A 60948-nucleotide genomic window follows, 5' to 3' on the forward strand; every position below is an offset into this window, starting at 1 on the left:
GCAGCTATTACTACTCTCACTCTCGGTACCCTCACAATGGCACTGACTCGTCTGTTGTATTTGGTAAGTGCTATTTGTTGGGGTAGTTTCAAGTGATCAGTGCTTCAAGAGACAACTGCCTTCTGGAACTTCACAATATGTTGTCCGTGAAATGGCTATGTAATTACAAAATTCTACACATTAAGATTACTTCAAATGGGAGCATTGATTGGTCCTGTGTTCATAAGTGCTTCTCTTTGGGGTAGTTTTAATGAGGAAGTGAGCTACAGGCAAGACTTAGCCTCAGTTCAATACAAGTTCTATACAAAATTCCATTTTCAGTCAACCTAATATTGTAAACAATTGTACCTATGCCTCTAACATTTTTTTAAGTGATAACAGTTAAAGCCATCTTTCAGTTCATTTTCATCTTGACTGTAAGTATATGTTGATATCTACTCTAACTCTAGCATCTTTCTTTTCAAACAAAGTAGAAAGTGCTATCAAGTTGGGGTAAATATTTACTGACTGACTTCCCTGTGTCCATGTTTTTTTAAAATTTTCAAATCCCTTATATTTGAAAAATCATCATGGATCGTTACAAATATAAGTATTTCTGATACTATGTAAGAATAAGAGCTTCTCTTGTGGACAGCCATATTGGTGTTTGTTCATGATGTGGTTCTTTCACTGCCATCATGACAAAAACATAGCCAGAGTAAACTCTAGAGGGTGCTGTTTACCTAGAGTCTTGGTCTGCCACTCTCTGGTTTTGTACTTAGTGAATGTCTTTGCTTCCAACTTGTATCTTGCATCCAACTTGTACCTTGTAAGTGCTACCAACCTGGGACAACATTTGGGACAGCCTGGGATAGCATCCTCATCTGCAGTCATGTTCCTGCCATCTTGACTGCAAATCAGTTGATATCTACTCTAACTTTAGCATGTTTCTTTTCAACCAAAGTAGAAAGTGCTATCAAGTTGGGGTAAATATTTCCTGTCTGACTCCCCTGTGTCCATGGTTTTTATTCAGATCCCTTACATTTTCAGACCCCTTCTAGATGACTACAAATAGAAGCATTCCTGATTAATAATAAGTGCTTCTCTTTAGCACAATAAAGTTAGCATCCTGAGGCCTATGCTTTAAAATGACTCTTTTCTAAATTCAGCGGGATGTTCTTGAGTCCCACAGAGTTTCAGGCTATCAACTGGACAAGATTTGCTGCTACTACTACTCTTACTCTATGTACCCTCACAATGGCACTGACTTGTCTGTTGTATTTGGTAAGTGCTATTTGTTGGGGTAGTTTCAAGTGATCAGTGCTTCAAGAGAAAACTTCCTTCTGGAACTCCACAATACGTTGTCCATGAAATGGCTATGTAATTACAAAGTTCTACACATTAAGATTACTTCAAATGGGAGCATTGATTGGTCCTGTGTTCATAAGTGCTTCTCTTTGGGGTGGTTTTAATGAGGAAGTGAGCTACAGGCAAGACTTAGCCTCTGTTCAATACAAGTTCAATACAAAATTCCATTTTCAGTCAACCTAATATGGTAAACAATTGTACCTATGCCTCTAACATTTGTTTAAGTGATAACAGTTAAAGCCATGTTTCAGTTCATTTTCATCTTGACTGTAAGTATATGTTGATATCTACTCTAACTCTAGCATCTTTCTTTTCAAACAAAGTAGAAAGTGCTATCAAGTTGGGGTAAATATTTACTGACTGACTTCCCTGTGTCCATGTTTTTTTTTTACATTTTCAAATCCCTTATATTTAAAAAAACATCATGGATCATTACAAATATAAGTATTTCTGATACTATGTAAGAATAAGAGCTTCTCTTGTGGACAGCCATATTGGTGTTTGTTCATGATGTGGTTCTTTCACTGCCATCATGACAAAAACCTAGCCAGAGTAAACTCTAGAGGGTGCTGTTTACCTAGAGTCTTGGTCTGCCTCTCTCTGGTTTTGTACTTAGTGAATGTCTTTGCTTCCAACTTGTATCTTGCATCCAACTTGTACCTTGTAAGTGCTACCAACCTGGGACAACATTTGGGACAGCCTGGGACAGCATCCTCATCTGCAGTCATGTTCCTGCCATCTTGACTGCAAATCAGTTGATATCTACTCTAACTTTAGCATGTTTCTTTTCAACCAAAGTAGAAAGTGCTATCAAGTTGGGGTAAATATTTCCTGTCTGACTCCCCTGTGTCCATGGTTTTTATTCAGATCCCTTACATTTTCAGACCCCTTCTAGATGACTACAAAGAGAAGCATTCCTGATTAATAATAAGTGCTTCTCTTTAGCACAATAAAGTTAGCATCCTGAGGCCTATGCTTTAAAATGACTCTTTTCTAAATTCAGCGGGATGTTCTTGAGTCCCACAGAGTTTCAGGCTATCAACTGGACAAGATTTGCAGCTACTACTACTCTCACTCTCGGTACCCTCACAATGGCACTGACATGTCTGTTGTATTTGGTAAGTGCTATTTGTTGGGGTAGTTTCAAGTTATCAGTGCTTCAAGAGAAAACTTCCTTCTGGAACTCCACAATACGTTGTCCATGCAATGGCTATGTAATTACAAAGTTCTACACATTAAGATTACTTCAAATGGGAGCATTGATTGGTCCTGTGTTCATAAGTGCTTCTCTTTGGGGTGGTTTTAATGAGGAAGTGAGCTACAGGCAAGACTTAGCCTCTGTTCAATACAAGTTCAATACAAAATTCCATTTTCAGTCAACCTAATATGGTAAACAATTGTACCTATGCCTCTAACATTTGTTTAAGTGATAACAGTTAAAGCCATGTTTCAGTTCATTTTCATCTTGACTGTAAGTATATGTTTATATCTACTCTAACTCTAGCATCTTTCTTTTCAAACAAAGTAGAAAGTGCTATCAAGTTGGGGTAAATATTTACTGACTGGCTTCCCTATGTCCATGTTTTTTTTACATTTTAAAATCCCTAATATTGAAAAAATCATCATGGATCATTACAAATATAAGTATTCCTGATACTAGGTAAGAATAAGTGCTTCTCTTGTGGACAGCCATGTTGGTGTTTGTTCATGATGTGGTTCTTGCACTGCCATCATGACAAAAGCCTAGCCAGAGTAAACTCTGGAGGGTGCTGTTTACCTAGAGTCTTGGTCTGCCACTCTCTGGTTTTGTACTTAGTGAATGTCTTTGCATCCAACTTGTACCTTGTAAGTGCTACCAACCTGGGACAACATTTGGGACAGCCTGGGACAGCATCCTCATCTGCAGTCATGTTCCTGCCATCTTGACTGCAAATCAGTTGATATCTACTCTAACTTTAGCATGTTTCTTTTCAACCAAAGTAGAAAGTGCTATCAAGTTGGGGTAAATATTTCCTGTCTGACTCCCCTGTGTCCATGGTTTTTATTCAGATCCCTTACATTTTCAGACCCCTTATAGATGACTACAAAGAGAAGCATTCCTGATTAATAATAAGTGCTTCTCTTTAGCACAATAAAGTTAGCATCCTGAGGCCTATGCTTTAAAATGACTCTTTTCTATATTCAGCGGGATGTTCATGAGTGTTGTATTTGCATGAATTGCTTAAAATGTGTGAAAAGTCCACCCATGTTGGAAGAAAAGCTGAGTCGTTCCAAAGATGCAAACTGGGCAATCAAAACTTAATGGGCTTACAGAAGTGTCAACGGCCATGACACAGCCGAGGGGGCATGGACACACTTATATTGAGTGCTGGTTAACCACATGGCTCAGACAAGCTCTTCCTAAAAGCAGGCAACATGCTCCATGGATGCCCCATGGATCTCGTCGGGTCCTACAGAGTTTCAGGCTATCAACTGGACAAGATTTGCAGCTATTACTAATCTCACTCTCGGTACCCTCACAATGGCACTGACTCGTCTGTTGTATTTGGTAAGTGCTATTTGTTGGGGTAGTTTCAAGTGATCAGTGCTTCAAGAGACAACTGCCTTCTGGAACTTCACAATACGTTGTCCGTGAAATGGCTATGTAATTACAAAATTCTACACATTAAGATTACTTCAAATGGGAGCATTGATTGGTCCTGTGTTCATAAGTGCTTCTCTTTGGGGTAGTTTTAATGAGGAAGTGAGCTACAGGCAAGACTTAGCCTCTGTTCAATACAAGTTCTATACAAAATTCCATTTTCAGTCAACCTAATATTGTAAACAATATTGCCTCTAACATTTTTTTAAGTGATAACAGTTAAAGCCATGTTTCAGTTCATTTTCATCTTGACTGTAAGTATATGTTGATATCTACTCTAACTCTAGCATCTTTCTTTTCAAACAAAGTAGAAAGTGCTATCAAGTTGGGGTAAATATTTACTGACTGACTTCCCTGTGTCCATGTTTTTTTTTTAAATTTTCAAATCCCTTATATTTAAAAAATCATCATGGATCATTACAAATATAAGTATTTCTGATACTATGTAAGAATAAGAGCTTCTCTTGTGGACAGCCATATTGGTGTTTGTTCATGATGTGGTTCTTTCACTGCCATCATGACAAAAACCTAGCCAGAGTAAACTCTAGAGGGTGCTGTTTACCTAGAGTCTTGGTCTGCCACTCTCTGGTTTTGTACTTAGTGAATGTCTTTGCTTCCAACTTGTATCTTGCATCCAACTTGTACCTTGTAAGTGCTACCAACCTGGGACAACATTTGGGACAGCCTGGGACAGCATCCTCATCTGCAGTCATGTTCCTGCCATCTTGACTGCAAATCAGTTGATATCTACTCTAACTTTAGCATGTTTCTTTTCAACCAAAGTAGAAAGTGCTATCAAGTTGGGGTAAATATTTCCTGTCTGACTCCCCTGTGTCCATAGTTTTTATCCTTACATTTTCAGACCCCTTCTAGATGACTACAAAGAGAAGCATTCCTGATTAATAATAAGTGCTTCTCTTTAGCACAATAAAGTTAGCATCCTGAGGCCTATGCTTTAAAATGACTCTTTTCTAAATTCAGCGGGATGTTCTTGAGTCCCACAGAGTTTCAGGCTATCAACTGGACAAGATTTGCTGCTACTACTACTCTCACTCTCGGTACCCTCACAATGGCACTGACTTGTCTGTTGTATTTGGTAAGTGCTATTTGTTGGGGTAGTTTCAAGTGATCAGTGCTTCAAGAGAAAACTTCCTTCTGGAACTCCACAATACGTTGTCCATGAAATGGCTATGTAATTACAAAGTTCTACACATTAAGATTACTTCAAATGGGAGCATTGATTGGTCCTGTGTTCATAAGTGCTTCTCTTTGGGTGGTTTTAATGAGGAAGTGAGCTACAGGCAAGACTTAGCCTCTGTTCAATACAAGTTCAATACAAAATTCCATTTTCAGTCAACCTAATATGGTAAACAATTGTACCTATGCCTCTAACATTTGTTTAAGTGATAACAGTTAAAGCCATGTTTCAGTTCATTTTCATCTTGACTGTAAGTATATGTTGATATCTACTCTAACTCTAGCATCTTTCTTTTCAAACAAAGTAGAAAGTGCTATCAAGTTGGGGTAAATATTTACTGACTGACTTCCCTGTGTCCATGTTTTGTTTAAATTTTCAAATCCCTTATATTTAAAAAATCATCATGGATCATTACAAATATAAGTATTTCTGATACTATGTAAGAATAAGAGCTTCTCTTGTGGACAGCAATATTGGTGTTTGTTCATGATGTGGTTCTTTCACTGCCATCATGACAAAAACCTAGCCAGAGTAAACTCTAGAGGGTGCTGTTTACCTAGAGTCTTGGTCTGCCACTCTCTGGTTTTGTACTTAGTGAATGTCTTTGCTTCCAACTTGTATCTTGCATCCAACTTGTACCTTGTAAGTGCTACCAACCTGGGACAACATTTGGGACAGCCTGGGACAGCATCCTCATCTGCAGTCATGTTCCTGCCATCTTGACTGCAAATCAGTTGATTTCTACTCTAACTTTAGCATGTTTCTTTTCAACCAAAGTAGACAGTGCTATCAAGTTGGGGTAAATATTTCCTGTCTGACTCCCCTGTGTCCATGGTTTTTATTCAGATCCCTTACATTTTCAGACCCCTTCTAGATGACTACAAATAGAAGCATTCCTGATTAATAATAAGTGCTTCTCTTTAGCACAATAAAGTTAGCATCCTGAGGCCTATGCTTTAAAATCACTCTTTTCTAAATTCAGCGGGATGTTCTTGAGTCCCACAGAGTTTCAGGCTATCAACTGGACAAGATTTGCTGCTACTACTACTCTCACTCTCGGTACCCTCACAATGGCACTGACTTGTCTGTTGTATTTGGTAAGTGCTATTTGTTGGGGTAGTTTCAAGTGATCAGTGCTTCAAGAGAAAACTTCCTTCTGGAACTCCACAATACGTTGTCCATGAAATGGCTATGTAATTACAAAGTTCTACACATTAAGATTACTTCAATTGGGAGCATTGATTGGTCCTGTGTTCATAAGTGCTTCTCTTTGGGGTGGTTTTAATGAGGAAGTGAGCTACAGGCAAGACTTAGCCTCTGTTCAATTAAAGTTCAATACAAAATTCCCTTTTCAGTCAACCTAATATGGTAAACAATTGTACCTATGCCTCTAAAATGTGTTTAAGTGATAACAGTTAAAGCCATGTTTCAGTTCATTTTCATCTTGACTGTAAGTATATGTTGATATCTACTCTAACTCTAGCATCTTTCTTTTCAAACAAAGTAGAAAGTGCTATCAAGTTGGGGTAAATATTTACTGACTGGCTTCCCTATGTCCATGTTTTTTTTTTTACATTTTCAAATCCCTAATATTAAAAAAATCATCATGGATCATTACAAATATAAGTATTCCTGATACTATGTAAGAATAAGTGCTTCTCTTGTGGACAGCCATGTTGGTGTTTGTTCATGATGTGGTTCTTTCACTGCCATCATGACAAAAGCCTAGCCATAGTAAACTCTGGAGGGTGCTGTTTACCTAGAGTCTTGGTCTGCCACTCTCTGGTTTTGTACTTAGTGAATGTCTTTGCTTCCAACTTGTATCTTGTATCCAACTTGTACCTTGTAAGTGCTACCAACCTGGGACAACATTTGGGACAGCCTGGGACAGCATCCTCATCTGCAGTCATGTTCCTGCCATCTTGACTGCAAATCAGTTGATATCTACTCTAACTTTAGCATGTTTCTTTTCAACCAAAGTAGAAAGTGCTATCAAGTTGGGGTAAATATTTCCTGTCTGACTCCCCTGTGTCCATGGTTTTTATTCAGATCCCTTACATTTTCAGACCCCTTATAGATGACTACAAAGAGAAGCATTCCTGATTAATAATAAGTGCTTCTCTTTAGCACAATAAAGTTAGCATCCTGAGGCCTATGCTTTAAAATGACTCTTTTCTATATTCAGCGGGATGTTCATGAGTGTTGTATTTGCATGAATTGCATAAAATGTGTGAAAAGTCCACCCATGTTGGAAGAAAAGCTGAGTCGTTCCAAAGATGCAAACTGGGCAATCAAAACTTAATGGGCTTACAGAAGTGTCAACGGCCATGACACAGCCGAGGGGGCATGGACACACTTATATTGAGTGCTGGTTAACCACATGGCTCAGACAAGCTCTTCCTAAAAGCAGGCAACATGCTCCATGGATGCCCCATGGATCTCGTCGGATCCTACAGAGTTTCAGGCTATCAACTGGACAAGATTTGCAGCTATTACTACTCTCACTCTCTGTACCCTCACAATGGCACTGACTCGTCTGTTGTATTTGGTAAGTGCTATTTGTTCGGGTAGTTTCAAGTGATCAGTGCTTCAAGAGACAACTGCCTTCTGGAACTTCACAATACGTTGTCCGTGAAATGGCTATGTAATTACAAAATTCTACACATTAAGATTACTTCAAATGGGAGCATTGATTGGTCCTGTGTTCATAAGTGCTTCTCTTTGGGGTGGTTTTAATGAGGAAGTGAGCTACAGGCAAGACTTAGCCTCTGTTCAATACAAGTTCAATACAAAATTCCATTTTCAGTCAACCTAATATGGTAAACAATTGTACCTATGCCTCTAACATTTGTTTAAGTGATAACAGTTAAAGCCATGTTTCAGTTCATTTTCATTTTGACTGTAAGTATATGTTGATATCTACTCTAACTCTAGCATCTTTCTTTTCAAACAAAGTAGAAAGTGCTATCAAGTTGGGGTAAATATTTACTGACTGGCTTCCCTGTTGTCCATGTTTTGTTTAAATTTTCAAATCCCTTATATTTAAAAAATCATCATGGATCATTACAAATATAAGTATTTCTGATACTATGTAAGAATAAGAGCTTCTCTTGTGGACAGCCATATTGGTGTTTGTTCATGATGTGGTTCTTTCACTGCCATCATGACAAAAACCTAGCCAGAGTAAACTCTAGAGGGTGCTGTTTACCTAGAGTCTTGGTCTGCCACTCTCTGGTTTTGTACTTAGTGAATGTCTTTGCTTCCAACTTGAATCTTGCATCCAACTTGTACCTTGTAAGTGCTACCAACCTGGGACAGCATTGGGGACAGCCTGGGACAGCATCCTCATCTGCAGTCATGTTCCTGCCATCTTGACTGCAAATCAGTTGATATCTACTCTAACTTTAACATGTTTCTTTTCAACCAAAGTAGAAAGTGCTATCAAGTTGGGGTAAATATTTCCTGTCTGACTCCCCTGTGTCCATGGTTTTTATTCAGATCCCTTACATTTTCAGACCCCTTCTAGATGACTACAAAGAGAAGCATTCCTGATTAATAATAAGTGCTTCTCTTTAGCACAATAAAGTTAGCATCCTGAGGCCTATGCTTTAAAATGACTCTTTTCTAAATTCAGCGGGATGTTCTTGAGTCCCACAGAGTTTCAGGCTATCAACTGGACAAGATTTGCTGCTACTACTACTCTCACTCTCGGTACCCTCACAATGGCACTGACTTGTCTGTTGTATTTGGTAAGTGCTATTTGTTGGGGTAGTTTCAAGTGATCAGTGCTTCAAGAGAAAACTTCCTTCTGGAACTCCACAATACGTTGTCCATGAAATGGCTATGTAATTACAAAGTTCTACACATTAAGATTACTTCAAATGGGAGCATTGATTGGTCCTGTGTTCATAAGTGCTTCTCTTTGGGGTGGTTTTAATGAGGAAGTGAGCTACAGGCAAGACTTAGCCTCTGTTCAATACAAGTTCAATACAAAATTCCATTTTCAGTCAACCTAATATGGTAAACAATTGTACCTATGCCTCTAACATTTGTTTAAGTGATAACAGTTAAAGCCATGTTTCAGTTCATTTTCATCTTGACTGTAAGTATATGTTGATATCTACTCTAACTCTAGCATCTTTCTTTTCAAACAAAGTAGAAAGTGCTATCAAGTTGGGGTAAATATTTACTGACTGGCTTCCCTATGTCCATGTTTTTTTTTTACATTTTCAAATCCCTAATATTGAAAAAATCATCATGGATCATTACAAATATAAGTATTCCTGATACTATGTAAGAATAAGTGCTTCTCTTGTGGACAGCCATGTTGGTGTTTGTTCATGATGTGGTTCTTTCACTGCCATCATGACAAAAGCCTAGCCAGAGTAAACTCTGGAGGGTGCTGTTTACCTAGAGTCTTGGTCTGCCACTCTCTGGTTTTGCACTTAGTGAATGTCTTTGCTTCCAACTTGTATCTTGCATCCAACTTGTACCTTGTAAGTGCTACCAACCTGGGACAACATTTGGGACAGCCTGGGACAGCATCCTCATCTGCAGTCATGTTCCTGCCATCTTGACTGCAAATCAGTTGATATCTACTCTAACTTTAGCATGTTTCTTTTCAACCAAAGTAGAAAGTGCTATCAAGTTGGGGTAAATATTTGTTGTCTGACTCCCCTGTGTCCATGTTTTTCATTTGGATCCATTACATTTACAGACCTATTTTAGATGACTACAAAGAGAAGCATCCATGATTAAAGGGGATGGTAAAACACAATTTCACTTTTCTAAGTTTAGCAAGTTTTTATAGCTAAAAAGGGAGATATTTGCTTTTAAAGAAATCCATTTCTAAGGACTACAGCAAACTGCCAGTAGGGACTACAGACTTTTCCTCCAGGGTTGCTGATATCACCGGCCTCAATATTTACACAAACATGATAGTCTGTCTCTCAAACAAAGAAAACAGCTATACAAATTTTGAAGGAGTGATCAACTGTATTACCTCACACAATCAGTTATATCAATAAAGAGTTCCTTTTTCAAACCCATTTGCTGATTAAGCTCATTTGATATACAAACATACCTTATATAAAACCCATACTTATCAGTGACAATTGACTTCCTTTTCACAATATATAAATAACCCCTATTTGAACAGACCTTCTCCAAATAGTACAAAAAAAAAATTATTATTTTTTTTAAAATTAAACAAGAAATCAATCAATAACCCAAAACACAGAAAGTCTCATCCGTAAAAAGAAGACTTTAGGAAAATACTTGTAATAAAGCTCAGACATATAATGCAGGGAATGTCCCATATGCCTTGGCACATCAGTCTCTTCTTCAATGATAGTACCTCCACATTATTCCCATAGCACATGTTAATTAATACGAAAAGAATGCCCATAATCAAGAATCCTTGACATAAAGTGACATAACTAAGCAGAAAAAAACTAAGTTTCCCAACAAGAATGTATTCATGGTTGAGAATAGGGTTGGGCATCATTTTGATTTGAATGATTCTGATTCCGATTCCGATTCTTACTTTCGATTCCGGTTCTTTTCGATTCTCGATTCCGATTCTTTGAGGGGTGGAGTCAAAACATGTCACATCGATATTCAATGCTATTTTCAATACCACGGGGAAAAACGCTGCATATACTGTCAATTAGATATTTTTTATATAATTATTATTTTTTGTCTGTCTTTTGAAAGTCTCCTATATAAACATTCATCAATTACTATTAAAATTCTCTCACAAATATTTGCTAACTCAATGTATTTTTTACAACGGGGTAATTGTGTTGCAATAGCTTACACACAGCACAAGTAAGCTTGATTTCGAATGGTCAATTGAATTTAAAAAGACGACTAAACAGTAATTAAATAAGAACAAATAAACATATTACAAAAAATAGCACAAATAAATAAAATAGAATAAAATATATAAATGAAAGACTGCTTTATTTTTTCAGGTAGGTCTAACATTCAGGTAAGAAACTGAATTTAAAAAGGCTAATTAAATTTAAAATAACATTGGATAATGTTTTTTGCAAAAAATTAAATAGTTTTGTCACAGGTTAACCTGTTGACCATATAAAGTTGGACTTGCAAACATTCACCCATTTCACTTGTACTATGCATTGCCGGCAATATTTACATCTGTGTACACATTAGGAAGGTGTTATGGAGTTTTTGTTTTGTTCAGTGTAAAATTTGTTTCTGCTGTGTTTTGTTCTAGTTTTCAATTTGTATAGTTTCTTAAGTTTTGCATTATGTATCTACATAACAAAATGCCAGAACACAATATCTCATGTTATAATTACCTTTTATTAGGGATGGCTGACGCGAACCTGTCGTTTCGACGCTGTGTCCAGATCCCGAAGCGATTCGACACACCCATGTCACGTGACTACCGCTAAACGAAGCGCTGAAGTGTTTCATCAGGTGCGCCTGTCGAAACTGCTTTGATTAAAAGGGGCGGGAACAAACCACACAGCCACACATCTGAATGAACCTCATTCCCCACAGTTTAAAAGTGAAGTTAATCCATCTTCACCTCATGGGTTTTGTGAGAGGAGAGAGATTGTGATAAAGACTAAGTGAGATATATTGTGCATAGTAACACATTCACATAGGCTAACTTAGAATTATAAAATAAATAGAATTATATAGATATATAGAAGATATATCCTAGATATATATCCATAGGTAATATATATTTCTATTTTATTCGTTTATTTAATAGACCAAGCATATTCATGAACATTGTTGTAGGCTATAAAAATTCACAATGTAAATATGCCAGAATTAGTAAAAATAACTATTTTTCGTCTGCAGTCCCTGCAGATAACATAAAAATAACAAAGACAGCCAACAATCATTCAACATCATTCACATTCACCTAAAAAATAAAATAAAAAATACACAAATGGCAAGACATTGTTCATTCACCTCTATACTACATTTAGATTTACAGTGTAAGTGTACATACTATTGATAAATGTATGACAGTTAAATATGAGTACACCTCTGGTTTCAAGAAGCCACTGTTTTAAGAGAGTTTTAAAGATGTTGAATGTAGGACATTCTCTTATTGAAAGGGGCCCGTGTACCACCTGTCAAGTCTTTGAAAAAAGCCATGCAGTGGAGGGGGAGCAAGATTATGTAGCCTAATATTTTGTATACTAAACAAGTGTAGGCTACTTAAAACGTTTGCAATTATCAAAGCTTAAAAATGTATGCCTCTCTAAAATATTGCAATGATGAAATGACAATGCTTTTTTATCAAAAATCTCGTACTACATCTGGTGTGGGAGCATTTCCATTTGGAAACACTACATAAAGTGAGATGTGTGTATTGTATATTGACCCAGAATGCATGATCCATTAACTTAATTTTCAGTAATTTTTCCTCATTTGTGTGTAGGCTACTTGATTATAAAATTATTTGAAAAAATAGTTTTTAATAATTTTTTCAAAGGCTGGAAATTATATGTAAAAAAAAAAATCAATCAAGTCCTTCAACAGCAGAGCAATTCATATTTTTTTGAATAAAAATGTTATGTAACAAATAACACATTGTGGCTTTATTTCTTTTAATAATCTTAATTTTTCATGACAAAAAAAACTAAATTTATTTACAATGAGGAGGCTACAGGTTACAAAACCAAGTAGTTGTCAGACCGATGTTAAAAACGTTTTTTACATAGTAGATCACTTTCAGAGCAATACACGCAAGTGTCCACTAGATGGCGTCGTGGAGACGGGTGTCGGGTGTCGTTTCGAAGCTTCGGCACATTTGCTTCAACTGTTTCATTGCTTCACGAAGCCTCGGTCTGCCCATCACTACCTTTTATTTACCCTACAATATTTTTACAAACCTTGTTGCAGTTAAACTTCCCGGTTCACCAATACACTCTGTACAATCAAACCTTTTGTTTAGGTCAAACTGTCTTTTAAAGCTGCAGCCACATCACTTCCTGTGGAAGCTACCATTTTGGTGTGATGTCAGAGGGGTAGGATTTGGGAATAGATGTTTTGCCCTTTAATTGGATGTTAAACTCCTTAATGGCTGCTGTATAAGCGGTTTGGTAGATTGTCTAGGTAAAATGGGTATCTACAGTATTTAATTGTATTGTTACAAACATTTACATTTGTTTTTACTTGGTATGCCCTGTAGGTGGGGCTTCAGCCTATGAATAGGCTTGCTGATTGAGAGGATTTCAGTTCTGATTATGGACTCAGTGGAAGCACATACTGAGCAGTGGTGCAAATTTGGGCCTTTTGGTGTAGCCAGATTAGCACATTGTTGCTGTTTTGTTTTCTTTTTGTACAGTTTTTATTTATTCTTGTTTTCTCCTGCACTGTAAATATTTTTGCACCTTCCAATAAAACACCCTTTTTGGATTTCGCAACTTTTTGTACAGCACGTCATTTCCTTTTCCACTCCAACTGGTTGGCCTCCCTACAAGTTTCATATAAAACCATTATAAGTTACACACGTTGATCAGTCAAGAGCAGTGTGATCGTTTGTCTTTTTGTAGTTTGACTTTGAATAGCAAATGACTGCTGTCCCTTTAAGAACTATCGCACTCATGGATCCTGAACACTGTTCCTGTTACTCATTCTTCATTTCTTCCTGAATTGACTACGACTGTGTTTACATTAATACTCTTCAAAATGTGCACTGACAATTTGGTTAATTGTATTTGACCAATAATAAGCTGGAAAAAGAAGCAAATATTTGCACTTGTATGTCAGAGGGGGCTTTATTACGGTATGTGTGTGTGTATGCGCTTCAGATGTGAGCCTGAAATCTGAGGGATTTGTAGAATTATGTGCAATCCCGCGCAAAATTCAGACCGAACACACACACTAACACTAACACGCTGTCGTACGCTGTCGTAAGGAAAAGTCCAGCCGTGTAACTGGGCTGAGTGAGAATATGCGGCTGTGCGTCAACTCGCTGTCGGTCAGAGAAGGAGAGGAGAGGAGAGTGCAGCTGGGATCGATACTGTAGAAACTGAGCAGGCTATCGTATCTTTTCAGATATTTCAGTATCTATATTTTTGACAACACTAGTTGCACTGTGCCGACCCAGGCTTTTTAAAAGTGAAATAAATCCACACTTCAGAGCCGCTTACCGGGCTTCCATGGCTAAAAGAACAAGCAGGTGCGCAAGCACCGGAAATCAGGTGGCCATGGAAACCAAAACTTGCGCGTTTGGAACCGATGATCGGAACCGAAAACAAATTTTCTAAACGATTTCAATGGAATCGTTATTTTTTAAAATGGTTCCGAGTTGGAACCGGTTCTCGATGCCCAACCCTAGTTGAGAAGGAACACAAAGCACACCATGCTGTCCTCTATCTTCTTCTTCTTCTTTCTTGGGCTTATTGGCTGTTCACATTCTTAAAAAAAGCGGTACTGCAATCTACTGTAGGTAATGAATCAGAGACATTATATCCCTACTAGAATAATCAGAACTCAGCCCAAGTCCATCACATTCCAGAGAGGGATAATAATAATAAATAATAATAAAACAACAACCCATCTATATTCTATAAGCAAATAAATCAAATTTGTTCCATTTAAAAAATGTATTTTTAATCTACCCCCTTAAAAGCTTCTTTAATGTTAATTGTTGCTCAACTTTCTTCTGAAATTCTTTAATTATCTTTCTTCTTTCCTCGGAATATTTATTACAATTAATAAGTACATGTACCACTGTCTCTCTAATTCCACATTCACATAAACCTCTAGGATGCTTTCCTATTATATGCTTTGTTGATTCAAGTCCTGTATGTCCCAATCTTAGTCTAGACATAATATTCTCCCTTCCTTCTCCCACTTGAATTCCTTCTTCTACCTACCAATGGTTGAATTAAAGGTGCCCTAGAATGAAAAACTGAATTAACCTTGCCATGGCGAAATAATAAGAGTTCAGTACATGGACATCTCATACTGTGAGTCTCAAATATTATTGCCTCCTACTTCTCATGTAAATCTCGTAAGTCCAAAACTCCACGGAAGAAAAAGTGCTTCTCAACATAAACCCAACCATGACACAAGCGTTGGGGATCATTTATATACACGCCCCCAACATTTACATCTCTCCAAGCATGTTCATTGTCAGGCGGAAATGGAGCGAATCATCAGGTAAACAAGCTGCTCGCATGGACACACGTCATGTTTCAGGCTGTAAAAAAAAATAGTTGAGAAAACGTAAAAATGTAAGGCAACTTGATGCATAAGACTTTTGAGTTGTCTCAACAATTATTTTGTAATTCTTCCCAGTAAAGATCATTTGTTCAGCCAACATAAATTAGTTTGTTCATGCAATATTGATAGTCATATTTTGCTAATAACAATATTCTTGTCACAGCAACTGAAACAACAATTACTGTTGTTGAGGTAATTTATATTTTTCTGTTTCCTGAACGCAAAATAAAGTGTCACCACACTATCCTTCCTAAAATTATTTTAGTGACTTTACATCTATTTACAAATGACAGAAATGTAGTTATTTTGATCCGTTTATTTCAGTTGTAAGCACATGCATGTACATACATTTTAACAGAATGTAGTGAAATGTTCTATAATTTACATTTCTGCATTTGGCAGACGCTTTTATCCAAAGCGACTTACATTGCATTTTAAGGTACACATTTTACATTTTTGTCAGTTCTTGCTTTCCCTGGGAATCGAACCCATGACCTTGGTGTTGCTAGCGCCATGCTCTACTGTTTGAGCTACAGGAAAGAATAATTCCTAAAGGGATAGTTCACCCAAAATTGAAAAAAATTGTCATTTACCCACACGCAGGTCGTTTAAAACTTGCAAGTGTCTGTATTCTGTTGAACACAAAGGAAGATATTTTGAAGAATGTTGGTAACCAGACAGTTGACGACGGCACCCATTGGCTTACATAATAGGGAGGGGGAATACTATGTAGAGTACAGTCAATGGCTACTGTCAACTGTCTGGTTACCAACATTCTTCTAAATATCTTCCTTTGTATTCAACAGAATACATACACATTCAAGTCAGGAACAACCTAGGTTGAGTAAATGACTTTTTGGTTTTCATTTTTGGCCAAACTTACCCTTTAATTAACACTTGTCCAAATTTGCTTAAAATATCTTTAGGACAAAGCAAAGACAAACAGGTCACTCAATGCCAGATCCATAAATAATAAATATTCACACAAATGCTTATTTTTTTACACTCTAAACAGTTTCACTATTTTATGGCTTATCAATATGAGTGCAGTGTTTCATTGTAAGAGCTTGCAATCTGTAATTAAAAACATTTAAAAAAATAAAAAATAAATAAATAACGTATACACAACACTGCAATGCACAGTTTTCATACAGTGTCTTTTGAGTAAAACTGTCCATTTAAATAGTCCGTACAAAACTTAAATGCTTGTTTTTTTATTTTGAATGTCTCAAATGAAATCGCAAACTTTTTTTTAAAACATTAAAAGAACTGGAAACACTGGTCCAACTCTGCCTCACGCACAACCATTTTGTTACCAGTCTTAGGATCGTCTTAGGATAGGAAAAGTTCTTCCAGAACAACCCCTTCCAGTACAACAGCAAAAGTCTTGATAAATGGTGATGTTGTTTGGGTGTTATCGTCCAGCACATTTGTTTCCTGTGACACAAACACAATAAGAAATATATTTTAGTTTAGAATTTAATTTGTTAATTTTGTAACAAATTAATTAAGATGGGGGTGGGGATGAGGGGTTGGCAATACATAAATTGTATGCACTAATTTTAAACTTTGTATTGGTAAATAGTTTTATAATGTGAAATTCGTATTCAGAAGTGGACATTATAATATGACAGATAACACAAAGAATGGCATGACCAAGTAAATAAGCAGAAAACACCAAAGAGAGAGAGAGAGTTTAAACTAGGGGTGTCCAATTCTGTTCTATGGGTCACTGTGCTGATGAGTTTAGCTTTAACTCCAACTACACTTATCTGAACCAGATAATCAAGATCCACAGGATTACTAGAAACTTCCAGGTAGGAGCCATAGAAGAGCAGGTTTGGACATCCCTGCTTTAAATGGTTAATTCACCCAAAAAATTAAATTCTGTCATTATTTACTCACCTTTAGTTCGATCCAAACCGTAAGACTTTCCTTTATCTTAAATACAGCAATTAAGATATTTTTGATGAAATCTGAACGATTTCTGTCCCTCCATTGACAGCCAATACAACAACCACTTTTAAGGCCCAGAAAGGTATTAAAGACATAAAAATAATCAATTTGACTTCAGATGCGTAACCTCAATTTGATTAGCGATGCAATTGCTCTGCATATTAAAAAAAATTACTTTTTTTTTTTTTCACGTATTCATGTCACTTCACAAAACTGAAGTTAAACACCTGGAGTCACATGGTCTACTCTACTTCAATGTTTTTACTACCTTTTGTGGCTTGAAAAGTGTCAGTTGCATAGACTGTCAATATAGGGACAGAAAACGCTCAGGTTTCATTTCAAATATCTTCATTGGTGTTCTGAAAATTAATGACAGTCTTACAGGTTTGGAATGACAAGAGGATAAGTAATTTATGACAGACTTTACATGTTTGGAATAACCCTTTAAGCCTTTTGAAGACTGACGTACATTACACTTCTTGAATAGCTCGGATGGGTTCTCGCAAAGAAATACAGAAAGGCCTTGTAGAGCAGGAGTCCTCCTGTGATCATCTATGTCTGTTGTCTAGAAAAACATACAAACAGAAACAACCAAATAGCTTAGGTATAAAAATGTTATTCATCATCAGCCAAAGTAACATAGATCAAGCTATCAAAACATTGAAATTGAACTTACCCTGTCATGAAGTATTTCTAGGAGTGCATCCATGTCCTGTCCGAAAGCTCTTTTCTGTCTCTGTAAAGTTTCAGGAGCTTCGGTGTGTACATGCCAATGGCTGCCCTGAAGTCTCCCAGAAGGTCTTTGTTGGTGATTCTGAAAAACTCCTCAAAAACCTGTTCATAAACAATTAATTTGTATTAATGCAATAAATAATACAATTCAAATCAAATGAGAGAATTGGTATGGGGAATGTTAAAGGCCAATTTCTAAGCAGTTTGTAAATAATACCTTTGTACAGAGAATGTGGGGTTGTGGGAGGACCCTTCAGAGGTGTTGAGACTTTTAGTACCAAACGATGAGATGGTAGGCTGTTGGTTTCATCAAGTGACCACAGGAGTTGGACCACTGACTATGCAAGACTGCTCTTTCATTGGGCAGTTCTGAGATCTCCGACAGGTTGCAATGTCCTCAAATTGCAGGGGGAAAAAAACTGTCCTTTAAGTAGCTTCACTTGAAATATATTGTTGAGAGTCCACTGATTCAGGCACTTCCGGAAGCCTGACTCGCCGGGCTTCAGTGGAGGATATGACAACTCACAATAGAAAAGGCTGTTTATCAAAAAGAATCAATTTCAATTATTTAATTAATAAATTAAAAATAAGTTAAAAAACAAAGTTGCCACATACCATTAAAGGGTCATGAAACCCTACAGCTAAATTTTTGAGATTTTAACAGAGGTATGTGTGTTGAACATCATTGAACATAATGTTAGCATCTGTTAGATTTAATTAAAAGGGGAATCTGGTCAATTTTTATGTTTTTCACCCTATTTTCGTCTTCCGGGTTTAAAAACTACATTGCGTCCACGTCACAGCTTGTGACGTACCATCGCTCTAATAGTGCTACGTGACGCATCGGTGTCTCATTATTATTAATGAGACTGAGTTTTCTTATCCTATGAGAAGACACCGTCTCTTAATTATTCATGACAGCACGTGGTTCTTTCAAATGACAGAAGTGACAGTCTGCGTGTTCACGGAGTAGATGAGAGGAGTTTATGATGGGTCGTAAGTGTTTGTTTCCCTGGTGTAAAGATTCGGGTGTGTTGCATGGCTTTCCCCGCGATGCTGCCAGGGCTAGTCTCTGGCTGCGGGCGGTTGGTTGGCCATCAACTAGCGACACCTCAAAGCTTTATGTGTGTAACAAACATTTTTCGAATGAAAGTTACGAGAACTGGAGACAGGTGGACTTCGGTTTTGCTCAGCAACGCAGTTTGCGTCTTGCCGGCAATGCTGTACCAAGTCCGGAGGACTTTTCTATCTGTACCATCTTCCCCTGGGGTTTCAGGAGGAGAAAAGTCCTCCACCTCAACAGAGCCCTCTGTACTGCTTTTACTGTAGTCTTCACTGTCGCTGTCCATCTTTATTATGGGTGTTATGGGACGCGCGTAAGTTAGATCTCGGCTATATGTACATAACGGTTGTTGTTTTTTTCGATCATTTTTTTTTTCTTTAAAAAAATATGCATTTATACTGTGTATACAAACATAATTCTATATTTATAAATGACAATAATAATTGTGTATGCATTTCTATATTTTAAACAATTCCGATTAATCTAATATATGTAGCAAGGCATTCGGTTACTTTAAATGGTCAAACAGACGGTTGTCAGTGTATTTTATTGGACTTTAATTTTGCCAGCTTTAAAAATCCTGCATTTCGTTACGTTTAACTCCATATTTTTGTTGAGATTTGGCATGGGCCACTGCTCTGCACTGATAGATGACAGTTGCTCGCCCCCCTCTTTCTTCCCCTGCCTCGCTCTGCCACACCCACCCCCTCCCCTCTTTTCACGGGCATGCACGCCCATTTAAGTAGCATTTTTCAAAAAGATTACGAGGTGGATTTGAGCTGAAAGAGGTGGTTTCATGACCCTTTAAATATGCATTCAGTGCTGCAGATATGTCCTCAGGGTTACAAACACAGGCTCTCCAAAACTGTATGGAATCAAAGGGTGATAATCAGTTAAGTCACCAGTATAAAAGACAAACATGTCAGCATAGATGCTCTCAACAAGTTTGTTTTTTCAAGATCTTAAATGCACTATTTACCAGGTAGAGATTCGTTTTGATATAAAGGACACTTTGGCAGAGCAGAGCAACATGCTATCTTGAAGAACTCAGGCTGTCCATTGCAGTGTCCTGCATAAAGGATGTTCTTAGAATTGAGTTCCATGCAGACAAACATATGTGGACAGTGAGACAGTCTGTAAATGTGGAAATTTTCTTTATACAGCATACCTCAGTGTTGCATCCAACAATATGCTAACAATATCCAATTTGGATCATTCTGGAAAATAGAAAATTATCAGTTAGAACCTATTGTAAACATCACAACCTTATATTATTTAAAATTATTATAAAATAAACAAAAAAATGCTATGCATAGTATTATTCTACACTTTTTTTGTCTCCATATTTAAAATCATGATGTATAGCTCTCAATGTTTAAAAAAAGAAAAAAAGAAGAAAACATTTTTTTGTTCTAAACACACTCAGAAACATACATCTGCGTGTGATTTGTAACGACGAAAATGCACATTGAAACGGCTAAAATATAATTAACATTACAAAATAGTTTATATATCCATACATTGTGTACGTGAGGCTTACAAATTAAACATTAACACATAACACGTTCTTACCATAGACAGTAAAAGAAATGGACCGAGCGTTCCCATTGACGTCAACGGCGAAAGAATGAAGTCAACCTAGGGGCACTCACTTCCTGATGGCTGAGCGAACTGCGCAGGCTCAGACTGAGCTTGACGACGTAGATGTGACGTGAGCCTCCTGTCTGACAGCTGTGAGTCTTCTAGTAGATGTGGAAAGCGAAAGCTGAATCACGTTGTTTAAATATTTTCTCCCGTTGTTTTTGGCTCACTATGGGCTTCTCCCCATTCTTCCCCCTTGACTTTATCAGACTAGTCTCCAGGACATGTCTCCACGTCCCCCCGACTGTCTCATAGACAGTAAAAGATTGCCTGCGAGCGTCTCCTCAGGTCTATACGGTAATTTCTCAACTGTGCGACAGGGTCGCGTTGGTTATGACGCAATCGTTAGCCTATTTTTACAAAAACAGCTTCTGCGGGGCGATAGTGTAAGATACAAGGTAACGGAGCCTTTTATACATTGTCGTGTTTCTTTAGAAATAAACAATGGACAAATTGAGTCTTTAAACGTCTCAGATGTAAAGTTATTCACTGTCAAAGTGACTCAAAAATGAATGGGAGTCAATGGGATGCTAACAGCAGGTGATGGCTTGGTTAGCAATGGCAGCCCCTAGGGGTGGAACGCTTTCCGAGCGCTAGATTACCCCCTTGGTTCTTACCTCACCCTCCGCTGTCTTCCTCTCTCACAAACGCGGTTCAACGCAGATATATCAGTTTATCAGCGCCCCCTAGAGACAAAAAAGAAAAGAAAACCTCAACTAACGATAAAGGACTTGAATACTCGTACTAAACAAACATACTAATCGCTAATTTCAGTTTTTTTTTTTTATCTTGGCTATTGTATTGAAACGTTATTGTATTAAGAACTTTAATGAGCTAATCTTTATCTGAGCAGTGACAAACATTAAAAATGTTAGGCCACACGCCTTTTAACAATACACAACCAATCGTATGTCTAATAATAACACTGTCCGCTTGGGAATATGCAATTCATTGCATGCATGAAATGAAAAGTAATATTAATACTTACCAACTGAAGTATCGCAATATTAGATCCTTGAAAAGGCAGGATGAGCGAACTTCAAAACGAGCCAGGAGCTACCTGTGCAAAATGGAGAAGGAAACCCCTTGCATTTCGGCGCGATTTTCTGGCTTATCACGCATGCGCAAACTATTTCGATCATAGGGTTTCTGCTCAACACAAAAATATTTGTCCAGAAAACTTTGTTTAACATGTAGCGTGACATTTTGGAGAATTTTGTTGAGCTAACATGTATTTTTGTGTAGAGTCACAGTTATTTACAATTCTTAATATATGGGATTCAAAAAGCACTGTTTGCTGAACAAATGGCAATTTCATTTTTTACAGTGAGGAGACTTGATGACTTATCTACAATTCCCACAGATAAAAAAATGTCAACAGTCATGGTTGAGATTTAAAATCCGATACCACAACAATTTAATTCAAGATTGTTAGTTTGTTCGGCCCATTTCAAGCAAGCTTCGCTCAGCATCTTAAACTGAAGAAAAACTGTATTCCTGCACGCAGTAAGTAGCGATTTTATCCACTTATTGACTGTTTAAACAATTTCTGATTAAATTGAAAGTTTCTTAGAGAGACAGCATTGTCTAGATAACGCAAGATGATTACAGTAACAGTAGGAAACACCAAGTACCATACCAAACTAAATAGTGTGTCTAATGACAAAGGGATATATTATTTTGTATTACAAAATACAACCGTAGATTCCTTTGCTTAGATTGTTCACTTGATCCTTCTAGCAAACGTCACCTTTTCCACCATATAAGTTAAAACGACAGTCATTTGACAAGGCTATTCATTTTGTAAAAATATATGTTATATATTTATATTTTTGAGAACTGAAGTATGGTGTTTCCTATGATGTTTTTGCCTATTTGTATTTCAGATTAGGCTACATCACAGTCACTGCGTAACCTTAGCCTACATTGTGACTAATATAATAAACATGCAATATCATTGACGAAAAAAGACAGTCTAAAATGTATGCTGAATGACAAACTTTAAGCAGAACATCTCAAATGGAGATTGCTAAAATGCAGCTTACTTTTTGGTGTTTTCAGATCGTCCGTGCGCGAGAGAGAGCTTGCGTGCATATGGTTGCCAGATTGGATATGTTTAGGTAAAAACCGGAGAGTATGCCGGTTTCTTTTCACAGAAAAGCTCTGTTTTGGGGATTAAATTACTGAAATCTGGCAACTGCACAAACGTGAGCTCTTTCTCCCGCGCGGATGATCTGAAAACACCAAATAAACAAGTAAGCTGCATTTTATCAATATATATATATATATATATATATATATATATATATATATATATATATATATATATATATATATATATATATATATATATATATATATATATATATATGATTTCCTTTGCCATAGCATGTTTTGCTAATTTGTCTGCTGCTTCATTTCCAGACACTCCAGTATGTGCCGGAACCTGCCTGTCATTGACATACATAGGCATCACTTCCGTGAACCCATCACAGATTTTTTGGCGATTCCTCGAAACTACCACGGATTTTTGAGTTAAGAATCCGTGTTCATTTCACGGAAATCTTGATATCTGGTTGGCCTGAACCCACAAAAACTGAACTTTCTTATTTGCCTGCTGCATCATAAACAATATCTGTAATATCTCCAAAACTATATCTTGTCTAGTTTCTGACTTTTGAGGTTCCAGACACATCAAGGCTGAACTTGAATCTGAGCATATTACATTTAGTCCCATTTCATTTATTTGAATCATTGCTACCATGATTGCTAGTAACTCTCCTGTAAACAAAGAGACATGATCTGATATTCTTTCCCCTCTTGCCTCTTTCAACTTTGGAATAATATATGCTACCCACACCTGTCCATTCTGTGGATCCTTAGATGCATCTGTAAAAACCTTTTCATATCCTGCACTAAATCCTTAATGATCCAACCAAAAATATTAATTTTCCCATGTTCCCAACAGGCTTCAAGTATACCTTTTGTTGGATGATTATCCTTCTGTCCTTTTAGGTTTGCCCAGTATGTCAGTATCAGCTGCTTCCTTTTTAAAGGAGTACTTCTACTTCAGCGCTGGGAAGATGAATCTGTATTTAAACTGGGTCATTAATGTAGTAGAAATATGGAATTATTTTTTAATTTGGTGCTCTCTAGACTGAGAAAAGACAGAACATGTATTTTTGTCTCATGGGAATGAAAGACAACAATTCCCAGAGGCCACTCTCAAAGCCACCACTACTAGATTACTGAATCACTGAATCACTTTCCTACCACGACCGCGTTCATTTTCATAAAATCAGTTCAGTTAGAGAACAGACACTACAATTAAAAACTGAACGTGTTTGTTCAATATGTGATTTAGCCGCTGAGGGAGTCTCACAGCCCAAAACGATGCAGGAGTCAGATATATTGACAGTCATGGATGAGCTCGTGAGAGCTGAGGTAAACGTGTCTGCGGCATAGATTCACAGCGTTTGTTCAGTCTGGTGCGTTTTCAGTTCATGCCTTTGAAAGCTTAACTTTCATGGGAATTAGTTTGAGAAGTTGAAAGACTTACTTTGCTCTGCTGGCCGCACAGTTTAAACATTAATGCCTGAGGCTACAGTTGCAAGCTGTGAGTGTGATCTCCCATCCCCCACGCGTGAGTTGAAAACATGCAGAAATAGCTCCCTCTGCCGGCTGTAGTCTTTAGCCTCTGGCCAGCAGTTCCTCCGATGGTGCAAATTGACAATATTTGTGTCATGGGAGGATTTTTTCCAAAAATAAAATGCATAAATCACTCGTCTCAGGGGAATGATCTCAAATACTCTTCCTTAACTTCCCTTATTGTTCTTCCAGTTTCTGCTTGAGACTTTTTATATATTGTTTTCCCAATTATGAGGTTTTTCTTCGAATTTTAAGCGATTTCCTTTTCCTCTTAACTTCTATTGTACACTTCTCATTCCACCATGGGACTATTTTCTCCTCCCTCTTTCCTTTAGTTTTCGGAATACATTCACTAGCAGCACTCTGTATCACTGATATTAATTCGGAATATATCGTTTCAATTCTTACTCTTTCATTCCTCTTGATCATTTTTATTCCTTCTTCACATATTCTTTCAAAATTTTCCCAGTCTGCTTTCTCATACCTCCACTTTCCTGTATTCCCTTGTTTTATCTTCCTTCTCTCATTGTTTGCAATACTTAATATTGAAAAATGATCCCTATATTGTTTCAATTCTTACTCTTTCATTCATCTTGATCATTTTTTATCCTTCTTCATATATTCTTTCAAAATGTTCCCAGTCTGTCCAGTCACTTTCCTCTACTTCCTTGCTTTATCTTCCTCCTCTCATTGTTTGCAATACTACTTATTGGAAAATGATCACACCTGTTGTACAATTTTTTAATAGCTCCCAGTTTATTATTCCACCTAATTCACTTGAAACAATAGTGAGATATATTGCTGACACCCTGAATGTACATCCGTGTTTTTGTTCCATCATTTATGCAAACCAAGTTTTTAAAAAATAAGGGGGGCTAATTGACAGACGCAAATGAATTGGTTATTGAAGAGTTGATGGAAAAAACTCTTCATTAACCAATTCATTTGCGTCTGTCAATTAGCCCCCCTTATTTTTTATTATATCTTCACATTTCAATCCCTTCATATCTAGAAATCTCTCTGCCACCTTTGCTTTTATTTCTGTTTGTGCTGTACAATTAATTTCCTCCACCAGGAAGAGCACACAATTTATCTTACTTAAAGGGTTACTTCACCGCTTTTTCATATTAAACTATGTTATTCCCTTAACTAAAACAAGTTGATACATACCTCTCTCGTCTCAGTGCGTGCACTTAATCTCTCTGACGCGCGGTGATGATCTGATAGCATTTAGCTTAGCCCACTAAGCCCAGTTCATTCACTATGGTACCAAACAGAGATCAAGTTGGAAGTACCAAACACCTCCATCTTTTCCCTATTTAAATACAGTTACACAAATAGTTGAAAAAAAAACATGGTACTTCTCTAATCGGATTAAAAAGGGGAACTATAATGTATGGCGGATTAGCACTTCTGAGAGTACTTCGGCTCGGCGCAGTAAAAAGTCCCGGCCAAAACATCTTTCCTGACACCTCCCCCTCACTCTCTCATTTCTGTCAATTCTCCTTATTCACCGCGCCTCCATCTTGAAAACCAAAACGAGGCTGGGGGGTACACTAAACCGGAAGTTCAATGACAGAGCGCAGCAGCGGGCGTCTGTCATGGCTACATGGACATCAAATCTTTCTTCTCTTCCCAAAATAACCATGGAATATGTTGAAAAGTGGGCAAATAATGACTGCATGATTCCCCGGGCTGTTTTGCTGAAAGGTTACAGCAACTGGATCGAGGGATATGTGCACGACGTAGAAGGTAAAGCACGGAGGATAACGTTAAAGGCTTTTTTCCTGAAATCACCATAGTTAACGTTACTTTTAAAGTTAGCTTGTTAAGTAGCTAATACAACAGGACGCGACAACATTACAAGACTGACTGTTATTTTGAGTGTTAACAATAAATTATTTTACCGACAGTCAAGAGGAGTGAGACAGTCAGTGTGAGAGCTAAGTGTTTTCGCTCAATGCGCAAAAACGAGGCACCATACAACATTCAGGTATCATGACTGTGGATAAACTGCTCAGTTTGCGGAGTGGTGCCACTGCTAGAACAAATACGCTTGCTAAATGTTCAAATGTTCATTTTGATCGTTCATATCAACAGTTCATCTTCCCCTGCTAGACTAAAAATAACATGTTGCAGTTGATGTGATTTGTAGCTAAAAGTTTATTGGAAACAGTCAAAATTGTTTCCAATGTGTCATTACAAAGCAAGGCAGGGTGCTACTGTTGGTTATTAAATGAATAAATATTAAGTATAAGTTCATTTGTTTACAGGCATGGGTTGCTCAGTTCACAAAGCAATGTTAGGGTTGGGGAAGGTAATCTTCAGGTCTCGCAGGTAACACAGATGCTAAAAAATAATCAGTAATGTCGTCCACTGGGACGCACGAACCCAGTAACATCATTTGATTACGTTGAAACTGTTATGCATCTGTGCCTCAAATATCTTATTTTAATAAACATCATGTCAAATTACTGTTATTCCCCAACCCTGGGTTTTAGTACAATGAGTGTCCAATATATTGGGTACCCTGCAAGCTGTATTAATCAGTATATGTCTTATGTCCAGAACAAATGTAGTAGGGCTGTAAACGATTAATTGTATCCAAAATAAAAGTTTGTATTTACATAATGAATATTATGTTTGCTGTGTGCATGTATGTATGTGTATGTGTGTGTATATTGAAGGGGGGAGTGGGCCGACACCCTTGCCTCTTCATCATATGCATCTTCATCATATGCATCTTATCCTTTTGAATGATTTTTAATAACCTCATGAATTTAATAATCAGTTATTATCCTTTCACAATAATGAATTATATTGAAAATCAATTTTATTTGATCATTAATACATTTAACTATTATTTAATATGATTTTGACTCTATGTCTGCTGTATGGTGTCTAATTTGCTTTCCAGAGACGGTCTGACAAAGACAGTCTGACCCCTATCTATGTGCCCTGACATAGATAGCCTGACCTCTATCTCTGGGTCCTGACCAACAGAGCCTTGGAGGGAAAGTTAGAACTTCCAAGAGGTGAATCCTGCCTGTTGTTAGTAACCCCAGGACTGGAAGGGGTGGGAGGATTTGAGTCTCCCAATTGTGATTTCTTCCCATTTATATAGTGATTTTTCCCATTGATAGTAGTACATTTTTTGTCTTTATATTTCTTTATATTTCTTTATAGAATGAGTAGATGACATTAGTCATACTTTTCTTTCTGGAGATTTGTTTGTCATGTGGTGTTGATATCTTGTCCTGTTGATAAGCTCACTGCTGCGCTAACCTTGGAGGAGAGATGTGCCCTAGAGTCTTGTGTGTGTGTGTTACATGTTCTGTGCAGGTCTATGGAATGGATTGGACCGCTTTTCTCACACCCTAGACCTCTTGGCGTCTTTCTAGGACTCCCCTGAAGTCAACACTACCCCAATCTTGGGATTGTCTGATGTATACATCCTGATTAACAACAACAACAACATCTCCTATCTATTCTCGCGTGACACATTGTTTAGACTTTATGCCAATCAGTAATATTCCACGTGTTTGTAATGATGTAAATCATGCCCTTGAAATTGGTATAACTGGTGTGGTAATTTTGTGTAGAGTAGAGTCTGGCCTGACACCGCCCTGAGAGACTCTGAAGCTGACTCTACTGATGAAACTGCGAACTATTCTTCAGTAAAATTCTCTCCGATGATTGAACATCCTGACTCCTGGTCTTCATTTCGCATATCTGGTCTATGGGTCAAAACTGTAACCCCTAACAATATATATATATATATATATATATATATATATATATATATATATATATATACATACACATATATATATATATATATATGTGTATATATGTATATACATACACATACATACATACACACACATGCTTGTACATATTTAATAAATATTTCCATGCATGCATGTATGTGTATAATATTTATATATATATATATATATATATATAATTTACATATATATTTCTTAAATATATACATGCACGTATGTGGTTTTAAATATACAAAATAATTATACACAGTACACTCATTTATTATGTAAATACAAACTTTTGTTTTGGAAGCAATTAATCACTTACAGCCCTAAAACCTAGCATCTTAAACATTGGCTGTTATGCTTTTATTTTTGGAACATGAAAATGCCAGTTGTACCTAATTAACTGCACACTCAGTGTTCATCACCATGCTCTGTAATTTCATGTTAGATGGTTATATCATCACCTACTTTGCTAGGCCAGTTACATATTCTTTTAAATCCTTAGAGATACCATGACTGTTTGGGTCTGGACTAGACATTTAGAAATGTTGGTATACCTATCTAAATGTGAATGTGTTATTAAACTAGTTTGATTATTCTTAAAGGTGGAGCTGTCCTTCGAGGAGCCATTTATTAGCAAGACAACCTGCAACTGTAAAGCTGGCTTGGGACAGTGCAATCACTTAATAGGACTGCTCTACACGCTGGCACACTATATAAAAATGGGGTATGCATCTGTCCCATCAACTGCAAGCAAAACATCGTTACCTCAAGCCTGGCATGTTCCATCAAGGACATTAGGTCTCAGCCCAAGAGCAGTTAGCACTGTGACAGTGTCCAAAGTTAAACCTCCATTGCCTAATGCACCACCAAAGAAAAAACAGCGCTCTACTGAGGGGATTATCTCTAATTTGTATTGTCCTGTGCCACTTCCTTTACCAAGTGCTGAATTCGCAGAGACTCTTCGTGGCAACCTGGCTACAATTGACAGTAAGTGCCAGATGTTGAAGTTACTGGAAGCGAACTGTAAGCAGCCTGCTGTTCTGGTCTCCACAGAATTTGGGGAGCTTCCCCGGGGTTCTATATTAAGTTATCAAACTCAACGTCCCCTGTCCATTTTCAGTGAAAATGACCCTGAACTTCCTCTACCTCCTCAGCCATGCTCATTTAGCACTGCTCTAGATGATACTGGAACATTCTTCTATGGAGGCCTGGCTGTCACACTTTCTGATGCAAAGCATCTAAGGATGGAAACCAGAGGACAAAGCAGTAGCAAGACCTGGCATCAAGTACGAGCCAAACGCCTGACATCATCAACATTTAAAAGAATCTGCTCCAGGGTGAGAGACTTTGACAGTTTAGCAGACAACCTGAAGGAGAAACGGTTCACACAAACCAAAGCAATGAAGAGAGGGCTTGAAATGGAGCCAGTCGCTGTTGCTGAATACAAGGAAATCACTGGCAATGAAGTCTATCCCTGTGGGTTTGTAATTAACCCCCATGCCCCACATCTGGGGGCCTCACCTGATGGGAAAGTGCGTGACCTTAGTGCAGCTCCAACCTACGGACTTCTGGAAATCAAGTGTCCAGACAAGGAGAGTTTTAAAGACTGTCCATACTTGTACTGCAAGACAGATGGAACCTATGATCTGAAGACAATCCATGAGTACTACTACCAGATGGTGGGACAGATGGCAACAGATGTTTCTGCTAATGTTCATGTGTGGAGCAACACTGTTTGCAGCACTCACACACACACACACACACGCTCACTCACACATTCACTCACACGCTCACTCACACATTCACTCACTCACTCACACATTTACTCACACACACACACACACACACACACACGCTCACTCACACATTCACTCAGTCACTCACACATTTACTCACTCACGCTCACACACACACGCTCACTCACACATTTACTCACTCACGCTCACACACACACGCTCACTCACACATTCACTCACTCACACCATGAAATTACATCAAAAATATACAGTGTTAAAAATAAAAGAAACTTGACTCTAAAACAACTTGTCAGAATAATTCAGTGTGCTACATGGGGTGGACAGTATCATTTTAAACCAGTCCATAAAGACACTGGCACCCTTTAGAACAGAGGCCCTTGAAAGTTAGTTAAGAGGGCACATACAGTCCACAGTTGATTGACAGAGCCCACTAGTGTCATTGGTAAGACCCTATCGAATATGTGATACTCTTTGATCCTCCTAATGGCACGCTCAACATGAATGCGAAATCTGGCTATGGCTTGTGTCTGTCTCACCTCTTCTTGGCTAAAATGTCCACTTGGGCCTAAAAAGGGTGGGATCACAAGAGAAACATTGATTTCACTGAGAAGGTCCTTGATAAGAAATCCTTTATCAGCCATGACCTCATCACCTTCCTCAAGTAGTGACAGGATCCCTGATTCTCTTGTGATCTCCTTGTCAGATATTGAACCTGCATACAGCTCACTGACAAATGTAACTAAACCAGAGGGAGAGATGCCAACTAGGCCCTTAAATGTGGTGTTACCTTTGTAGTGAGAGCAGATTTCAGAGTTCAGAACTTTTTGAACTAGGTCTCTGCACGTGTATTTCTGTACAATCTAATATAACTCTTGTAAGTGGGAAAGTGCTTTTGAAACAAGGAGGCATGAGCTCATTTACAGTTTCTCTTGAAGGCCAAATTGGAAGTGATCCTAACATGAAATGTAGATAGTTTGCCCAGGTTACACAGACCCTGCTTACAGTTGACTGTGACACATCAAAGCGCACCGCAAGGTCCTGTTCAGGAAAACCTTGCCTAAGACGACAAAGAAATAAAAAAAAACTGGTCAATGATGGACAGTTTAGGAATGCTAAAGCCCTGCCTTACAATTTCCCCATCAGCTTGCCTTATTCGCTGTGCCTGACTCCACCCTACCATGTTTTCTGCAGTAGGCTGCAGGGCCATAAACACTGCTTTCAGTGTGTTATAATCAGGAAAGCCTGTGAAAAACATGATGTCCTTATCATTGCCTTCGAATCTTGAAAGGAGAAACTGCTTGGCTTGAAGACTTGCAATTAATTGTGCTTGATCGTTGATGATTTTGTGTGCTTCCTTAAGTTGCAAGGGAAAGAAAATATTGAAGGACATAATTGTAACATGCATTAAATTACATGCATTCTACCGTGTTAGTGTGGGGCTATTTTGAGCCTTGTTAGTGGTATTAACTAGCTGGGGGTGGGGGAGATAAACATCACTTACCTCAACTCATTAGAATTTACATCAACCTGCTGCACATCCTCTTCAACAACTGCAGTGATTGCATGACTGGAAAGCAGTATTACTGAAACTTAGTCACATGAAAAAGGTCTTAAAAACATTATGGATTAAGAATTTAACTGCACAGAAAAATACCTTGTAGTTCCTCTGACGATAGACCTCCTTGCAGGCCTCACGTGACTATCAGTCCAGGCAAACAATGTTGGAACAGCACCCTTCTTCAACTTTCGCATGCCAACCAGGGTCTTCAAAAAAGACTCTTCAGTGAAGTGATCTGAACATACTTTTGTGTGCACATTGATCTGTAACATTAGATGGATGGATGTTAAATATAGTTTGGTGGTTAAAATGGTCTAGATTAGCAGTGATTATCATAAAAAGGCACAGGTCACGTCTTGTTTATATTCTGCTGTAAGACACGGCTAGCCACGGTAGGACGTTAGCTGACCAGGCTAGTCTAAAGTGCAACACCTTGCTCAACGTTACCCGCGAATCAGTCCCACGCTCGCTATAAGTTTACTTAAAAAGGACCGGTTCGTGACTAATCAAGTCATGTTTATTTAGCCAGAAGGCTTAGCTAGCTATCTCTGTGCTAGTTAATGTAAATATGGCTAACGTTAGCGTAGGTAGCATCGTAAACTAATGTTAATATCTTACCTTGAAATGGCGACCGGGATCTCGTCTTATTTTGTGAATCCATTCACGGCAAAGAACAGGATCCTTTGGGAAACGATGAAATGTTTGACCTGTACAGGATTTCTTTCTTTTTGACGATGTACATCTGGGAACACAACAATGCGGCAGCATTGTAATAGCGTGATGACAGTAGCCTGCTGAGCGCCAAAGTTACTTCCGTACCCCACAGCCTCGTTTTGGTTAAAGGAAGTGACGTAGGTGAATAAGGCGAATAGGGAGATGTGAGGGACAAGGGGGTAATCTAGCGCTCGGAAAGCGTTCCACCCCTAGGGGCTGCCATTGCTAACCAAGCCATCACCTGCTGTTAGCATCCCATTGACTCCCATTCATTTTTGAGTCACTTTGACAGTGAATAACTTTACATCTGAGACGTTTAAAGACTCAATTTGTCAATTGTTTATTTCTAAAGAAACACGACAATGTATAAAAGGCTCCATTACCTTGTATCTTACACTATCGCCCCGCAGAAGCTGTTTTTGTAAAAATAGGCTAACGATTGCGTCATAACCAACGCGACCCTGTCGCACAGTTGAGAAATTACCGTATAAACCTGAGGAGACGCTCGCAGGCAATCTTTTACTGTCTATGAGACAGTCGGGGGGACGTGGAGACATAAAGTCTGATAAAGTCAAGGGGGAAGAATGAGGAGAAGCCCATAGTGAGCCAAAAGCAACGGGAGAAAATATTTAAACAACGGGATTCAGCTTTCACTTTCCACATCTACTAGAAGACCTACAGCTGTCAGACAGGGGGCTCACGTCACATCTACGTCGTCAAGCTCAGTCTGAGCCTGCGCAGTTCGCTCAGCCATCAGGAAGTAAGTGCTCCTATACTGACATCACTTAACGCCGTAGAAGGCAATGGGATAGCTCAGTCCATTTCTTTTACTGTCTATGGTGAGGGAAGATGTTTCGGCCGGGACTTTTTACTGCGCCGAGCCGAAGTACTTTCAGAAGTGCTATTCCACCATACATTATAGTTCTCCTTTTTAATCCGATTAGAAACGCGCCACGTTTTATTTTGTCACCATACTTGATCCTTCAACTACTCGTGTAACTGTATTTAAATAGGGGAAACGTGGAGGTGTTTGGTACTTCTAACTTGATCTCCGTTTGGTTCCATAGTGAATGAACTGGGTTTAGGGAGCTAAGCTAAATGCTATCAGATCGTCACTGCGTGTCAGAGAGATTAAGTGCATGCACTGAGGCGAGAGAGGTATGTATCAACTCGTTTAAGTTAAGGGAATAACATAGTTTAATATGAAAAGGCAGTGAAGTATCCCTTTAATACCATTGCTTCTTCTGGTACTCTACATTCAACAATTCTTCCTGTATCTTCACTTCTTTTCCCATACTCCAATCCTTTCGATCCCACTTTGCCTATTTGTTTCATTTACTACTTTCACAGCTTCAGCACAAGTTCGATTATTTTGAGACTTTTCCTGTTGCACCTCCACCGCCTTTTTCCTCACCTCACAACCTCTGAGCCCGATCTCATGAAAATGCATATAAATAGTACGAGTGTGCAATCTCGTGGAATGTATATGCTAAAATGAGTTTTGGCGTGCATATGGTAAGCAGTTTTTTGCATGCATGACATGCACTTTATGGCGTATTATACGTACGAACGCAACACAACACGCACACCACATTTTAGACTTACACACTGATGAAGTATGCCCATACCGCTGGCAATTATAACATCTCAAAGGAGGGTCTATTCCTAATCGTGTTACTAATATCATCCATCTTAACCCGATCTGGCACTTCTTTTCCCTCTAATTTTAGATGTTCTGACAAGTTATCCATTCTTCTCCCTTCTCTGTTCACGTGTAATTGTACTGCATCAATGATCTTTGCCCCCTCTAGATTCTTTTTTAATTCCTCCATAGTAACTCCTAATGGAATTTAATTTATCGCTCCATACACCCACGAGTTCTGTCCTATGATCTTGCAATTCACTACCATCTGTTTCCCAACTGGCTTTATTTTCATGGCTTTATTTTTTTGCTCTCCATTCCTACATTCTATAATTAAAGATCCATCTTGTAGCACTTTTGACAAATCTATCTCACCTACTTACTTTTTCAATTCGTATGTCAACATCAATGGATTAACTCCTGAAACTCCTACCTCTCATTTGAATTTCAATATTATCCTTAATTCACTCTTGAGCTTATTTGGTCAACCCCCTCTTCCTAACTAGCTGTCAAACTACTTCCCGATCTTTTCTCCTTTCCTTTTTCCCTCTTTTAATTAACCTTTTTTTCTGTTCTGACCTGTGCCGATCCTACCTTCATATCGTCTTCCTCTTCACCAGTATCTCCCATTTTTAGAGCCTCTTATTCCATTTGTTTGTCACGAGATTTAGTATTTGTATTTTTTTAAATAGCCACCATGAATTATCGGGCCCGGCACCGCCAAAACGTACGACTTCCCGGAAGCCCAAGATCCCCTCAGCAGAACCCCCTCTAGCTTACTCTTCTTCTTCTTTGGAGTTTTACGGCAGCTTGCATCCAATTTGTTGCATTACTGCCATCTACTGTATTAACTTCCCTTCACACTATATTCTTTTGTCCAGTCCAGTTTCCTTTAAAAAATCGAATAAGTATTATCTTCCTTTCTGTTTCTCTGCACATTCTCTGCACTAAAATGTATCTCTGCTAATCCTAAACTTTGTAACTGGTGCTGCATTCCAATTCATTTTTATCATGCCTCGCAAACTTCCCTCCGTTCCCTTCCACTACTGGCGGAAACTTTGCAATGGACTGAACTGGAAGGCCCTAAGCCTTTGATCACTTGGAATCCACTATGGAGTTGATTTATTATTATTTTTATTTTTTACTTTACGAAATTGTTTAATGCAGCATTCTATATGTATATGGATTTGTTTGGGTTGTTTTAAATGTTTTTATTTGGTGGGGTAAATTAAACGCATGGGGTAATATGTGGTGACGTCACAATCTCGTTGCATTGTGGTATATGAAGCTACCTGAAGTGTACATATGAAGTAGCCTCGCTCACTCAGTCAAAATTGAGGGAGCAAGGGTCTGTCCATATCCACAACTTTCCCGAACTCTGACCTTTCCCCTAATCGCTATGGCAACGTAGAACACCCCAGTATCGAACTTCCGGTTTACGTTAGTCTGTACTGTTATCAGCTAAACACTTGGTTGTATTATGAGGATTCAGGAGTAGACTTAACAACGCTTCAGGCAAAATGATCACATGTCCCAGATCGGTCGCATGGATCTGGCTATCTTACAAGAACTTACTAATATCTGCAGCACTAAGCGATTCACCCGAGTTATGCGGTGCACACATTTTGCCACTGTGTGGTAGGCTTGGCTGTTCCCTATGATCCACGCAAGAATTACCTTCTGTCCATGCGCCTGTAAATAGATTTTATTTTATTATAAATAAAGGTTTATTTGCTTAGTTATTTATTTTGTTAGATATTTCCACTTTGCGGGAGTCCCGCAAAATAATTTTATTTTCCCGCGACACGCACACAATAATATCTTGCCGCCCGCATCCGCCGATCATCAAATATGATCCCACGCCGCACTCGGTTGTGCTGGGTCCTGCGGGAGTGCAGCTCTCTATTTAACGTTAGGTTGTTAGAGCGGTCTTGCTACACAATAAATCTGTAAATTATTGAAAACAATAAACAGACCCCTTGCAAAAAATTATACAGTTGTACTGCAGTATTTTAAACAGGCTAGGTTAAACTAATATATTATATAAACTCAATAATTAAATTTACAGCAATGAAATGTTAATTTTTATTACAATGCACTTAAATTAATTGAAGTTCATGCATTTATTTTCATGTTGATTAAAAAAAAAGTCTACTGACAATGTCTGACATGATTTCAACAATTACATATATTAAAATATAAATATTACTTCTACATCACAATTCTTGAGTTTATTTGAAGCTCGTTGGGCATTGAATGGGTGCGTATGGTGCTAGGCAACATGTCAAACTGGTCCGTTTATGTGGCATGGTTTATGGAAGCAAGTAGGTTTCTGAGGTGAGAGACCCAGGCGCTCAGCGCTCATTAACCCCAGCGAGAGCAGCCTTAACTCGGCTCGTCCTTCTGACGACTGCCGCTGCCTGGCAGAAGCCCCCCCTATGATGCAAATTCTTGTCTGTTGTGTAGTGAATGAAGCGAATGGAGTCAAAATGTTCACGCGTCCATGTTCGCGCGAATAGCGCTATTTATTCGCGTCACTCGCGTCTGATGATCGCAGCATAACTGTTATGTGTGCTAAACCGGAACTGAGATACCGTCAACCGGAAGTATCGAGTGTCATGGCGACGCCCACTAACACTTGCAGGAAAGTTGTGGATAAACTTCCCTTGTCCACTTCACGAAGTGGAACACACTTCAAAATGGCGGCGGGGATTCCCGCAAGGGGAAGTGCTTAGAGAAGTTTGCAAGTGCGTGTCTTAAAGTGGAGTGGAATGCAGCACCGGTCATCATTTCTTTCTCTATCTTACTCTACTACTTCCTCATCTTTTAACCACACCAAGGGAGCACTCTAGGAACCCCTGGTGGTGAGGATGAAAACTACAACCACTAGAACCTTGTACAGTTCATGACACTGTTACAAGTGTAAATATATTAACTCCTGATATATTATATATCTTCATTTGTTTGTTGTATGTGTATGTTAACAGTCACTGATCATTGTTTTTAAAGTGATTTTTTTACTGTTTTTAGGAATGAGCAAAGAAGGAATAAGGAGGTACCGGGAAAGGTTAGCAAAGGATGAAGCCGGGTAGGAGGAGATCCTTAGGGATTGAAGGAGAAAGTAAATAAGTTTATAATAGTGAAATTGAGTTGGTGAAAGACGGACACTTTGATAGAAAACATGTAACAGAAGCTGTCTCTGTTACATCAACAGATATCAAGAAAAGAAAGCTAAACGAGAAATTCAACCACAAAATATAACTAGCCTCCCAAAACATACGAGGAATGGAAGAAGACAAAGGCAAGGATCAGAAAGAAGAAGGAGGACCTGGCAGCCATTTTGAATATTACTCCCCATCACCTGAAGAAATTGATTTGTTCTTTAGTCCAGATTATCTTTCTTCTGCTCATGGTTCTATTTCCCCAGTTGCAAGTCCCCTCAAAAAGGTTTGCCCACCCAAGTTGACAGCAAAAAATTTCCAAACCGTGTTTTTGTCTTACCCTGAAACATTATGGTACACTTATAATTAGTATTTATATTGGGACTATTTCAGGCCAGACTGGTAGGTACCACTGCGGAGGAGCACAGTCCCTGCGTGACTCGCCATAGACATAAACAGAGAGAAGTAGCTCTGGCTGCAATGTTCATCCGCAAGACGCATGCAGTTCTGTTTATTAACCACTAGAGCGCAAAAAGTTACGGACTGCAGCTTTAATTACTCCCAAGAAACAAGATATTTGTTTAGTCTTTTAAGTTAAAAGTAGAAATTAATGGTCTTTATAATGCCTCCAAAATGTTAATTATTCAGTAAGTCTTATTCCCTGTTTTTAGTAGAAAAAGATGGCAAAAGCAAAGAATATCATCAAAAAAAAAAGGGGGGGGGGGGAAATCTATGCAGAATTTTAATGCTCATTCTTGTTCAATATTGGAGCTCTTCTGAACTGGATTTTGATGGGCGTGCCACACTGGAGACTTGGAAGTAAACGCTCACGACTAGGATTGGATAAGATTTGCATATTAAATGAGCTTCAGCTCCCCTGTTCAGTTCAGTTCACATTGTTTTGAAAGCGGCAACCGGAATGATTCTCTCAGCCACAGGGCTCGTAAATTTTTTTATCAAACAAAAATAATGATTTATTTCTCATCCACCCGCGATTGATTGGAATATTATTTTTGTATTACTTGGCCTGCCTGGTAGCCTGACAAGCCAGACCCACATCAAGATGTTTGGTCTGGAAACTCACCATTGATGGCTCAATCCGAGGGGCGGGATAAACGGTTGTCTTTCAAACTCCCTCTGCACGCGATAGGATAAGCTCTGCACAGAGCTTGTTGATAGATTAAACATTCGCCGTATCCGGTCAGCAAAACTCCGAACACATCTTCCCTTTTTAAGAATGACTTCAGTGCCGTTCTTTGTTCTTTTCTCAGAGAAAAGCTTAACTCCAAGTCTTCCAGAGTCGCGGTCAAAGCTGATTCGAAAGACCGCCGTTCGCCAGTTTCTGTGTTTACTAGAAGTACGCAAGCGCAACTCGGCCATCGTCATTATGGCCCCGCCCACCGACTCTATACACGATGTGATTGGCCTGGCAAGAGTTAGGCAATTACAGCTCAGAAGGGTATTGAGGATTGCTAGACGACACTGGCGGGCAGATTAGATTTGCTGCCACTAGGGTGCGTCTAGATTTCTAGGCTACCTGCCTGGTGGATATAAGCATGAACTGTGCAAACACACACACACACAAACACACGTGCGCATGGGCATAGATTACGCAGGGGATGGGCACTTTTAATCAAATGTATTTTCGTCCCCCACACTTTTACTGGGTCTCACCGATCCTAGTCGACCTGCTCCGAGCGGCAGCGGGCAAGTTAACAGAGACGCTAAAGACAGCTTTCTCTAAACTCGGTTGATAGTGTGCCTCTTAAAGTCACAGGGAAGTGTATTTACATGGAAACTGAAAAGCTGAATTTATCATCATTATTCCAGACTTTAATATCACATGATCCTTCACTAATCATTCTCATATGAGGATTTTATAATCAAGAAACATTTATGATTATTATCAAAAAAATGCTGAAAAGAGTTGTGCTACTTAAAAATGTTGTGGAAACCATGATAGGCCTAATGTACTTTTTATTTTTCAGGATTCTTTGATGAATTTTTGTAGTTCTTTTTGTTCTCGGGTTACTACCCGAAACCCGAAGTTTAAAAGTACGATTAAAAATGATACAGACCCCATCAAGCTATGGCAGATGTCATTCAACCTACTGTAAGTCGATGTATCATCACAAGAGTCTCGAAAATATATTATGAAGGTTGAAAAGTTACCTAGTGCTGTTTTAAGACTAACTTTTCAATATAACTGATGTGTGTGTCACTCTAGTCATATATATGTATATAGTCATATAGTCTATATATATATATATATATATATATATATATATATATATATATATATATATATATATATATATATATATATATATATATATATATATATATATATATATATATATATATTGAAAGCTTTTTATTTAAGACTAACTTTTCAGTATAACTGATGTGTGTGTCACTCTAGTCATAGTAATTGAACATAATAAATTGAACTTGAACACAAACATTGTGTGTGTAAGCATGTTTGTTACTATCAGTCATAGCATTGGCCATATAGTGTGTGTGTGTGTGTGTGTGTGTGTGTGTGTGTGTGTGTGTGTGTGTGTGTGTGTGTGTGTGTGTGTGTGTGTGTGTGTGTGTGTGTGTGTGTGTGTGTGTGTGTGTGTGTGTGTGTGTGTGTGTGTGTACTGTGTTGGGTGGGTCCACTTTCATTACAGAAAACCAGGACACTTGGCCGGACAAAGAGATGCTCAAGTGATACTCGAAGTTTACTCAAAGATTCCTTATTAATTTCAATACATTAAAAGTATGCCCCCTCTGTATGAAAATAAAATTATTTTATTAGGGCCGAGACAGGACGTGTCCTGGGAAAACAGGACGTTTTGGTCACCCAAGTGTGTGTGTGTGACTCTGTTACAACTAACCCAGAGTTAGCCTAGTAGCCATGCATGAACTGGCTCACTTTACAGCAGCTAAAAGCACTACGCAACTTGCATGAAAAATATCTACACAGATATTTTTGTGTAGACACACAATGAACATAATTTAAATTTGATGAGTTTAACTACAAAACCGAAATTCCTGTAACAAAAATAAACAAAGTTTAAAAAAAGTTACACTTTCTTACATCAATTTTTTTTTTTATTTATTTTTTTTTTTTACTCTAAACATTTGCTGCCACAGAGCTCTACTTTATCACATGCCATCTTAAATATTTTGACGTTGACAAGAGATGACAGACAGTGCAGCGAGCTCAGACAGTGATAATATTAGGCAATTATTTCACAACATTTATTAGCATACACATAGAAAAAATACAGAGGCCTGGATTTAAATTATTGGCCGCCATTAGGCTACATAATTGAACACTTTACAAAAATACGGGCTTAAATTCTGGACCTTGGATCTTCGAAACGGGCATGTCTATCATGTCTCCAGTATTTTCCATAGGTATTTTCTCACTCCAGTGCTGCAGGTGGCGGTATGCAGCTCTGTAGCCCGACGGTGAAAGCGATAAAGAAGGAGCCTGACGTCTCGGTTTGAAGCATTTACACAAACAATCGTGTGTATTCAATATATTACATGATTTAAGCCGTATTTGATGTTTAATGTTCAATCTCGTTGGTGTATTAATTGGAATGAACGTTTACTAACATACGGCCTTCTCGCTGGTGTCATTTCATCAACAGTATCAGGATAAATAAGTAGAAATCTGGCTAAAAGGCCGTGTATATCACAACCTCCAAGAAGATTTCTTCTCAGGAACTACAAAATGCAATTCAACACAACACAACCGCATTTATGTTTATTTATCCTCAGAAACTGTTTGCTCTCATATAAGATTGTTGAGTGTGAGTACATAACGTGTTTGAATGATGGATGTTTTTGTGTGTAACGTCAGATGTTGATGAGAGCTGATGGAGATCCGATCTGTGACTCTCAGTCCTGCTGTAAATCAGTAGGAACTGATCTGTCCATGCTGGATATTGATGATTTCTTCACAGAAATCTCTCAGCTGAAGAAAGAGGTGGCATTACTGGAGGCAAAGCTGAGGGAGAGAGGAGGCAATCTCCATGAAGAGGTATACACATTCAACATTCATTTACCTTAATGGCTATGTAAAATCGTGCTTCTAATTGTTAAATAGACTTCTCAAATTGATTCAAAGTCAATTACAGAATATGTACAATTGTACTTATTGTTTATATAATTTTTGCAATTTATTATGGGTGTTTTCCATTTTTATATACTCCAAAATATTTATTCCTGTGATCAAAGCTGCATTTTCATCAGCCATTACTCCAGTCTTTGTCACATGATCCTACCGAAATCATTTGATACGCTGTTATAATTCATGTTAGAAATAGATTTTAAATTATTATTGATGAGTAATAACAAACTGTATTTATTCAAAATAGAAATATTTTCTAACAACGTAAATGTATACTACTTTTAACACATCCTTGCTAAATAATTGTATTTCTTTAAAGGGGTGGTAAAACACGATTTCACTTTTCTAACTTTAGCTAGTGTTGCGGTTTGAGCATAAACAACATCTGCAAAGTTACAATGCTCAAAGTTTAAAGGAATGGGAGATATTTGCTTTTAAAGAAATCAATTACTAAGAACTACAGCTAACGGTCGGTAGGGAGCTACAGCCTTTTCCTCCTTGGTAGCTAACATCACCAGCCTCAATATTAATAAAAACTCCTCCTCTGAGTATATTAAATAAGGGGGCCATATTTTATTGCTGTGTAATAATAAGCGGGAGTGCCGTCAGTTGTGCAGTGCCGACGAAACGCTGTTATTTTCATCCAGATTGCAGGTACACTTTGTTCATCCTTCCTAGGGATGGGGAGTTGGTTTAAATGTATTTTTAACTCGGCCCCTCATAATTATTACCCAAATCTCACCCTGCAAAATTTTACGGAGGAAAGCTCACAATCATCAGTTCAATGAAGTTCATTGAAGGATTCGCACAACGGCATTTCCTGAAAGATGGAGCAGTTCCAACTTTAAAAGCAGAAGCTGTTTACGGGCCACAACCTGCAAAATGTAAAATGCCTTTGATCTGGCACTGAGACAGAGACTGAGTGCGTGAGTGAGTGAGAGACTGACTGACTGAGTCTTTTAATGTTTATTTTAGGTTTCGTACACTTCAAATTACAATACACAATCACAAAAATGTCACACATCAGGAGAAGTCAGGGTATCCGCGGGGTCTTGAAAAGTCTTAAAAGGTGATAAATCAATTTTGGGAAAATTAAGACCCTTATAAAGTCTTTAAAAGTCATATCACGGCTTTATAAAGTCTTACATTTTGAAAGTATTTTGTTCAAGCTTTGTCAAAAGAGTTTGACTCCAAAAAGTATTTATGAATATATTTATTTTCATCCCCATAAGTGTTAAGAAAACAACGGGGTGCTCAGTCTGAGATCGGCTCGGAGCGCGCGCGCCAGAGATGGACATTCGCACCACCACCAGCCAAATGCGGCTGATTTTGAGTTGTGGCGGGTAAACTCGCTTCACCTACCGAGCTGTTTCACCTCTTTAAACTTTGTTCAATGCATGCGAGTGCTACCGTATGTGCGCATATAACCAGTCGTTTTCTCCGTCATCACTCGCGTGAAGACGCGCTGTGAGACTCGCGCGCTGAGAGAAGATCTGACACTGCATCATCCGAGAGCGCGTGCTCGTCTCACAGCGTGCAAATATTGAGTTCTCTTTCAAGTCTTGCGCTTACACGGACAAACTCACACAAGAAGTATGTCAACATGTCCATCTTGATGAGTATCCTAGCAGACATAGTCTGAATATGCCTTAAGTGAACTGTATAGTATGCACAGTCGAGAAAGGCGAGCATATCCCTGCATCAGGTCTGCCTGAGTGATGTCCTTATATTTAGTTTGACATTAAACAATGCTCTTGATTGAATAGCTTTTGTAAGTTTAATAAGGATTAATCTTTCATTTAAACAGTTAAATATGCAGTTATTTTACATTTGATTACTTTATTCAATTTCTGTACCTTTCTGCAGGCCAGTAGGCATGTACATTATTATTTAATGTACACATGAGTGAGGTCGGGTTAAACATCTTAGTTTGAATTTTATTTTTCGGTTTTCGGCTTTGGTTTCTTCTTTTTTGGTTTCGGCCAAGAATTTTGATTTTGGTGCCCATTCTGACAATGTTCTACTCAGTATGTTGTCAACACGCTTCAAAGATGCCAGAATGAATAGTTTCATTCATGGGACTAAAAACCATAAAACTGGAAGCCATAAAAGACCACAAATCATCGTGAAAATGTCAGTATTTCATTGAGACTTGAGATTAAATAAACTGCTTAAGTATTGTAGAGCTTGTAGTATTAATTTTCACATGCAGTTACACATTGTCAGTTAAAAACAAAAAAGTAGCTGGTAAAAACATTGAGTGGTAGACTTTGAAAAAAGTTAATTTTCATCCCGGTCTACAGGTGACGTCATGTATTTTGCGAAATGCGCAGTTAGGTAATGTCGCCCTCCATACGTTGCGAAACAGATATGCAATATAAAAAATACAAAATTGGCCTACGATAGAGATTTTAAGTCTACATTCGACTACAACTGTTTATTAAAGGTTTGTTGCAGATTAGAACTTGAAGTGCGATGAGGTCTTAAAATATTTTGAGAAGGCCTTTAAAAAGTCTTAAAAAGGTATTGAAATTAACTTCAGGATTCCTGCATATACCCTGGAAGTGGATGATCTTGTGGTGTAAATCCAGCAGGCCCCATCTCCGTCAGTGTTTACACATATAACGGTGGCCCACAGCCCGTGATAACTTTACGGATTAACTAACACAATCATTTTCTACCCTGTTCCCTCACGTAATGTCACAAATGATGAATTCAGGGTGAAGGATACTTTTCCCAAGTCATCTTAATGCCAAAAAGTGTCCCAATCACCTTGAATTCACCCTATATCTGGATAAGTGGATGATCTTGTGTTGTTAATCCAGCAATCTCCTTCAGTGATGTAACTTTAAGCATATAGCACAGCCCGTGATAACTTTACAGATTAACTAACACAACCATTTTCAACCCTTTTCCCACACGTAATGTCACAACATACATCAGGTGAAGTGGATGATCTTGTGTCGTAAATCCAGCAGACTCCAACTCCCTGTCAGTGTTATAATGCTGGCACCCACCCACAGCCCGTGATAACTTACCGGTCAACGAACACGTGAACTAAGCGGTTAGCGAATCAGAACACAGCTGTGCCAGCTAACCAGTCTAAGCCCATTGCCTATTTTTGAGGGACTCATTTATAAAGCGTGCATGCGCACAAAACAGGGATGGAAACGTACGTACACCAGTTCCCACGCAAAGTTTGTGATCTATAAGAAACAGACTTGATGGGAGAATGTGTGAACCTTTAAGCAAACTTTGAGCTGTGTGTACGCACATTCTGGAGACAAAGGGATTTGGCGACACAGATGGTGAGGTCGTAAACTGAAGTTAGTTTGTAGAAAATAAATGTGAGATAAGAATTAATTAATGACATTTAATTTACACTCCATTTCATACGTTATATCCGAGTTTTCATCTAGGGACATTTTCAGCAAAACTGCATGAATTTTATTTGATTTGAAATGTTTAAAATGAACAAAATATTTTTTATTAGCCTAAAATGACACTAGTATTTTCCGGACTATAAGTCGCTCCGGAGTATAAGTCGCATCAGTCAAAAAATGCGTCATGACGCGGAAAAAAACATATATAAGTCGCACTGGACTATAAGTCGCATTAGGGCAGAGCTGGAGCCACGCGCATGCGAGCACGCGAGCACCCGCGCGCGCATGCGAGCACCTGCTCGCGTGCACTCGCTCGTGCCCGCTTCACTGCATAACCCGAGCAGAAGAAATAAAGTTTGAAGTGAGTGAGAAACTTGTAAGGGACTGGCGAAAGCATAGGTTACTTTAACTGTGATGAAGAGGAAAAAGAAATCTACTTGCGGACTGTAAGCAAGATGGCCAGAGCTGAAGGAACGAGTCCACAGAGGCTTGAACTCTCTGCCGGGAGAGGCGCAGCCGCGCGAGACGAACGCTGTGAGACTCGTTCTCCGCTGCATATTTTACAACATGCTGTTTGTGTTTTGCAGAATAAGGTTTTCTTTATGGGGGCATTTTGTTTGTGTTCAGTCTTTCTAAGTTGTTGTCTATAAGTAAATATTAGGCTACAGGAGCAGCATAGAGCGCATTCTCGCGGCTATATGTTTATTCTTGTCAGTCAGTATGAACTAAATTTGATATATAAGTCGCACCTGACTATAAGTCGCAGGACCAGCCAAACTATGAAAAAAAGTGCGACTTATAGTCCGGAAAATACGGTATTTATTTATGTTTTTATGGATATTTTGATTTTCTTCTAAAACATAAAAATGATATTGAATGATATTCAGCAATGTAATGTGTAAGGCACAAATAGCATTTATAGTCCGTATGTAATATTTTTTAATGTCTTTTACCTTTGACAGTGTTAAACATGGTGTCACATGGATGGGATTATGCATGCAAATGAGATACAGAAGAGGTCATGCATAGAAAAACTAGGCGTTGTAAGCTCCATATATAGTGATTTCGGGGGGGAGACAGGTTGGAGAAGCACATGCGCACAATTTGCTGCTGGCTGTGATTTATAAAGGGATTTTTGCACAGCTTCTGGCTTCATGGTTTTATAAATCAGAATTTTTTTGTGCGTACGCAAAATCTAGCTTTTGTACGTACGTACAATTTTAGGATGAAATCTACGTGAAGTTTTATAAATGAGACCCCGGGTCCGGATGGTTATTTAAATGAATTTTATAAAACATTCAGAGAAGTTATATCCCCATTATTACTAAATGCATATCATGCGGCACTGAAGACTGGTACCTTGGCCCCCTCATGGAATAATGCAACAGTAGTTGTTATACGTACATAAGGAAGGAAAGGACCTAACGTTATGTCAATCGTATAGACCCATTACTTTATTGATATATTGACAACCATATTATCTCAATGATTAAATCAAGTAATCACCAATATTATAAATCCAGACCAAACTGGTTTTATTAAAGGAGAGGTATTATGGTGACTATACGTAGATTATTAAATATAGTTAATTACTTAATAATTAAAAGGCAAGAGACAGCAATTATTTCATTGGATCCATATAAAGCATTTGATCGAGTGTCATGGCAGTTCCTGTTTCATATCTTGGAAGAGATTTAATTTCGGAGCTAACTGTCTAAAATGGATACAAACTCTGTACTCTAATCCACAAGCTTCAACCAGAGTGGGCAGTCAAATAGGAGCAAGATTGTAGACGTGGCTGTTCACTGTTCCCATTATTATTTGCCATAAGCATAGAGTGCCTAGCCCAGCTCATAAGAGAAAGTGATGTTATAAAAGGCATTGTCATAGGAGGAGAGAAGCATAAAATCTTGCTATATGCAGATGATGTCCTACTTTATTTATCAAACCCCCACTCAACAATACCTCAACTCAAAAAATTTATTTCTGTGTTTGGACACTATTCAGTGAACCCCCCCAGCATTACAAGATCTATTTGAAGCAAATTACCCTAAATTTATTAAATGCATCTACAAAGATATACAACTTTTCTAGGTTAGGTGGAGAGTATACGAATGAATATATTATCTAGACTTCTCTACCACTTTCAAATGTTACTTGTAGAAATTCCCAAAAATGTATTTGTCAAGTAAGAGAAACAGATTTCTAAAGGAAATGGATGCCCTTTTATGGACTTCAAAACAGAATTTCCTTTTGACTGCTAATGCTTGGAAGAGCCAGAACATTTTTTTAACACAATTCTTATTGTATTCGTCTGAAAGAAGAATGTCATATTCCTAGCAATGGAATTACTTGAGGGTACTTTGAGTAAATCATGGGCTTTTTTCTTTCTTTCTTTTTTGCTTTTGGGTGAACTAACCCTTTAATTCTATCAATATTGTAACAGGGGTTCAAGCTTTTATCTTTTCTGTCTCTCAGGATGTGGGGAAGGTTGCCTGTCCATATGTGTCAGTGTGTCTGACTGATGGGACCTCCACAGAATCTCAGGACTCAGCCTGGACCTGCATAGATGAACCCACACTGCAGCAGCACTCTGAACAGAGATCCAGAGACACACAAGACTCAGAGCTTAGCCTTACTTTGCTCTGTTACACTGACCCAAACCCCACAAACACTCAAGAGAGTGTGAGTGAAAGCGATCCGGGGCTGCAGGATGGATCCGCGCCCACTCTCCACAGCTTCACGGAGTCTCTGGGTTCAGTGCGCAATGATGGAGAACAGCAGTTCCTGCAGATGCCATTGAAGATGTGTTCAGTGAGACTGGTGGACTGCATGCTTGCAATAAACTTAAAACAAGAAATAACAGCTCAAGCAGACGGGAATGATTACCGTAAAGATGATCAAGGTAAAGATGATAAAAATATTAATGAAGATGATTTTATACCTTCAGGTATGTTTCTTTCTTTTACTGTTGTTTATTTTTTTCCCTGCATGAACCCAATAGATATAAAAGAAGAAATAACAGTTGAAGGGGAACAGAAGGATGACAACAGGGGTGATGGTGATGGTGTTGGTGATGATTTTGTTCCCTCAGGTATGTTTCTTCCTTTATTGTTGTATCTTTTCATGACTTTTGACTCATGTCAGTTTGTGTTATTAAGATAGTTGTACATCTCAAGTTAAATGACTAACTTTTTAATTCGCTTTCAGTTCAAAGGAGGTTTCAGATATGCTTCAACACAAAAAAAGATGACTTTATGATTTTCAAAAGATGCAATGTTCTGCTGTTGGAAAAATGAAATTAATTTAATTAATGACTCACCCTGATGTCGTTCCACACCCGTAAGACCTCCGTTCATCATCGTAACACAGTTTAAGATATTTTATATTTAGTCAGAGCTTTTCTCTTTCTTCATGATTGTATGCACACTATACTGTCCATGTCGGAGAAAGGTAATAAAAACATCATCAAAGTAGTCCATATGTGACATCAGTTGGTTAATTAGAATCTCTTGAAGCATCAAATACATTGTGGTCCAAAAATAACAAAAACTATGACTTCAGCATTGTCATCTCCAAAGTCACGCGATTTCAGCAGTTTGACACGCGATTTCAGCAGTTTGACATGCGATCCGAATAATTTCGGTACCTGACATTGAGAACGCATCTAGTGATGTAGACTAGTGTCTGCGAATATTAAACAGCAAAAATACTATTTACGAATCCTGAGTGTCCTGCGCGTTTGTGTGATGAATGGCACTGACTCGCAGTTTATTCACCAAACACACATATAATTGTGTGTGACAATCGCGTGTTTCCGTCTCATACGAGGACATAAACGCATATGTCCATCATTTCCAGAGCTGCTCTGAAAGTCACTTCATGTATCGCAAGCCATTTTAGCATATAAAACTGGTTTGACTATCCATAGATGTATTTTGGATAGTCATAAATGTATTTTGACGAGTCATAATTATAATTTTACTAGTCAAAATGATATTTAGAGATATTGAAATATCTAAATATTATAGCTGCACTAGTAAGAAATCTGATTCGAGATATCTCTAAATACATTTTGACTAGTCAAAACTCCATTTAAGATGTATGTAATGATGTCATAGATATCTTCAGTAGATGTCACACATACGCAAAGGTAATCGGAGATATCTCTAATTCATTTTCGACTAGTCACAATTCTATTTTAAGATATCTGAATCATACTGCTCTTTGTCAAATCTGCTGTTGTGTAGGGATGTGATGGTGAGGATATTTTCCCACCAGTTAATCAAATAGATTTTTTTCCCTGCATGAACCTAATAGATATAAAAGAAGAAACAACAGTTGAAGGGGAACAGAATGATGACAATAGGAGGGATGATGGTGATGATGATGATGATGGTGGTGATGATGATGATGATGGTGGTGCTGATGATGGTGAGGATGATGATGATGGTGATGATGACGATAGGAGTAATAGTGATGATGGTGACAGTGATGATGATTTTGTTCCCTCAGGTATGTTTCTTCCTTTATTGTTTTATCTTTTCATGACTTTTGACTCATGTCAGTTTGTGTTAAGATAGTTTTACATCTCAAGTTAAATGACTAACTTTTTAATTCGCTTTCAGTTCAAAGGAGGTTTCAGATATGCTTCAACACAAAAAAAGATGATTTTATGATTTTAAAAAGATGCAATGTTCTGCTGTCATATTAAAGAGTTAGTTCACGGAAAAAAATAATTTTTCATTAATGACTCACCCTGATGTCGTTCCACACCCCTAAGACCTCCGTTCATCTTCGTAACACAGTTTAAGATATTTTATATTTAGTCCGAGAGCTTTTCTCTTCCTTCATGAGTATGCACACTATACTGTCCATGTCGAGAAAGGTAATAAAAACATCATCAAAGTAGTCCATATGTGACATCAGTTGGTTAATTAGAATCTCTTGAAGCATCAAATACATTTTGGTCCAAAAATAACAAAAACTATGTAATAAATATTATAGCTGCACTAGTAAGAAATCTGATTCGAGATATCTCTAAATACAATATTTGACTAGTCAAAACTCCATTTAAGATGTATGTAATGATGTCATAGATATCTTTAGTAGATGTGTCACACATACGCAAAGGTAATTGGAGCTATCTCTAATTCATTTTCGACTAGTCACAATTCTATTTTAAGATATCTGAATTAGGGATGCAACAATACAGTTAGTCCACGGTTCAATACATACCTCGGTTTTTAAGCACGGTTTTTCGGTTCGGTCTGTTTTTTTTTGCTATTCTATTCTTAGGCGACAGGAACAGAAAAAGTTAAGGATAAAAAGTTTTTATTGCAATACTCTTTCTTTATTTTTACTTAAAAGATTTGAAAACCTTTACTTTAACTTAAAGCAGCACTGGGTAACTTTTGCTCTCGGGGTCCCCCTACAGTTGGGAAAAAATAATGTCCTCAACTACTGTCGTAAGCTCTGTCATCCTACAGGGGATGCCATCGCGCCTGCATTTGTTGACATGACAACCCTGATAGCCCTGAACTAGTGATGCGCGTGTCGTCTCATAACCCGCGGACCCCGTATGTCTATTTAATGGTCGCGGGTGCGGGGCGGGTTGTAAAATTATTTACAGGCCAAATAATTTCATAAAAGCTGGTTGGTGCAGCACTAACCCCTCATTTACACTAGGGATGTCAACGATTAATCGATGATCGATTAATTGTCGATAAGACATTTGATCGATAAGACTTATCGATCATCGATTAAGCAGGGTCATGCGCGTGCGTGAGGAAACGGGAGGACAAATTATGCGAGCGTGCCCGAGTTCTATTTGGAACAATTTTACTGCTGGAGTTACACCTTCATCATGACTGCAAGCTTGCATGTGCATTCGCAGCCTTTTGTTTTGTGCAAATGTAAGTTGTAATATTGTGTTTTTGTGCAGGCCTATCTTTAGCTGATTTATCTCATAAGGATGCATTTGGTTAATAATTAACGTTAGAGGTGAGCGGTAGTAAAAGCGTGGCGGTGATCAGCTTCAGCGTGCAGCTCCAATAGCACTAATAATGACTATGATTGGGACTCATATTACACAACATTAATGAGAACATTATTGTAATAAAACATTGTGATTGTTAATTATTTGGGTTTATTTGCCGTGTGTTTCATTGCGTTGATCCAGGAAGAGCGCATGCACAACATGAGTCACGCATTCTGACTCGCGCATGTAACTTAGTTCAAGTTCACTTGTGCATTTGCATCAGATTGTGCTGAAGTAATTTGTAATATTACATTTATTTTGTGACGTTATATATGTGATCAATCATATAGGATGCGTTTCTTTCAGCGAAATAAAACGCACTAACAAATGGCTTCAGTCAGTGATGGCTACCGGTTTTCATTCAGTGCTTCGGCTTTAGCGCATACAGAGCAATGCATAATAATGATGATTGGGACAGTCATATTATATAACAGAAATGAGAACACTATTTTAATAAATGGTTGTAAAGTCATTGGGTTTAGGTGCCGTGTTCAGAGCGTTGTTCCAGGAAGAGCGCGTGTAGGCGTCTCCCATTCTGAATATGAATATCAGCAACTCAATTCAAGTTCACTTGTCCATTCGAATCATTTTGTGAAGATATATAATTTGTATTATTTTGTTAACTTTATATAAATCTGATTAATCTCATATAGGAAGCTTTTTGTTGAGTTAAATAACGTGCTAGCAAAGTTTCAGTGTAACTTACCAGTGTTGATTCAGCGCATCGGCTTCAGCTCGCGCTGTTCAAACAGCAACGCACGACTAATAATAACTATGATTGGGACTGTCACATTACATAACATTAATGAAAACAATATTTTAATAAATCGTTTTGAATTAACTGGGTTTAGGTGACGTTTCAGCACGTTGCTCTTGCAAGTGCGTCCACAAATTCTGAATAACAGATCTGAGGCGGCGTTCGTGTTGTATTACATGTTATATTTGGTTATTAAATAAGTAATTTAATTAAATTATAAATAACATCGACTAATTTTGCAATCCCATAGCCCTTTGTTTAGAAAAAAAAAAAATCCTTCTCATTCATTTGGTGAAGAACATGGCGTTTTGAGCAGCATTGCAAATAGGCCTACTGTCATGCTATCGGCTATAAGCTACTGATGTAGACGCATATTTCAGTATTATGGTTAACGATTAATTGATCGTTAATTTAAACGACGATCGATCATGGGAATTTGTGAAAATTGACATCCCTAATTTACACTGAACATGTGTGCGCCGCATTACGGCTGCGACAAGGTTTTATTCCGTCCTCCACGCAGTGCTAACTCACACCGGGAGCATATCAGAAGCGGAGCGACTAGATGCGTGAGACAATGTGATTTGCCTGTCCGACGTCCATTTCTCGTCTCCTACCAAGGATATATTGCCAATATACATGCAATACGTTTGGGAGTCTGCACAGGGTGTTTATTTTGAAATTGACAGGGATTTTTGACTTTTATTTTATATTTCCGGTGCGACTTGGACGTGCGTCCGTCAAAAATAGACTAGGCACCTATATTTAGCGAAGCATCGCGGAGAGCCGCTTCTGGGAAGCTTCCTGAAATGCTTCCGCGTGTAAACGTGCAGGTGTTCTTCTGGCGTCGCGTGTGAAATGTCTTCATCCCATGTACAGTCAGGGGCATATATTTCAGCATGTCTATATGATACTTCAATTCAATGTTTGAGTGGTAGGTAATCACCGTAACAAGCATGACAGCATCGGTCGGGCACGCCTCCTTCAGCTCACGCCAACGAGCAAACGCTGGTCCAATGTTGATCCTCGTCCTGCCTTTAATCCCATCACTTTTTCGTTTCCTCTTATTGCTTTCCTCCAACAAAACCGTTTTCTTTCTTATTTGTCTGTGCTGCTTCGGACATGACTATATTATCCGACGAACAAAGTTGGGCTCGCACGTCCGAATTTAAGGAAGTGTGGGTGTTGGTCTAAGTGACGTATATGCCGCAAAGCAGTCGAATTTTGTAGTTCTTTTTGTTCTCGGGTTACCCGAAGTTTAAAAGTACGATTAAAAACGATACAGACCCCGTCAAGCTATGGCAGACGTGTCATTCAACCTATTGTAAGTCAATGTATCATCACAAGAGTCTTGAAAATATATTATGAAGGTTGAAAAGTTACCTAGTGCTGCTTTAAAACTTTACCTGAAAAACCCTTGTACACATTCCCAGTGTATTGTATAATATAAAATAAAAATATATAAAGATTTACAGTGGCAGCTCAGAGATGTACAGTAGCATTTAAGCATGAAATTGAATGAATAAATGTAAGCTTAAATTAAAACTACACAGTCTTCAATATACAACATTTATTAAAAGCTACTGTATTAAAGGTCTTTTTTTATTAACATCATTTTAGAGGTTAACTGTCCCTTTAAGGACAAGCCGTTCACTAGGCTGCCAATTGAAGACCTGCTCACATCTCATATATATATATATATATAAACACAAGGTTAACATATAAAGACAGTTGGTTATATCTAAAGTAAAAGTGCTTGCGTCTATATATATATATATATATATATATATATATATATATATATATATATATATATTTAAGGACAAGAGGTTCACTAGGCTGCCAATTGAAGACCTGCTCACATCTCATATATATATATATATATATATATGAGATGTGAGCAGGTCTTCAATTGGCAGCCTAGTGAACCGCTTGTCCTTAAATATATATATATATATATATATATATATATATATATATATATATATATATATATATATATATATATATATATATATATATATATATATATATATATTAGACGCAAGCACTTTTACTTTAGATATAACCAACTGTCTTTATATGTTAACCTTGTGTTTATATATATATATATATATATGAGATGTTAGCAGGTCTTCAATTGGCAGCCTAGTGAACCGCTTGTCCTTATATATATATATATATATATATATATATATATATATATATATATATATATATATATATAGACGCAAGCACTTTTACTTTAGATATAACCAACTGTCTTTATATGTTAACCTTGTGTTTATTTGACAGTGTTAGTGCAGTAAGACTGTCCAGTAATCACGTGTGTTTGACAGACGTTTAGTGCGCGCGCTCAATGCAAAACAGTGCATGCACTGAACAGTCCGTGCCTTGCCAGTTAAACATTTCATTTGCGTGTAAAATGTTTAACCGGCAAGGCTTTAAAATGCGGGTAAACACCCCCTAACTTTAGTGCATATGATATGATTGGATATTTGCTCATATCAGCGCGTAGACTCACAGGCACACTCAAAAAGAGCAGAAATAAACTGAGAGGAATATTTCAAATGGAGGGAAATGGAAATAATTAATTAAATGAAAAAACGCAATTCACCAGCGTGTATTGAACCGTGAATGCCATACAAAGCGGTTCAATATTATATTGATAATATATTATATTATATTCAAGTTATATTTTGTAACTATCTTGTTCATTTTAGATGCAAACAACGGTTCATCTTCTGATGAAGAAACGGCCTCTACAGAAAAAGAGCAAATGGCATCTCAGAGTCTTTCCTGCAGCACCTGTGGGAAGACATTCAGCTCACAGGGAATTTTAGCAAGACATGAGAAAAAACACACAGAACCGAAACTCTACTCCTCTAGATGTGGGATGACCTTTTCTACTGCACAAGAGAGGAGCCATCATTCAAAAATGCACAAACAAAAGGACTTTCACTGTGAAGCAGATTCTTGTTCTTCCGATGTTCTGAAAGGTGACAAAAAGACTTTCTCCTGTAGTGAATGTAAAAAGAATTTCCATACCAAATCAAATCGTGATATTCATATGAGAATACACACGGGAGAGAAGCCATATAAGTGTCCTCAGTGTGAGAAGACTTTCTACCACTCATCCCATCTGAAGAGACACATTCGTTTACACACCAATGAGAGGCCGTATCAGTGCAGCGAATGTGGGAAAACCTTCATGCGTTTAGAAGCTTTAAAGAAACATCAACAGGCACACTCTGAAATTGTTCCTTCAGGTATGTTTCTTCCTTTAAAGGTGGCATGAACTGTTTTTGTTTTGTTTTGTTTTTATACTGTCTGAGGTCAACTAATGACATTTGTGTGTTTTTGACATTCAAAACCTCATAACTTATAAGAAATAGGCTATTTTCTACACTGGTTTTGAGGCTATCTCCTGAACGCTGGGTTTTGATGGGTGTGCCGTACTGGAGACTTGGAAGTAAACACTCATGGCTAGGATTGGAGAAGATTTGCATATTTAATGAGCTTCAGCTCCCCTTTCAGTTCAGTTCACATGAGGGAGGGATTGTTTTGAAAGCAGCAACTGGAATGATTCTCCTCATCAGGGCTCGTAAACATCTTTATCAAACAAACACAATGATTTATTTTTCATCCACCCACGATTGATTGCCATATTATTTTTGTATCACATGGCCCGCCTGATCGGTACGCTCACACACACACACACACACAAACACACACACACACACACACACACAGACACACAAACACACACCTGCACACGCCTAGATCAAGAAAGGAATATTATTTCACTATATGAGCAGACTGGTCTCATGAAATGCCGTATGTATGACACGCCAATTCGTATGCCGTTTTGGCGTGCTATAAAGACGCATAATCGCTTTTTAGCGTGTTTATCAACGCTGTTTCTTTCTACCCCCCCTACACTGCCCCTACCCATCACACACACACAGCCCCTAAACCTACCCATCACACACACACACAGCCCCTAAACCTACCCATCACAAGAAACATTCTGAATTTTTACATTTTCAAAAAAACATAATTTAGTATGTTTATAAATCCATTTACCTTGCGGGGACACACATATTCAGACACATTTTGAACGAGTAACTCAAACGCTTCCCCAAACCTACACATTTGTGTATTATAAAAAAACAGGATAACAGGCAGATACGACTGCAGGCACAATTTATTCAGAAAGTACAAATACTCCAAGTGTTCCGAGGCCAAACATTTGATTTGTGTGAAGAAAATCCACAAAAGCGATCAGAACGTTGAGTCCATCCGCCAAAGATTAATTATTTATAAAAAACAAACAATTAAAGAATTCTCCTTTTGGATCACTGTAGCTTCTATCAAATGCGTGTTCGATACTCTTGCCAAAAGTCTCATTATAGTCAATACATTTGTTATTTGCATTGTGTGTGCGCTGTTAGTTACAATGAAAGCATTTGTTAGTGTGCAGAAATCGAGTTTCAATGACAAGATCACTTCATTCGTGTGCTCTGTGATCGGCTACATTGTTTAATCACTGCAGCCTTTCGTGTCACAATCTGAATATAATGCTGTTTACACTTTTTATGATCAGATAAAATAAATAAAATAAAATAAAAGTTCAATATAAAGTGTGTTACAAATAAAATGTATTATTATTATTATTATTATTATTATTATTATTATTATTATTGTAACCTTGAGAGCTGTAATATTAAAAACGTGCTAAGTTTTCTAGTGAGTAATCAACTCTTTAATATAAAGGATGTTAGTCAATCACAGCAGTGGGCGTTTACACTGTAGTCTTATGAAAATAAAAATTCTTTTTTTTTCCTAAATTGACCAATTTTTTGATGTTAAAATCATATTAACATTATAATTACACCCGCAGTTCATGAACCTTTTCATTACAAGGGAGGTTTCAGATGTGCTTCAACACTTTGCTTTTTAAACAATAATATTTTCTCCTGTAAAATTAATAGATTTCAGGCTGCTAACAGTGTTTCTGGTGTAGTGACTTCATAGTGAAATCATGCTTAGGATGCAGGTCAAGATTGATTTTAATTTATAATGGCCTCTGTCAGGAAAATCAGTCACTGGTTGTGGTGATGTGGTCTAAATTTGAGATCAGTTTGTGTGAGATGTTTGAGAAGATGGCAGGTCTGAAAAATAGAGACATTTGCAGAAGTGATGTGATTCATGATTGATGTCCTTTATATAATACAGAAAGTTGGTTCTTGTTTTTATTATTTGCAAATAGTGTACTTGTAAGTCAACTTATATTTTGTAACCATCTTGTTCATTTTAGATGCAAACAACGGTTCATCTTCTGATGGAGAAACGGCCTCTACAGCAAAAGAGCAAATGGCATCTCAGAGTCTTTCCTGCAGCACCTGTGGGAAGACATTCAGCACACAGGGATTTTTAGCAAGACATGAGAAAAATCACACACAACCGAAACTCTACTCCTCTAGATGTGGGATGACCTTTTCTACTGCACAAGAGAGGACCAATCATTCAAAAATGCACAAACAAAAGGACTTTCACTGTGAAGCAGATTCTTGTTCTTCTGATGTTCTGAAAGGTGACAAAACGTCTTTCTCCTGCAGTGAATGTAAAAAGAATTTCAGTACCAAATCAAATCGTGATATTCATATGAGAATACACACGGGAGAGAAGCCATATAAGTGTCCTCAGTGTGAGAAGAGTTTCTACCACTCATCACATCTGAAGAAACACGTGCGTTCACACACCAATGAGAGGCCGTATCAGTGCAGCGAATGTGAAAAAACCTTTACGCAGTTAGAATCTTTAAAGCAACATCGTCAAACACACACTGATGAAAGACCCCATCAATGCTCATTTTGTGATAGAAATTATCGTGATAAAAAAGCGCTAATATCTCACGAAAACACGCACACTGGAAAGAAACCGTACCTCTGCTCTACGTGTGGAAAAAGATATGCTGATCTTTGTCGTTTTAAAGATCACCAGAGAGTGCACACGGGAGAAAAACCATTTCAATGCAACATTTGTGGAAAGAGTTTCAGTCGACGGGATTACTTAGCAACTCACCAAATAACGCATACTGGAAAAAAACCTTTCAAGTGCTCTCACTGTGACAAGAGATTTACTCTTTTAATTGGCATGGAAAACCATAGAAGAATCCATACGGGAGAGAAACCTTACCACTGCTTCATCTGTGGGAAGAGATTTTATTCTTCCGCTGTTTTGAATAAGCACAAGAAGATACACGCTAAAGCTCAAACTCCCCTGGGAACATCCCAACCTAATATAACACCTCCTTGATGAACCATCTGTTAAGAAAAGACTCAACTCTTCTCAAAATTGGACAATTGGTGTGGTTTGCAATAAAATGTTATTCTATCCGGCTTTAGTTTTGTTAGTAAATCCTGCTTTGGAAATTTGTTTCAGCTGTGTGTTGTTTTTCTAACAGCTAGAGCTATGGTGCTAGAGCATTACTTTTAGATAGCTGTCACCCAACATTTGAATTTAATTTTACTTAATTGTTCTTTGTTGTTTTGTCTTTCCGTCTTCATTTATACTTTTTAATTGATACATTATATTTTATATTTTCTACTTCCATTATAGTTTGTTTCCATGAAATACTGAATAGCATTGTAATAAAAAAAATTATTGAAATCAACTTGCATGTTGTTTGTTGACCAGTGAAACCAGAGGCCCACTCATATTTTGTTAACATACATTAATTGTTTCCGCCACTAAGTAAAACAAAAGAGTATTGTGTGTTATTTATATCTTGCAATTCTGGCAAAATTTGCAATTGTCAGTTGGAAAAAAGAGTTAGAAATCCCAAAAAGTCTGTGTTCCTTTAACTAATTCATCCAATTTACTTTTCATTTTTACATGAACATGCTGGTACATTGTAGTTGCATTTTGGCCCAGTTTCATTGGGTTTAGATTAAAGGGGGGGTGAAACACTCAGTTTCAGTCAGTGTCATGTCAATCTTGAGTACCTATAGAGTAGCATTGCATCCTGCATATCTCCGAAAAGTCTTTATTTTTTTTATAATTATATAAGAAAGATGCGCTGTTCTGAGTCTTTCCGAAAAAAGCTGAGCGGGTGAGGGCGTATCGTGTGAGCGGAGCTAAATAATGACGTGTGCTGCTATTGTGTTGAGTCGAGTGCGTCGTAAAGCTGTGTCATCCCTAACAGCGGGAAAAAAACTTTATTCAAAATAAAAATATGGCTTTTAATCAGATACAGCCATACATCTATGATCCGGAATCAGACCCAGAGGCTGCAGTTGAACAGGAGCAGCAGCAAAAACGACTAGAGCAGGACGTCTCTATGTGGTACAAGTTATACACTAACTATATAATATGCTTAGCGGCTTGTGTTATTTACATATTTATACTTGAATTATATCGTCATATTTTTGTCTTTGAAGGTGTACATATGGGAAGTGCAGTTGTGCACGTGTGTGTGTGTGTGTGTGTTTACGCGTGGTTTGTGTAGACAATTGTAACGTTAGTAAGCGGACTGGTTTTGCACGGCAGGCTAAGTTAGTGTTTACATAGAAAGACACGGAATAGTAGCGCATTTGAATGAAGAAGCGCGCTTATTTAGTTCAACATATTTCCCCACTCTTTGTGTATTGTTGTTTGGAGTGCTTTTACAATACACAAACATAAAGTTACACATATAGTGGCCAGCTAAACAAATGTACACGCACTACACACCGCATGCTCCATTGATCAATTAACTATACGTGATCATGTTTGGGCTACTTGATGAGCATAGGCAAAAACACAGACATTTGAAGCAGTCTAACTCACCGCCTGCGGTTCTAACGTTGGGACCTTTATCGTTGGGACTGCTCCATCATTCAGCATTAGGCGATCGGAAAATCCGGCGTCGAGCTGGGCCTTGTTTATGAAACAGTCGGCACCGAAATGCAGCGAACAGATATAAACATTCGCGCAACTCAGTTGCTGATCCGGAAAAGCAAATTACATCCACTGTTGCCTTAACGCGGGGTTTTTGGGGAATCTGTGCAGGACTGTCTTGGTCTGGCAACCAAAAACGCACTTTTTTGGTGACATTGTAATCGTGCACATCACCTGTGCAGCATCCTACAAGCCAGCGCTTTGATGGGCGTAGCCTGTTACTTTCGCTCTCTCCCTCTCTCTCTCTCTCTCTCTCTCTCACGCTCTTCCGGTAGAATTGTCCGTAAGGCCCATACAAGGAAATTCCGCCCCCATTAACGTCAAGGGGACGCATGATCGCAAAAAACTTGCCGAAACTTATGACTAACCGGAAGTAGTATTTTTGACAAAGAAATACTCCCATCAAACGTCCACCTTAACTTTTGAAACTTTGTCCATGTTTAGTATGGGATTCCATGTCTTTAACAGTGTAAAAAGATCAGTATACATGAAACAGCATTTCACCCCCCCCTTTAAGCTATTTACCCTGTAACGATGTTCGTAGATGGGAAGGAAGGAGGCGGGAACCGGCGAACGTTTAACCACATTTATTCAAAATAAATAAACAAAATGAAAGTAAAACCGCGGGCAGCCCCTCACGGACGACTGCCCGCAAACACAAAATAAAACGTGGGCAGCCCCTCACGGACGACTGCCCACAAACACATAAACAAAACTAAAGATAAAGTCCAGGCCTGGTCCTCTCGTCTTCCGCAGCTCTTGCTCCTCCTTATATGCTCCCGTCACATGGCCGCGAGACGAGAGCGGTGTGCCACGCAGCTGGCACTCGTGAACATTAATCACCGGCCCGCTCTCGCGGTCCCTCGCCCCGCTGCCTGTCACACCACATACCCATTTAAACTTGTTTTAATTATTCAGTTTGAAAGTATTATAAAAAAGTAAAGTAAACTAGCCAGAAAATATAATACAATTTATTTTAGTTTAGTATTTAATACTCAGACAGGTATAGGCTCTATCATTGTGGGAGCCGCTGCTGTGACACTGCAACAACGCTTCCGGTGTGAATACTCTCGCGCAGCTGCAGACACGGTGTAGTTACGCTGAAGTGCTGCTCACGCGCTGCTCACCCTTGCGGTGTGAAACAGGCGTTAGAGTCTGACGATCTATCTATAACAAATACATCAACACTGCGGTTTCATGGCTGTTTCATTTGCATGAAGATGGTAATCGGTCAGCTTTTTTGATGCGCAGCATTTTTTCAAATGCAGCGCTGCCTTCCCGGAATGCTATGCGGGCGCGTTAAAGTCGCTTGACGTCACCCATAGGAATAAAGTGGAGCGTGGCGCGACAGAAGTGTTGCACGGACAAGTGGATCTGTCTGCACCTGCAGAGGCAGCGCAGCGGCACGTAGCAGGAGCAGAGCAGAAGTGTCAAGGTGGAGATCCACTTCTGTCGCGCCGCGCTCCACTTTATTCCTATGGGTGACGTCAAGCGACTTTAACGCGCCCGCACAGCATTCCGGGAAGGCAGCGCTGCATTTAAACTTCAGTCGTGTCGTAAAAGTGGATCTCCACGGTCAGTGCCGCGATCGTTTCGGCGCCGGGTCTGTTTTTGACGCGCTGCTCACGATGAATTAA

At 38.3% G+C, this 60948-nt stretch overlaps 2 protein-coding genes and 1 long non-coding RNA gene across 3 annotated transcripts; 2 read left to right on the forward strand and 1 right to left on the reverse strand.

The window, feature by feature from the left end:
• The first annotated feature begins 25975 nt into the window (after window positions 1-25975).
• LOC137039291 (uncharacterized) lies at window positions 25976-30713 on the forward strand. Its single transcript, XM_067414643.1, has 4 exons — window positions 25976-26202; window positions 26364-26443; window positions 28829-29905; window positions 30687-30713. The coding sequence occupies exons 1-4, from the start codon at window positions 26052-26054 to the stop codon at window positions 30711-30713; spliced, it is 1335 nt and encodes a 444-aa protein (XP_067270744.1). The 5' UTR covers window positions 25976-26051.
• Window positions 30714-31422: 709 nt separating this feature from the next.
• LOC137038095 (uncharacterized) lies at window positions 31423-32365 on the reverse strand. Its single transcript, XR_010897376.1, has 3 exons — window positions 32160-32365; window positions 31638-31804; window positions 31423-31550 (listed from the first exon to the last, which is right to left on the reverse strand). It is a non-coding gene; the product is annotated as an uncharacterized lncRNA (long non-coding RNA).
• An 8076-nt stretch (window positions 32366-40441) lies between these two features.
• LOC137038576 (zinc finger protein 665-like) lies at window positions 40442-58046 on the forward strand. Its single transcript, XM_067413256.1, has 7 exons — window positions 40442-40578; window positions 40918-41097; window positions 47049-47475; window positions 47575-47664; window positions 48891-49085; window positions 54091-54636; window positions 56688-58046. The coding sequence occupies exons 2-7, from the start codon at window positions 40918-40920 to the stop codon at window positions 57686-57688; spliced, it is 2439 nt and encodes an 812-aa protein (XP_067269357.1). The 5' UTR covers window positions 40442-40578; the 3' UTR covers window positions 57689-58046.
• The last annotated feature ends 2902 nt before the right edge of the window (window positions 58047-60948 follow it).

This window comes from Pseudorasbora parva, chromosome 13 (assembly GCF_024679245.1).
Source record: "Pseudorasbora parva isolate DD20220531a chromosome 13, ASM2467924v1, whole genome shotgun sequence".
Classification (NCBI taxonomy): Eukaryota; Metazoa; Chordata; class Actinopteri; order Cypriniformes; family Gobionidae; genus Pseudorasbora; species Pseudorasbora parva.

What these genes read in the sequence shown, in the direction of transcription:
- LOC137039291 (XM_067414643.1), top strand. Translation starts at nt 26,052, where the DNA reads ATGGCTACATGGACATCAAATCTTTCTTCTCTTCCCAAAATAACCATG. An exon ending in ATATGTGCACGACGTAGAAG is followed by an intron (nt 26,203 to 26,363) that starts GTAAAGCACGGA and finishes TTTTACCGACAG; the next exon opens with TCAAGAGGAGTGAGACAGTC. An exon ending in ATGAGTACTACTACCAGATG is followed by an intron (nt 29,906 to 30,686) that starts GTGGGACAGATG and finishes TCTCCTTGTCAG; the next exon opens with ATATTGAACCTGCATACAGC.
- LOC137038576 (XM_067413256.1), top strand. Translation starts at nt 40,918, where the DNA reads ATGTTGATGAGAGCTGATGGAGATCCGATCTGTGACTCTCAGTCCTGC. An exon ending in TTACCGTAAAGATGATCAAG is followed by an intron (nt 47,476 to 47,574) that starts GTAAAGATGATA and finishes TGAACCCAATAG; the next exon opens with ATATAAAAGAAGAAATAACA. An exon ending in CTCTGAAATTGTTCCTTCAG is followed by an intron (nt 54,637 to 56,687) that starts GTATGTTTCTTC and finishes TGTTCATTTTAG; the next exon opens with ATGCAAACAACGGTTCATCT.